The sequence below is a fragment of the Metopolophium dirhodum genome, chromosome 5 (assembly GCF_019925205.1).
Source record: "Metopolophium dirhodum isolate CAU chromosome 5, ASM1992520v1, whole genome shotgun sequence".
Taxonomy (NCBI): Eukaryota; Metazoa; Arthropoda; class Insecta; order Hemiptera; family Aphididae; genus Metopolophium; species Metopolophium dirhodum.
Genome location: NC_083564.1, coordinates 11,294,702 through 11,366,790, shown reverse-complemented (window position 1 = coordinate 11,366,790; position 72,089 = coordinate 11,294,702). Strand labels below are relative to the sequence as shown.

At 29.6% G+C, this 72,089-nt stretch overlaps 1 protein-coding gene and 2 long non-coding RNA genes across 6 annotated transcripts; 2 read left to right on the top strand and 1 right to left on the bottom strand.

Moving 5' to 3' along the window:
- Positions 1-20,788: 20,788 nt before the first annotated feature.
- On the bottom strand, positions 20,789-24,391 carry LOC132945076 (uncharacterized). 4 transcript variants are annotated; one of them, XR_009664511.1, is made up of 6 exons: positions 24,259-24,391; positions 23,328-23,505; positions 21,974-22,013; positions 21,747-21,804; positions 21,158-21,675; positions 20,789-21,061 (listed from the first exon to the last, which is right to left on the bottom strand). It is a non-coding gene; the product is annotated as an uncharacterized LOC132945076 (long non-coding RNA). The 4 variants fall into 4 exon arrangements; XR_009664510.1 differs by lacking the exon at positions 24,259-24,391 and adding an exon at positions 23,591-23,713; XR_009664508.1 differs by lacking the exon at positions 24,259-24,391 and adding an exon at positions 23,572-23,705 and having other exon boundaries at positions 20,790-21,061.
- Positions 23,955-46,350, top strand: LOC132945075 (solute carrier organic anion transporter family member 74D-like). Its single transcript, XM_061014698.1, has 12 exons — positions 23,955-24,093; positions 37,977-38,201; positions 39,553-39,789; positions 40,067-40,258; positions 41,048-41,188; positions 42,256-42,384; positions 42,925-43,285; positions 43,968-44,118; positions 44,200-44,360; positions 45,240-45,343; positions 45,460-45,561; positions 46,144-46,350. The coding sequence occupies exons 2-12, from the start codon at positions 37,988-37,990 to the stop codon at positions 46,248-46,250; spliced, it is 1,899 nt and encodes a 632-aa protein (XP_060870681.1). The 5' UTR covers positions 23,955-24,093; positions 37,977-37,987; the 3' UTR covers positions 46,251-46,350.
- Positions 46,351-52,743: 6,393 nt separating this feature from the next.
- On the top strand, positions 52,744-57,998 carry LOC132944418 (uncharacterized). The gene is made up of 3 exons (XR_009664458.1): positions 52,744-52,938; positions 56,955-57,082; positions 57,912-57,998. It is a non-coding gene; the product is annotated as an uncharacterized LOC132944418 (long non-coding RNA).
- Positions 57,999-72,089: the final 14,091 nt, after the last annotated feature.

Genomic DNA, 72,089 nt, shown 5'->3' with positions numbered 1-72,089 from the left:
AAAGCAGTTGTAATTTCCACACTTTTATATTATAATTATTATATTATTAAAAACTGTAATTTTTATGCTCTATTATTTTAAAGTTTTAAGCAGTTATTTTTTTCTTTTTACCTTCTTCAAAAGGTTGCCGACCACTGCACTATACTATATTAATAACTATCAGGCACATCATTAGGACTTTTTTCAGGGTGTTCTGAGTGGTTCAGATACATTTTGTACATGAACAATGCCACAATAGACTGTTTTTTTCATAAGCTACAGTGATTACTTAGATAAATAATTTAATTTATTTTAATACAACATAGGTAGAGTAGCACTGCACGTACTATGGTTTTAAATTTATATTCTAAGTTATAAATGGATATTATATAATATGAACTTTTGATTAATTAACAATGTTTAAATAATACTACCTATATGGCTATATAATGTTTTTTTTCATATAAATAAGGAAATATTTTAACACAGACGTTTAACGACTACATTAACAATGAAGTACAATTTTGACAATTTTATTTTAAATATTACTACTGTTAATGTAAATTTTGAAAACAGTTAACAAATAAGTAATAACAATGGTTATGATTTATTAACATAATTTCAAATTAACTCTATGAATACCTAATTTATCTAAAAGGTATTATTTGTTGACTATAATAAACAAAAAATCAAATAAATAAATATAAGTCTTGTAAATATATTATAACTTATAAGTGTAACGTAAGTCGTAAATGTATCCATATATAATACACTATATATTATATTCTGTATTCTGGAAGACAGTTCTTAAATTATTATTTAAATCTATAATCTATTAGAATGTTAGTTTAACAATTAATATAATACTTACTATATAGAAAAAATACTTTTTAAGAGTATTCAAATACAGATACCTGTTTTGAAAAGTATGTAAAATACGCGTATTCAAGTGATTAAAAAGTATTTGAATACTTTTGCTCAAGTAGGTACTTAAAGAGAATTTATCATAGCTGATCTGAGTTCCAAAAATTGATCTTTAGATTTATAGTTTTTTTTTAAATACTTGAAATCCTAACTTCATCAATATTAGTCTTATCGACTTGAAGTCTTTAAGATACAACGCAGTCAAGCCTTTTAAATTGTTTGATAGGTTTTTCAAATTCGTATTATATCGAAAACGTAGATCATTCAATATTGGTCGTATCGACTTAAAGTCTTCAAGATTCAGCGCAGCCAAGCCTTGAAATCAAATTTATAATCTCAAAAAAGTATCGACAATAAGATTGACAAAAGAAAATTTCCCGCCAAATTAATTTTTGACTAATTTAAATTTGAACACATTTTTGAATTCATCATGTATTAAAAAACTAAAAACCCAACCAACTGTACCAACATTCCCTACTAATAATACGAATGGCGATACCAATATAAAAATTAATTTATGTAGGTATTCTATAAAAAATATCTAATTCCATATTCAAATATTATTAAATAATTCAAAAAAACTTCAAAATCAATATTTAATATTCAATATTTATAAAGGCAACTGCCTTTTAGGAAACCAAAAAAAAATTTAAAAAAAATTTAACTCTAGGAATACACATTACAAAATACAAACTAAAATTCCCAGAATATTAAACAGAAAAAACTATTCAAAATATTTAGTCTCATTAAAGAATGATTATTCATAGGGCACCAAGTTATCAATTTTCAAGTTCAATACAAAATATTCAACTAGAGTTACATTACTAAAAATAAAAAATTGAAGGGGGGTGTTGGAGCCTGGAGGCAAATGCATTTAAAAAAGGAAAAAAAAAATTAAATAAATTATATTGTGGGAATACACATTACAAACTTCAAACTAAAATGCCCAGAATCGTAAACAGAAAAAAATATTCAAAATATTTAGTTCATTCAAGAATGATTATTCACAGGGCACCAAGTTATCAATTTTAAAGTCAATACAAAATATTCAACTAAAGTCACATTATTAAAAAAAAAAATTGAAGAAGGGTGTTGGTACCCGAAGGCAAATGCATTTGAGGAAACAAAAAAAAATTTTGAATACATTTAACTTTATGATTACACATTACAAAGTACAAACTAAAATGCCCAGAATCTTAAACCAAAAAAACCATTTTATTTTTTTAGTTCATTAATGATACGGATTATTCAAGGGTACCCGATTGTCAGTTTAAAAAATTTGGCTAGAGGTAAAATCATAAAAAAAAAATTGATGGAGGGTGTTGGCGCCCGCAGGCAAATGCATTTTAGGAAACCAAAAAAAAATTTTGAATAAATTTAACTGTATGATTCCACATTACAAAGTACAAACTTAAATGCCCAGAATCTTAAACAGACAAAACTATTCAAAATATTTAGTTAATTAATGATAAGGATTATTTAAAGGTACCAGATTGTCAATATTTAAAAAATTTGGCTAGAGGTTAAATCATAAAAAAAAAATTGAAGAAGGGTGTTGGCACCCGAAGGCAAATGCATTTGAGGAAACCAAAAAAAAATTTTGAAAAAATTTTACAGAAGAAAAATACATTTTAAAGTTCAAACTAAAATGCCAAAATATTAAACAGCAAAAACTATTTAAAATATTTATTTCATGAAACATGGATTATTCAAGAGGTACCCGATTGTCAATGTTTAAAAAATTTGGCTAGAGGTTTAATCATAAAAAAAAATTGAAGGAGGGTATTGGCGCCCGCAGGCAAATGCATTTGAGGAAACCAAAAAAAAATTTTGAAAAAATTTAACTGTAGGAATACACATTACAAAGTACAAACTAAAATGCCCAGAATCTTAAACAGACAAAACTATTCAAAATATTTAGTTAATTAATGATAAGGATTATTTAAAGGTACCAGATTGTCAATATTTAAAAAATTTGGCTAGAGGTTAAATCATAAAAAAAAAATTGAAGAAGGGTGTTGGCACCCGAAGGCAAATGCATTTGAGGAAACCAAAAAAAAATTTTGAAAAAATTTTACAGAAGAAAAATACATTTTAAAGTTCAAACTAAAATGCCAAAATATTAAACAGCAAAAACTATTTAAAATATTTATTTCATGAAACATGGATTATTCAAGAGGTACCCGATTGTCAATGTTTAAAAAATTTGGCTAGAGGTTTAATCATAAAAAAAAATTGAAGGAGGGTATTGGCGCCCGCAGGCAAATGCATTTGAGGAAACCAAAAAAAAATTTTGAAAAAATTTAACTGTAGGAATACACATTACAAAGTACAAACTAAAATGCCCAGAATCTTAAACAGAAAAAACTATTCAAAATATTTAGTTCATTAAAGAATGATTATTCATAGGGCACCAAGTTCTCAATTTTCAAGTTCAATACAAAATATTCAACTAAAGTGACATTACAAAAAAAAAAAATTGAAGAAGGAGGTTGGCGCCCGCAGGCAAATGCATTTCAGGAAACCAAAAAAAAATTTTGAATAAATTTAACGATATGATTCCACATTACAAAGTACAATCTAAAATACCCAGAATCCTAAACAGAAAAAACTATTTAAAATATTTATTTCATTAAAGAATGATTATTCATAGGGCACCAAGTTATCAATGTTTAAAAAATTTGACAAGAGGTTAAATCATAAAAAAAAAATTGAAGGAGGATGTTGGCGCCCGCAGGCAAATGCATTTTAGGAAACCAAAAAAAAAATTTTGAATAAATTTAACGATATGATTCCACATTACAAAGTACAATCTAAAATACCCAGAATCCTCAACAGAAAAAACTATTTAAAATATTTATTTCATTAATGTATGATTATTCATAGGGCACCAAATTCTCAATTTTCAAGTTCAATACAAAATATTCAACTAGAGTCACATTATTAAAAAAAAAAATTGAAGGAGGGTGTTGGCACCCAAAGGCAAATGCATTTGAGGAAACCAAAAAAAAGTTTTGAAAAAATTTTTGAAAAATTTTACAGAAGAAAAATACATTTTAAAGTTCAAACTAAAATGCCCAGAATATTAAACAGAGAAAACTATTTAAAATATTTGTTTCATAAAACAAGGATTATTCATGAGGTACCAGTATGTCAATGTTTAAAAAGTTTGGCTAGAGGTTAAATCATAAAAAAAAAATTGAAGGAGGGTGTTGGCGGCCGCAGGCAAATGCATTTTAGGAAACCAAAAAAAAATTTTGAATAAATTTAACTGTATGATTCCACATTACAAAGTACAAACTTAAATGCCCAGAATCTTAAACAGACAAAACTATTCAAAATATTTAGTTAATTAATGATAAGGATTATTTAAAGGTACCAGATTGTCAATATTTAAAAAATTTGGCTAGAGGTTAAATCATAAAAAAAAAATTGATGGAGGGTGTTGGCGCCCGCAGGCAAATTCATTTTAGGAAACTAAAAAAAAATTTTGAATAAATTTAAATGTATGATTCTACATTACAAAGTACAATCTAAAATACCCAGAATCCTAAACAGAAAAAACTATTTAAAATATTTAGTTCATTAAAGAATGATTATTCATAGGGCAACAAATTCTCAATTTTCAAGTTCAATACAAAATATTCAACTAGAGTTACATTATTAAAAAAAAAAATTGAAGGAGGGTGTTGGTACCCGAAGGCAAATGCATTTGAGGAAACCAAAAAAAAGTTTTGAAAAAATTTTTGAAAAATTTTACAGAAGAAAAATACATTTCAAAGTTCAAACTAAAATGCCCAGAATATTAAACAGAGAAAACTATTTAAAATATTTATTTCATAAAACAAGGATTATTCATGAGGTACCAGTATGTCAAAGTTTAAAAAATTTGGCTAGAGGTTAAATCATAAAAATAAATTGAAGGAGGGTGTTGGCGGCCGCAGGCATATGCATTTTAGGAAACCAAAAAAAAATTTTGAAAACATTTAACTCTAGGAATACACATTACAAAATACAAACTAAAATTCGCAGAATATTAAACAGAAAAAACTATTCAACATTTTTAGTTCATTAAAGAATGATTATTCATAGGGCACCAAGTTCTCAATTGTCAAGTTCAATACAAAATATTCAACTAGAGTCACATTATTAAAAAAAAAAATTGAAGGAGGGTGTTGGCGCCTGAAGGCAAATGCATTTGAGGAAACCAAAAAAAAGTTTTGAAAAAATTTAACTGTAGGAACACAGATTACAAAGTACAAAATAAAATGCCCAGAATCTTAAACAAAAAAAAACCATTTTATTTATTTAGTTCATTAATGATAAGGATTATTCAAGGGTACCCGATTGTCAGTTTAAAAAATTTGGCTAGAGGTTAAATCATAAAAAAAAAATTGATGGAGGGTGTTGGCGCTCGCAGGCAAATGCATTTTAGGAAACCAAAAAAAAATTTTGAATAAATTTAACTGTATGATTTCACATTACAAAGTACAAACTTAAATAAAAAATTTAAAAAAAATCATATTGCACTAGGTTGTTAGTGTTTTAAAAAGAGATATATATAAAAGAATCAAATTAAGTTAAATATATAAAAAAATAAATTGTATGGGGAACGTGAGAGAACCTAGCCAGTCTTTTTTCAAATTATAAATTATGTACACAGGTACTTAGCGTACTCCCAGGTATAGCCGATTAACCTTGAAAAATATTTATACAAAAAAATCTACTAGAGTTCAATGAAGTGAAAAAAAAAATTGTTTGAGAAATCTGGGTGAAATAACACTAAACAAAAGAATACGCTGGAAGCTAAATACTGCAATACACATTAACTACAACCCAAAAACTAGGTGTTCTTTACATTATAATAATGTGAACAGTTATTATGATCAGAGGTGTATCACAGTAATATATGTATTAGAAAATGTATAAAAATGAATGTAAATTATAAAGGATGCAAAGAAATTAAATGAGAAAAAGTCCTGCACGGACCCTACTATGTGATTGTAATTTATGAAGGACATAAAATGTTTAATTTAAAATAATATTGTGTTTGGTGGTTCCACAGTCAATATTAAATTACAAACTATAAAGTCTAAATGCAAATAAAAACATAGTTTTAGTCTTTGTAAATATGTGCGGAAAAAAATTAGATTTAGTACAATGTAAAAAAATGTGGAAAGGAAACCCTGAGAATTCTTTGACAATAGGATATTAAAACACAAAACCATATATTAAATTAAAACTATTGATTTTATACATTTTCTATTTACAAAAACTCATAAGTATTGAAAACCTTATAAAACCCTAGTAAAATAATATTTTGTTATATTTTAAAATACATTTTATAATTTGTTGTGGTAAAAAAAATCATTATTTATTGTTGGCTGTATTTAAGTTTTTAATAACTATACTGGTACAACTCTTGCTGACAGTCTTTAAGACCGTGTTAAAAACTATGATAATTAGTTAACATCTAATTTCCTGCCCTATCCTAACCCAACCTAACCTAACCAAATTAATAATATTTAAATATTTTCTTTCATTGTTATGTTTACAATATCGAATACCTTGATAGTTAGTAGGAAAAGATCATCGCAAAGCTCACGACCGGTGATTGTAGTCGTCTATCATTACCATAGCTTCAACTAACCATAGGTTTACCTAACTAACCTTCTTATGACTTATTAGGACACTTTGAATAAAAGATCCTGATTTGCAGGTTGCTGAACTTAAGTGTTTGATTATCAAGTTGATCCTTAGATTGTTGACAACCTTAATCCATGCTATGGATAAAGCCCATAGATAATAAAGATATGGATAGTCCACGCCTATTTTAAATACATTTCAGGCCGCGTTCCCGGAGGGGAAGGAAATTGAGGCTCCTTTATATTGATAGTCGATACTCGAGTTGGCCTCAATTGTTCCCCTCGAAGATCAGACCGCTGATAAGACTATTATGTCCTATCCATTATGTTATATCTTTATTATCTATGATGGAGCCATACCCAGCTCACTCGTGTAAACAATTTGAAGCACATAAAAGCGATCAACGACTCTCTATCTACTTTATTGGTGGACGGCACTTTAACTACGGTCCCTCAACTTACTTAAGCAACCTTGAGGCATTTCCTTTTAGGAAATTAATTAAATCCTCAAACATAACTCTTAATTCAAGAGTTTTTAACTAATACAATCATAATATAATATGAGTCTAGTACATTTCGTAATATTTTTTTATAATATTTACTGTTAGTGAAATATTAAGTTTGTATTTCTAATATAATATATGTTATGATATATTTTATGGATTTGCACCATGGCCCCTCGATATAGTAATGTGGCGACCCGGCACATCTCTTTTAGATAAATGATTAAATACTTAATCAAGTCTTCCAATTTACTAAACTTTGTTACGAACACGGAATACCTACGTATAAAACTAACGACGCGTTACCTAACCGCTGACCACCGTACAAATATATAGCTAGCCGCTCACCGTTGCCCGTAGAGCGTGGCCTTTTCAACGGAACAGTTGCGTATCAATAACAAACGCATTGGCGACCATAAGAAATATCGTTAATTCAACACGCACGGTCGGCTGTCTAAGTACATATAAGAGAGCCCGGCCAACACAGAAAGGGACTATCGTTAACTCCAGTAGCCACTGGTTAATGCTAAAGCGGTTCTCGGCCACCCTTGGGAAGGCTAGAACCACTGATGCGTTCGGCCTAGACTACTCGGAGCTAACCTTCACACAGTGACACCGCCGAGTAATACGGGTCAGAGGGAGCAGAGCACCTGCCGCCGCCGTCGATACTCGTTTTCTCACCTCGCCGCGCACCACGTTCTCGGCTACCTTCCGTGGGCAAGCTAGAGCGTGCCGATCCATCTCCGCTGCGTACACTATCGTAATACGGGTCAGAGCGAGCAGAGCACCTGCCGCCACCCGTCGACACTCTTTTTCTCACCTCGCCGCGCACCACGTTCTCGGCTACCTTCCGTGGGCAAGCTAGAGCGTGCCGATCCATCGCCGCTGCGTACACTATCGTAATACGGGTCAGAGCGAGCAGAGCACCTGCCGCCGCCGTCGACACTCATTTTTCTCATCTCGCCGCGCACCACGTTCTCGGCTACCTTCCGTGGGCAAGCTAGAACGGGCCGACCCATCGCCGCTACGTACATTATAATAATACCGGTCGAGCACGTCTTTTATTGACGGCCGCCGTATGAACTTGCGATCGTTCCGAACCGTATTCACCGTTATCGCGTGTTCCGCCGCCGTGATTGTGGGCCGTGTAGTCCAAACATATAATCTTATCGACTTTAATCGCTTTCAATACCACCGCCGTCGAACGAATTAATATCATCATCATTATTTTATTACGACATAGAGTGCGACGCCGGACAATCATATTGCAACCGTCGTCCTCATCACACGCCAATACCTACCTACGGAACACTAAACGTGACTTCATTCGTGGGTACGATATTATAGAGATCTAATTCGACGAAACCGTGAGTAATTTGTTATTTATAATTGTGAATGGGAATATATTATTGTAAAATCCGCGAGTCATATTATTATGGTCTTAAAAGACGTATTCTAACCGTAGAAGTATACGCGATACCGAAATTAAATTCTGTTTATATTCTTATTTATTACCACTACGCTGAAATTCTGTTTATATTCTTATTTATTAACACTACGCCGAAATTCTGTTTATATTCTTATTTATTATATGTCTATATTATATACAAAAGCTTATAACTAATGTTGTCACGAATCAATAAAAATTAACATGATTACCTAAAAATCCATGCATTGTAATTTATTTATATATGTAATCGTATTAGGTACAATTCCTAACCGTTACAACTTTTATATTTTGTAGATAATTTGAAGAAAAATTTAAAATTGAAGACTGTGTGAATTAACAAAATTTTTGGTATGAAATGTTTATTTGAACACCTGTTATAATGTATTATATTGAACTTACTGTACTATAGTAAACATTTGAACATTTATTACAATATACGTATATTATACATAGATTTCAAGTATGATTTTTTTTAGTTTTTTTTTTTGAAAGTTACCCACCTACTACAATACAAGACACTTTATTTTTATATTTTGAAGCAATATATGTTTTGGACTATTTACATCTATATAAACTAAATTTCAGACCCATAGTTTAGTATTTAAAGTTTGTATGATCAAAGTCGTGGAACCAAATTTTATCAGACTCTACTAGAATGTTGTAGTTAAATTAAACTATAATAAGTATGTGGAATAACAGTACCTAACCTTCTATGATAATTTGTTATGAATATAATATTTTAAGTAATAGCTCAAATTTAGCACTTTTACGGTACTTAATACATTTTCCTAATATTTTAACAGAAATTATGGAGCTAAAAATATAGAAATACCTATATTATGTCACGGTCCATAGTTCATAGTTTTGTTTCATTTATAATAATAATGCTTTTTAATATACTTTTTCATAAAATAATATTTATTACAGTTGGCATTTATGATTTGTTTGAACTATTAGTACGTATTTTTTTTTGGGAGATCCCTATTATTACAACACCGTTACCAATATGCGTTTTTTTTTTTGGTTAGTTAATATAATTGCATGTTTTCATGATTTCTTCGTATTTATGCTTATTTTCTTAAAATATTTTTATATTTTCGGTTCATCCGTTACCTACCTACATACCTACCTACCAAGTGTGTAAATAAAGATTTTTTTTTGTAAACCAATTTGAATTATTATTTATTAATTTAAAAAAATTTAAATAAAAACGTTTTCATTCAGTATTTTTTTGAATATTTTTGAATATTTCAGTGCATATATTTGCCTGTTTTTAGTGCATACATGCAGGCAAATATTTAACACTTTTTCATTGTATTAAATTCACAGCCCTGCTAATTACTTTTACTTCCAATCATAATACCTACCACAGTTAATGTTAAATGTCAAATTATCAACAATCAACTGCTTCTTCAACTTGATAATACTAAGAGGATGTCGGATTTTTAGCGCACCATTTATTTCTCTTTCTGACCCAATCATTTTAGTGTTTTCTTAATCGTACATTTGGTATGCTACGCGCGGGTCAAAGATGGAAAACAAATAGTGCGCTGACATCCCAACCGGCAACAAGTTTACACGAGTGAGCTGGGTATGGCTCCATCATAGATAATTAAGATATTGGATAGGACATAATGGTCTTATCAGCGGTCTTCGAGGGGAACAATAAATTGAGGCCAAATAAAGTATACTTATATCGAGTATCGACTATCGACTATCAATATAAAGGAGCCTCAATTGCCTTCCCCTCCGGGAACGCGACCTCAAATGTATTTAATATAGGCGTGGACTATCCATATCTTTATTATCTATGGGCTTCATCCATAGCATGGATTAAGGTGTCAACAATCAAAGGATCAACTTGATAATCAAACACTTAAGTTCGGCAACCTGCAACTCAGGATCTTTTTATTCAAAGTGTCCTAATGAGTCATAAGAAGGTTAGTTAGGTAAACCTATGGTTAGTTGAAGCCAAAGAGTCAATAGGGCCTTTGCAATTCAAGATCTGTTCCTACGTATTCGGCATTGTTAACATAACTATTCTACCTTTACACTTTTTCTTCCTCCCGTCTCTCACAGCTATATACAGGTTCAGCCACTCTTATTCTACACCTCCATATGATCGGTATTCTGTCTATCCATCTCTTCTTCAGTCTTCCCGTCCATCATTTCTCCCCTAAATTAACTTCTATAGCCACTCTCGCTATCTCTTATCATACAGTGACCGAACCACCTAAACCTATTCTCTCTTGTTTTCACTACAATATGTATACTACCCTACACTACCCTTAATTAATTAATTTCTTATTCTATCCTCTTTTGTACCTTAACACCTTACTTATTATTCTCATATCTGCTACTCTCACTCCACTTACCTACCCTAACCTTACATTTCTTTTTAATCTTTCCCTTTCATACACCATACATTCTGAAATCCTGTTGACCCATTTCCTTATCTTCGCCATATCACACACTTCCTAATTCTTATTCACTAAGTCTCTAGTTACCTACAAGTCATCGTACTTGATTCTCGGTGAAAATATTTAAATATCATTGAGCGAATTCCCTACTTGAAAGAATTGCTTAAAAAAATATCATACCTCACCAATTTTCTAATTTTGAACACGACTTTATTGATAGCCCGAATAGTGTTATACCAGTATAGTTACAATACAAATATTGAAAATTTTCGGGAAATACATCCCCTGATCAATTAACTATAATAAAAAAAAACCTACTGAGAAATAAGAAAATACATACCCCGTGACGGAATCAAAATCTGCTACGAAACTTAGTCTTCGAAACACTGAAACGTTCACACATTTCAATCTGCTTATGATATATTATTCCCAGTTTGAAAATGTTCACTGACGAATACCATTTCTGAAATAACACGCATATTATGCAGTAAAATGTTCTACAATATTCTAATGACCTATGCGTTACAGTCTACAGATATTATATAAACCTACCAAATAAATACCTAATATTAATTTTTATTACACAGAGTTTGTATTTTTAAATGTTGTATTCAAGGATTTATTAGTTTTCTTTGTATACCTAACAAAAATTACATTTTTATTCACAAGTCAGTTATCAACTAGAACTCGACTACGAGTAAGACAGCGTTTGGATTGTTCGGACTGGCGTATAATTTATTATTATTATACATTGCGCCTTTGGTAGGCAGTAGTAAACGTATATGCTTCTACGTTACTTAGTTAACAGATTTTCCGCGACAATAAATATTTAATTCAAGTCTAAAAAGTAAATGTAAGACCAAAATAATATAAAAACAAACTTACGCATAAACATCGACTCTTCCAGTGAAACCTAGCTGTACTGCAGCACACGCTGTCGTCGAAGAAACAGCTATCTTCATCCGTCTACATCTCGCTCCATCTCCATCTCTCTCTACATCTCGCTAATTGAAACTTATCTAGTATACAATACTAGTATCTTTATGATCTGTAATATATTCTGGTGTTCAATGAAAAAGATTGAAATAAGATAAAAATACATATTTTTTTGGTTTTGAATATGAAAGCTGTGAGATGATCGATATGAATTATGTGAGAAATCTAGAGGTACTAGAAAACTGAGACGAATGTGTTGAATGAAATAAATTAAAAAATTGATTAACACAACAATCGCTTAAAAATTAATTTAATTCAAATAATGAGATGAACCTTATTAGATCATTTAAATTTTCCAGAACAAGCCCCCAGTTGTTGGTCGCATGCCAATTTTAACCATATACTATACCACAAGTTTATAGACATTCTATAATGCATTCTGCTGCCGGTGGCCCTAGACACTGTAGGGGAAATGATAATATTTCTTTAGTAATTAAATTATAAGTTACGTAGGTACTTGTACAATACTCGACTACCAGAATTTAAATTAAAGAATGTGATATACCTAGGTAACCTATCGATCGATTCTAAAACAAAAACTTAACCTAGGTACAAATAATATCATAATATCAAATAGTGAAATGTGAAAATTTGAAGAAAATTTCCTATAGGTATATCCCGTAAAACCCCCAAAATAAAACGTACGTTTGAGGTGTTCTCTTAAAACTCAAATATTTAATGCCCGTATCCCGTATGCATAGAAAATGTATGTTTCACATTTAACGAAAACTAAAACTATCGTGACGGAACTGAATTACGAAGAACGTATAAAACAAAAATAATCGTCACCAAGTGATAGGTATAATCTGCTATGTACTTACAAATCATATTAAATAACATTAATCATTATGTATTTTTTATTTTGTTAGGTAGGTATAAAAACCTACCTTCCTACTTACAAAAGCATTACCTAATCATTGATTTAAAATTTTAAAAATTATTCTACTATAACAATAAATTAACAGTTGTAGGCAAAGTATTATAATTTAAGGTATTTTTCATAATATCTTAATTTTTGTACACCTATAACAACTGGATTTTAAAAACTACTCTACGCCTAGCGAGTATATAAGTTTGTCTGACAATAAATATTTACATTAAGTCTACCGCGTCAACAGAGTAGAAGAACAAAACTTACGTAATTATTTATTATTCCGGCGAAACGCGTTCCCTTCGAGTGTATAATATTGTCTAGTGTCAGAGCTGTGCATCTCCGCCAAGGAAAATGCATATCTCCGATCCAAAAGTTCAGTCTGGATGTATTGAGATTAATGACATTTATAAAAATAGGCACCTAGCTTAATAACCAGAATGGAACGAAATATGTGAGTACGTATTGGAATCGCTGTTCGTCTCAAACGATTGTCATTTTCCATAAATTATTTATAATTATAACCTAACCATCCCAATCATAGAAAATATATATATGGTCCTAACCGATGGATGATGGATATTTTTACATTATCTTCAAAAAAACATTTATTTGTTTCTACTAGACGCAAATGCGGTAAATTGAATTCAAATTTATAATATAGATAACGGTTTTTTTACTTGGTAACCATTTATTTATTACTTGGTTTATAAACAAATTCTAATTGATATAAAATAGTAATTATATAAAAATAGTTTTATTGATCCCAATATTTAAAAATAATGTTTCAAATAAAATAATAAAAAAAATTTAAGAAATATCTATTAATTAATATGTATTACCTAAATAACAAAATAACTAAATAAATTCGTGTTTTTTTTAAACATTTTCACTCCCCCCCCCCCCCCCCCCCTTACGAAATTGTGTCACTCCTCCTTAGAGTGGTGCGCCCCTTAGGTTAAGAGCCCTTGAAATAGTGCATGTTAAAAAATCAGCCATATCCTCCCCCCCCCGCCCCTTGACAAAATCATTTGACTCATTTAGCTACTTTATGAATTAAGAACGATACATTGAACGTACAAAACTGTACCTACCTACATAATAGTTATCAACCTATTAACCCATCAATAATATTATATTTTTTATTGTGTACACTAATCGATTGGTATATACAAAATAACGTTAAGTTATAAATAGGACGTGGATTTAAATGCATTAAAAATAAGAAAAATGCCTTAAAAATACGATTTAATGCACTTATATTACAAAGCTTAATAAAATGGCCAGAAAAATTAAAAGTCCAATTTAAACGAATATAAAATAGAATTTAGATAAGTGTATAGGTAGTGTATTCGTTATATTTTGAGTTTCATTACAGCACATCAGTCGATCAGATGCTATTTAATATTTTAAAATAAAAAAATTCGACAGTAATTCCATATTGGCAAGTGTTGTTTTCTATAACTGAAGACTGAAGTTATAGTATCGAACATAATGGGTACGTAAAAAAATCGAAATATAAGAAAAAAAATTACCTTTATTTAATTGTATTTAATTTTTTTCTAATAAGTTTTTATAAAATTGACTTTATCCCATATAAATGTTCTAATTTCATTTTTCAATTCGTTGATAATATATGAAACGAATTCTTTGCTTGGAAAGCAATGTTTTAGAAAATTCAGAAAATGCAGTTTATATTTAAATATTATAAATAATAATTTCTGATGCATTGATGCGGAAGAGTGAGGGGGTGGACAATCAGCCGAACCGAAATCTAACATCTTAAACACTTAATATAAACAATTTTTTCACACACGCGTCATGGTATGAAAATAAAAAAATATTTATACCGATTTTCTGCCGAAAAAATAAATTACTTTAATCTCAATATTATTTATTAGTTAACGATATCTTTGCTCAGAATCGTTTTTCGTTTGTTCGTTTTGTATTTTAATAATGTATACGTGGATATATTATTATTACTAATAATTATAGTAGTTGTGTTTGTTTTATTTCATTAATTTATTTAGTAATATACCAATAAATTATATATTAATTAATAATTTTTAAAACATTGTGTTCAAAAAAATAAAAAATAAATGTGATTTTAATTAGAGTCTTGTAATGTACCTACCTATATTTAGGTTTTATAAAAATATATAAATATAATAATAACTGTTGAACTTTTAGGGACATAATAGGTAACACATTCGTGTATGTAGTATTACACTATTTATATAGGTATATTTATATACCTATTATACGAGTATATGAGTAGGTATATTATTCATAAGTGCGCACACGTCAGGATAGGCAGTTGACCATTCCGTGAATATACTTTGATGTGTACATGGTTATACATCCCTAATCCCTATGATATAGAATATAGATATTAGGTGAACAATAGAAGTTAAGTATGTGACACTAAATTAATAGTTACCTATAACTTATAACGTTGTATTTGGAAAAAAAATTACCGGTTATTAATTAAAATTGTATCTTATGACTATTATCATTTCTAAGTCATAACATATATTTCTATAAATTAAACCAAAATATTTATATATTTATATTAAGTACCCTGTGTAGGTATGCACCTATTAATTATAATTATTCTACAAACAGGGACTGGAAAAACGACGACGGCGTTTATATCTCGCGTATTTTATACATTTCTAGTCCGGAACTAAAATATGCGCCTACAACACTTGGATAGCACATTTTTCATGACATTAAATATTTGGTTTAAGTCTTAAAAGTAAATTTAAGCCCCAAAAGAATATAAAAACAAACTTACTTTAATTATCGACTCCTTCGGCGGAATCCGTGACGTGTGTGAACTGCGACGCCCATGAGGAAACGCTCCAGAATACAGCCAGAACTTAGAATATTGTGATTTATGAAAAATAAAATTATACGAAACGCAGTAAGTTTTTTGCTCATATCTTCTTTGCTTATTGAAATTTTAGAATTTTTAATCGACTGTGTCTTCTGCAACGACTTTGAGATTTGCCATAGATTAAATAAATAAATGATAGATATTATACTAGATACGTCAATATGATGAATCCACGGATATAATATAATGCAACTTTTTATATCAAAGAGTGTTAAGGACCAATTTGTTCATTGAAATTTGATATGACAATAAACCAAAATAGTTTATAATTTTGAATTTGAATTATAATAATATGATATAGGTATTATTTAAATTATTATTTTCGTTTATCAATTTAATTATTGATTAAGGTGGTGAATAGATATCAGAAGCACAAGAATATTTTTATAAGAGCATATTGTATTTTATGAATTATTAAATAAAAATGTGATTACTGGATTTTAGAGTTAACATAAAGCCGTATACAGTAAATTCATCAAATACTATAATACCAACTATATCTTTACAATGATGTGTGTTTTTTTTTTTTAATATTTTTAATTATTTTTTCTTGTGGTCTGTGTAAATGATAAGTATTCGTAATAAAGATTCAATTTTCATATATAATATTATATTATAGGCACTCAGTATGTAATCATATGTTTATTTTTAGTTTAATTTAATTGTAGGTATTTAGTAAATAATAATAGGTATACGAAATTGTGTTTTCGAATAGCAATTTATTGTTTGTATTAACACCTACACCATAATAGGGAACTAAAATTTTGTAAATGATGTACAAATGTATTTTTGGTGTTTTAAGGCTACTGTAAGATCAATTTATGAGAATCCTTGCATTAAATTGTTAAGATTATTTGATATGAATAATTATTTTATTACATATAGGTTTATTACATATTGGTAAGTCGATCAAAAACTATATTTATACTGAATGTTAATAGTAAAAAGCTATTAAAAAAGCTATTAAAAAATCTATTATTTGTATTTATTTGTTAATAATAATTAAGACTTAAATATTAGCAGTAATCTTGTTCCTTTCACAAAATGTTTTTAAATTATTTTTTATTTAATTTACATTTATCCCAAAGTGATCTCTGAATAATCATTCAATGATGAATTTAATAGTTACATTCTCGGTTACATTAATTGGATTATAAATTAAAATAAACTACAGTTTCCAGCTTCTACTACAACATTATTTTATATTTTATTTTATGTTTTTAATTTTTTAAACGCAGTCTGCACCTTGTGTTGGTGATTTTACACGTAATATAATAAAATTGATACTAGTGATGAGTAGGTAAGTTATTGTACCTTATTGTTTAATCAAATTATTTACACGATTATTAACTAAAAAAATATCTATGAAGTATAAACATCCGCATTTCCATTAACTATAAATTCATAATTGTATGAACTATACATGTGCTTACATGTTACATATATTTTTCGAAAAAACTATTTAAAAAAACAAGAATAATTCCTATTTGATGTCACACGGGTTGATCTAGCAACTGACTGCTACGACAACTGTGCAATATTTTTAAGCATAATACGTTTTGAAAACGTCCAGAAAAGAGTTTGTTTTAAGACTGTCTGTCTTGACAACAACTAATTTAATTTAGAGTGTATTGTTATATTATATTATAATGAAATTAATTATCATAGTAAAATATATAATCGCAAGACATTTAATACCTATATCTATAGCCATCTAGGGCATAAACTACACTAAAAAAGGTGTAAGTATGCTAATAAAATATATGAGGTGTATAATGTATTTATGTATATAAAAATATAAAATATAAAGATTAATAACATTATATTGTTTTAAATACTTCGCGCAAACCTAAGGTGATACCCGGCGTATAGTATAACATGCAAAAAGGTGCGTATTAAACTTGGCGTGGTGAAACGAAGACGGTCTCGCGTATTTTATAGATTGCGCTATTGGGATTAAACTTATAAATGCTTCTTCGTCACAAAGTTAACAGATTGTCCGTGGCAATAAATATTTAATTTAAGTCTAAAAAGTAATTAATGTAAAATAGTAGGTAATAATATGAAAACAAACTTACTCGTAAACATCTACTCTTCCGGTGAAACGTAGCTAGAGTGCCGCCATCGCCGAAGAAACAGCTATCTTCATCCATCTTCATCTAATCATCTCACTCCGATGGGCTGAAACTTGAAAGTATCGAAATATTTTATAAAAATAACCTGATCAAACGAAATTTGCGAGTTTGTGTTACACTTATCCGATTTAACGAACTGTCCGTTTATATTTGTGGCCTATTATTTTTTTGTTCACTGAAATCAAAATATACAATATATTATATTTATAATACAATAGTATTGCTGAAATTATTAGAATTGTTAACCGTCGCCGACGAGTTTTGACAATTGACGATTGCCATAAATATCATAAAATATATTATGCCATAGATATTATAAAATACATTATTTACTATGATAAATCCAAAGAACTTATATATTATTATATAAGTACTCAGTATACCTATACGGTATATTTATAAATCGTATGTTCTTTTACAGAAATCTTTGTGATCTGCAATGCACCTATTCTGGTTTTCTATTTCAATTATAGTTCGCATGCCAAATTTAACTATACAAACTGGTCCGCAAGTTTATAGTCATTCTAAAACATTCTCCCGCCAGTGCCAATAGACAAAGTGTTTGAGAAGTTATATTTTTTTGGTACCTAATTAATTTACAATATGAATTATTATAAGTTACCTATGGTAGGTACTTGTCCAAAACTCGACTACCTGCAAATCATTGGTTTTTATGGTATAGCCTTACGAAGTTCACGATTTTCGGTGTTTTACGCACCCGTACAACGCTTAAAGTTTACCGAGCTTAAGTATTACAAATTAATTTTTTTTTCAATCTAGGTAAATCAACGTTTTAAAATTGATGATGCAAAAATAATTCTGACACCCACCCATGGTGGTTTTACATAACAAGTCGAGGGATGTTTTTGATTTTAATTGTTCGAGCAAGCGCAGTGTGGTACACCGGGTACATATGAAAATACCAAAAATTTCAATTAGTTTTAATACATATAACTTAGAAATAAGACTGACCGCCAAGTTCAGACTTCCCTGTCGTTTTCAGTTAAAAACTAATGATTTCCGGCAATTATTTTTTGCAATATCGTTCTTAATTCGTTGTTACTTGTAATATATACATATGCCTATTTTAAAAATATTATTCGTGGGTAATTGAAACGTCTAAAATATATTATCATATACAAATACGATAATAAACAAATAGTAATAATTCAACTTAACCGGCTACGGTATTAATAATATTTAATAATATCAATATAAATATAGTATACAATATCCTAGGCTGACAAATCGTCTCCACTTAAAATCGTTTTTCGTATACTATGATATTATATCATTGAATTCAAATTTAACACTATCCATAACAGTCACCTACTTGTAACCTACTGTTCAGCAGAGTCACTTCCAATTTTTTTTTTTCTGTCTGTCATCACCTTTTAGGACAGTAAAAGTGCTTGCATTTTCTTTAACAGTAACTTTTCTGATAGGAAAGTGAATCTAGTTGGTACTATGGGGGGTCAAAAGTGAAATTTTCCCAGTAGTTTTCAAAAGCGACGTGAAAAACAAAGGAAAAAAGGAATTTTTACGCAAAGTCCGTTTTCGAGAAAATCGATTTTGGTTTTTGGTGCAACTCTAAAACAAATGACCGTAGGTACATTAAATTTTGACTGAATGCTTATATTAGCATTTTCTATACACCATAACATTTTCTAAATATTTTGACTTATTTTGAGCTGTTTACGGACATTTTCAGTTTCTATTTTATTTTAGTTTTTTTCTATAAATATCAATAAAATGTTATTTGTTCGTTAAAAAAGCTTGAAAATTTAATAGAAGGTTCCTAGGTTATTGTTTCAAAGGCAGATGAAAAAAAATTAAAAATCCTTAGTCACGGTTTTTATTTATAAGCATTTAAAGTTCAAATATTGACAAAATACGGAAAAATCACGAAGATTATTAAATTATTTTGAGTTGAGAATTCATAAAAATTTTTCTTTTTCAATCTAAGATTCGAAAATGTAATACAAGATTATCCATAAGTTTACCTACCTATATCAAAAAAAAAAATGTCTCCAAGAAAGTCAAATTAAATTTTTATGAACAATTGAAATTCATATTTTTACAACATTTGATATTCACTCGATTTCTCATGTAACGATTTTCTTATATTGTTGTAATTAAAAAATGTATGACTGTATATACTTGAAAATTTCACTGAATGTTTATATTAGCATTTTCTATACACGATAAAATGTTGAAAATAATTTGATTCTTTTTGAGCTGTTTACGGACATAGTCAGTTTTCAATTATTTTAGTTTTTTTTTTCTATAAATATCAATAAAATTTTATTTGTTGGGTAAAAAAGCGTGAAAATTTAATATAAGGCTGCTGATATATCGTTCTAATAGCAGTTGAAAAATATTAAAAATACATAGGCACAATTTTTTTTATAAGCATTTAAAGTTCAAATGTTGACAACATTTATCAAATTTATAATTTATTAATTATTTTGTAGTTAAAAATGTATAAAATGTTTAACTTTTATGGCTAAGGATTGAAAATTTAAAACAAGGCTCCACGTAAATAGGTTATATATAAATTACTTTATTCACTATAATATCATCAAATATAGGCTGACGGACCGTTTTCGCTCAGAATCGTTTTTCTTATGCAATGGTATTATATCATTGAATTCAAATTTAACACCATCCATTACAGTGACCCACTTGTAACCTACTGTACAGCAGAGCGACATCCACTTACCCACCTTTTTTTTATTGACCTCCCTTTTTATTTAATTCCTGATAAACGAGTTTTGGATAAGTACCTACCTACATAATAGGTACCTGTCCTACCTATATTAATTAAAAACTATTTTTAACACGACGTATTTACTTATTATTTTCGTCTTTTAGTTTATCTAATTTTGTATGGTTAAAATATGTTTCCTTTATACCCAAATAATTTTTAAGTACCTACAAATAATATAGAACTCAATTTTATTTTAACAGTAAATACTTTTATTAATACAGTGTTGACTTTGTAGATGGGTAGTAATAAATTAACTGTACATTCAGGATTACATGCATTCAGGTGAAGAATTATAAGATTGCAATGATAGATGTAAGATGTAAGATGTTAAATGTAAGATGTAAGATGTATTGTTGATTCATCAATACGATGCTGGGTGGACTTGAGGACTTCCCATGTTCAGCGACCGGCGTCGACCCGTTTTGTGGCACAGCGGAAACTTCGTACAGCTGACTGTTCGACAAAGACACTGTAATATTATTTGAAAAATATTATTTCTACTTAATCGTAATAACTGGGTATAATGAGTTTAATATTATATTATATTACAATAAATATTAAGTACCTATATTATTAGCTTCTAATAATTGGGACGTCATTTTTGTAGATATTGATCCGGACAAAATGATGCTGGCCCAGCGCTATGCCACGGTTTATGGCGTACCTATCCGATGAAATTGTTGGAGACTCTTTCAAACTGGGCAATCTGATAAACGGTGACGTGATCGTTACTTCGCGGCCATCATAGGGTGGACCAGAATACACAAAAATGTAGGTCATCGGGCTGTCGGCTGTATGTATGATAAAGTCCTGGAAGTGGGAATTACAATAGCCCCTAAAATGCTGATACACCTCAACCTTAATAAAAACAAAGAATGATTAAAAAATGGCAACGGAATTGGCTTACAAATCTGAAAATAAGTTTATGGACAGATAACTTCTCAACGAAATATTATGATCGATCCAATAATAACTTTCCATAGGTACATCAGACCTATGTGCGACGGCTGCTCACCAACATATCGACATCCACCAGATAACTTTGGTAAGTTTTCAAACTATACCGCTCATTCTTGCGGAATGCTAAAGAAAATTAATTTATTAGATAAATATTATACTATAACAATTTTTAAAAATAGAAGTTTTCAACTCACAGTTGTTCTGCAGATGGATGTCGACCGGTTTGGGAGCTACGTCTTATACGCCATTGTTCTAATGAATTCAAACATAAATAATATATTATTATAATATTTTTATATATATATAGGTACGGTTAGGTATATTAAATTAATTAAGTAAGTACTACATTAATATAGTCTATTAATTATTTTTTTACTATGCTTTTATTGTATTAAAATATACACAATGACTTATAACTTACATTATTGGACCGGACATACAGCAACGTCGAGTTGAGGTACCTGTCCATAAACACATTTTCTTCAGCAAAATATAATATAAAATATAAAGTAAAGAAATGCATAACGAAAAAACTGTATTTATTCATACAATTTTGAGATCAAAAACATTAGAACAAGATAATGCTTTCTTGATAAATTAAAAATATTTGAAGATTTTATTTGTCATACGTTTACATGGCAATAGTAAAATTCTATTAAATCTATTAGGTACGTAAACAACATTTATTAATATGACAAATATTTAAAATTTCAAAAAAGGGGGACCCTCGTGTTTATACCCCTCACTTTGTTTTTTGGATAGCGCTGGGAGTTTTTGTGCACAAACGTCGGGACCTGGTGCACATTTCTGCACAAACGATGCACAAACGTTTGGCACCTTAAAAATTTCAATTTTCCAAAAAGGGGTTGTATCGTTTCAATGTCCCCCCCCCCCCCACTTTATTTTTTGGATAGCGCTGGGAGTTTTTGTGCACAAACGTCGGGACCTGGTGCACATTTCTGCACAAACGATGCACAAACGTCTGGCACATTAAAAATTTCAATTTTCCAAAAAGAGGGTGTCTCGTTTCAATGCCCCCCCCCACTTTGTTTTTGGGATAGCGCTGGGAGTTTTTGTGCACAAACGTCGGGACCTGGTGCACATTTCTGCACAAACGATGCACAAATGTTTGGCACATTCAAAAATCCAAATATTCTATGTGGGAGGGGCTACCGTTTCAATGCCCCCCCCCCCCATTTTGTTTTAGGGATAGAGCTTTCAGTTTTTGTGCACAAACGATTGGACTTGGTGCACATTTCTGCACAAATGATGCACAAACGTTTGGCGTGGTCAGAAGTTCAAATTTCGAAAGTGGGGGGGCCATTGAAATGGACCTCGACGAGCGACCGTTTCTGCAGGTGACATCGAGGTGAATTCACTTAAGTTATGAAATTATAATAATTTATCACTATAGTGGATATTTAATACGTAAATCGTTTTCAGTCCCCGTCAACAATAATAATGACCAAGAGCACGCGTCCACGTCTCCCCCCCCCCCCCCCCCCCCCCCATTGAAATGGACCTCGCTCGTCGGCCTTCAGTTTCTCTGCGGAATTTCGCCGGCGACTATACAACAGTAAAATTACACACGACTGACTGCAAGTTGTCTTCGGATAACCCCGACTCCGACTTGTGCGGCTGTACCGCAGTCCGCAACGTATCGTAAAAACATCTAATCGACTAATAATATATTTGAATGGTAATAATTCGTGGACAACATAATATTATTATACGAACGTGTTTTGGGTCCAATTCATAGATGGGTCTATACTCACTCGACGAAAGTCCCGAGCGACCAGCAGGACGTGATTCGCGTCGAACGCACTGCGCGCGATTCAACAATACACCGCGATCGCACCGTATATAACATGATAATATTATTCGTTACCGCCCCGACTCTTCTCTTCGCCGTGCCATGACGGTATAGCACAACTCACACTTACACACTCGTACCTGTTACAAGTCAACACAGCCACATATTATTATATTATATTATTATATTATTATATACGTGCGTACATATAATACACTGTCGTACACATATACACGCGCAACGACCGCCGGCGATAAGTGTACAAGCCGCGGTCTTCGTCGGTCGGGTGCAGCTGCAGTGGCGATCCGTCGTTCGTGTTATAACAATATTATTACTGCAGTTACCGATTTGTTTTATCGCATTGGTCGTATTGTTTTAGTTGTTTATTTAAAAATATTATAACGACCTCGCGAACGCGCGAGATCTCGGCATTTTTTTAGCGCTTGAGCGATACGTAGGTATATACATATTATTATAATAATAATAATAATAATAACATTATAATCGTATATCACATCGTTTTCGGATGATATCGCGAACGACTATTGAGGCGGCGGTGGTCGTCGACGTATCGTCGTCATTATAAAATATGCGTTCGCGCGGCGACCGGACGGACTACTCGAGCAATATTTTGCCGTCTATATATATCACCGTTTGTTGTATACGTGATAACAATATAATATAATAATACAATTTTCGTACACGACCTGCACACCGGGAGGACCGAGGTAAGTGTACCCAGCGACGACCGCTAAATTTTTATTATTTTAATTAAGCGCGATCGACGGGAAGTCTCGCATTAAAATATATACGCGAAAATAATATACGACCGTCTAAATAATGCAACGTCATAATAGTAATAATACATTATTATAACATAATATTATACATACAATAATGTAGTGCGTGTCTAGTTGGCGAACGAAACCATCGTAGGATAATGTATTATACTATTATTTATGTATATAATATTAATATCGCACCGATCCATTGAAATTGCTTATATATGGGTAAACTGGACATTCACAACGAACTGTATCCACATATACCTAGTAAAACAAAGTTAGTATTGCGACGTTGCATAAAAAAATTGTGTCCAGTAGGTACATTGAATACAATTGACGTATTAACTATTAAGAGAGAGTTAAGGTTTCGATTTATATAGGTATGCATGTTTTTTTATCGTATTAAAATCAGTCCATCTACAATTTTACGAAGGTGAGCATTAACTTGTTAAAAAGTTGAAGATCATTTTTTTTTAACTTGTTAACTTTGCTAGTTAATTATTTTTGTTTTTAACTTATTAACTTATTCAGTAGTATTTATTTAGTATTTATTTTGTATTGTTGTAACTTAACTTTTGATAGTTAATTATAATTGTCGTGCAGTTAAGTTAATTTTATTTTCGTGTCATGCGTAATCAAATAGACAATAGGTACTGATTCGTTGACTCTTTTTCGATTTTGGTAATTTATTTTTGAATTTTATATTATAATAATCTAATTTTTTACACAGTGTTAAACGTCTTGGTAAATTTTTGTGTATAACAAAATACTAGGGCAGTTAATGACTTAAAAATATTATAACTTGAAAAAAATTAACTTTTTTTTAGCTGCGTTAAGTTAATTTAATTTTATATCTTATAACTTTAAACTTATCTAGTTAAATTTTTCTTTTAGATTCTGAGTGAAACGATGAATGTATTGATTTTACAATGATGTGTGTTTTTTTTTTTATTTTTTTTTTTTTTATTTTTTTTTTTATTTTTTTTTTTATTTTTTTATTTTTGTGTCTGTGTACACGACAAGTAGTCGAAATAATGCTTCGATTTTTGACTTCAGTATCTTGTTCGATGGGAAAGTGAATATCGTTGGTGCATTGGGGAGGTCAAAATTTTAATTTCCCAGTAGTTTTCAAAAGCGATGTGAAAAACAAAAGAAAAATTAAGGAAAAACGGGAATTTTTACGCAAAATCGATTTTTAACAAAATCGATTTTGGTTATTGGTGTAACTCTAAAACAAATGACCGTAGATGCATGAAATTTTCACTGGTTGTTTATATTAGCATTTTCTATACACCATAAAATTTTCCAAATATTTTGACTCTTTTTGAGCTGTTTACAGCCATTGTCAGTTTTCAATTTTTTTAGTTTTTTTTTCTATAAATATCAATAAAATTTTATCTATTGAGTAAAAAAGCTTGAAAATTTAATAGAAGGCTCCTAGTTTATTGTTTCAAAGGCAGATGAAAAAAATTAAAAATCCTTAGTCACAGTTTTTAATTATAAGCATTTAAAGTTCAAATTTTGACAAAATACGGAAAAATCACGAAAAATAGCAAATTATTTTGATGAGAATTCATAAAAATTTTTCTTTTTAAATCTAAGATTTGAAAATGTAATATAAGATTACTCATAAGTTTGTCTACCTTTATCAAAAAAAAAATGTCTAGAAGAAACTTAAATTAAATTTTTATGAGCGTCTGAAATTTATATTTTTACAACATTTGATATTTACTCGATTTCTCATGTAACGATTTTTTTATTTTATTGTAATTAAAAAACGAATGACTGTAGATACTTGAAAATTTCACTGAATGTTTATATTAGCATTTTCTATACACCATACAATTTTGAAAATATTTTGACTCTATTTGAGCTGTTTACGGACATTGTCAGTTTTCAATTTTTTTAGTTTTTTTTTCTATAAATATCAATAAATTTTTATTTGTTGGGTAAAAAAAGCGTGAAAATTTAATATTAGACTCCTGATATATCGTTTTAATAGCAGTTGAAAAATATTAAAAATACATTTGCACAATTTTTTTTTATAAGCATTTAAAGTTCAAATTTTGACAACATTTATCAAATTTATAATTTATTAATTATTTTGTGGTTAAAAATTTATAAAATGTTTAACTTTTATGGCTAAGGATTGAAAATTTAAAACAAGGCTCCACGTTAATAGGTTATATATAAATTACTTTATTCACAATAATATCATCAAATATACTTGGTAATATCATAGGGTGACTGACCGTTTTCGCTCAGAATCGTTTTTCTTATACAATGATATTATATCATTGAATTCAAATTTAACACCATCCATTACAGTGACCCACTTGTAACCTACCGTACAGCAGAGCGACATCCACTTATCCACCTTTTGTTACTTTTAACTTAACTGAAGTCAATTTAATTGAATTAACTTAACTTACCACAGTTAATTATTTTCATTAACTTGCCCACCTTTGTAATTTTCAAAGTTCCATATGTGATATCGAATGATTTTTTCTTATAACTTAGACGCATGATAGTGTCGTAATAGTATGAAATCGCAAAGAAATTTGAAAAATGTAGAAAGAAAATTAGAAAATACAATTAAAACAACATGCATAAGTGACAAATCGAAAATTTAACTCACCCTCAATATGTCAATTTTTAAGATAAAAAAAACTTTATAAATCAAAATTGTTTAAAAAATTAATTTAATTCAAAAACAAAAAGTGGGTTATTACAGTTCAAAAAAATTTTGTTTTCGCAACTCATTAGTGGAAAAGTATTAAAAAATAAGTGTAACATTAAGTAGACATGCAACAGGTAATGCATTACACGATGCAGTAAAAAAACCCGAATAAAATTCATGAGCGCCGTAACTGCTTACGAATCACCGCCATTTTATAAAATAACATCGTAACTCCACAACACAAGGTTCATTTTTGGAACCGTTACTCCACACAATAAATTTATTTCGACAACGTTAATAACTCCGTTAAAGATATTTTCTTCATATTTTTTAAATAATAATAATTAACATTCTTATAAGACGTAATAGAACACGTCTATTATATCAAGAAATAAATTGCTCGTCATTATCACTCAGATAATTTAAAATAATAATAAATAATATTATAAACATTTTCAAAATGTATTCATAAGTAAGAATTACACGTCTGACTTAACAAGAAAAAAATACTCGTTATATAATATTATAATGCACTTAATATAGTTAAACTAATAATTTAAAATTAAAATCATACATTATTAAATGAGGCCAACAATTTTACAAACTCAGATATAGGTAGTACCTACCTATCAATTTTATTTTCATTATACAATTAAATTTTTAAATTTTTATTAAATTTCAAAATTAATTTTCTCTTGGCGTCTAATTATTATCCTACATTAATTTTTATTAGCAGAATTCATTCGTATACGTTTGCATAACTAGTATATTTTTTATAAAATTAATTGCAATCTTGGGATGGTTGGATGTGCTGAATCAATCAAATCGCCAAATCTTGCATGAAAAGACACACAATTATATTTGTCGTTCTGTCCAGTGTTGCTTCTTTTTTCAACATGACTTTACAGCGATATGACAATATCATATTATTATAATAGGTTTTTCCAGACTTTTAAATTAAAAATCCAATTGATTTTTAAGAATCGATATGACTTCAGGTTTACTGGTAAATGCGGAGCTGAGGTGTTTTAGATATTTCTGCAATTGTGCAGAGATACGAGGTTTATGCGGACCTTCGGTTATTGTTCGAAAAAATTGTATATTCGTGCGGACCTGCGGTTCGATTCATGGTCATATTGTGTTCGAAATATTTTTTTACCTTTATTGTTGATTACACTGTATAAAGTAGTAGGTCACATTTTATCTATAAAAATGTTCTAGTAGGTACTAGTTGATTGTTATTTGCATTAGTGGCTTACATAATATTTAATAATATTTATATCAGTGTTTAATTATAGGCATATATTCATATTTTTGACGTTGTACTATGTAACAATGACGAATCACGATTAAAATAAATCCGAACATCCGCGTCTCTTATCGTTTAAGAGAGATCATCGAAACTATAATTTAATATAATATACAATGCTACAATGCTACAATAGGTATACTAACATAACACCATGTACTCGTAGGTATTCCAATATAATTTTAGAAATCAAAATATATATAATATATTATTATATTGGGTGATTGAGCGATTCTGTTGACAGTAGGTGAGCGTTTATTATTTTGAATAATATTGACGTCTCTGAAATTACTTTTGTTTGCATAATTTAAATTAATTACAAAACTAATTTTTTGAAAAAAGTTTATATTCTTTACAATGTTTAGTTTTTTAATTTTTACTTTTTTAAATAGTGACATACATTTTTTATTTAATTTTCTGACGATATAATATAATTCATAACGATTATGTACTTAATTAATTATAACTTATAAGTATATATATTTAATGTTTAGATGAGAGGTGGTAAAAATGTCTGCCCACTACTCCGTTCATATAGACGTTTAATATAGGTACTTTTAAGTTATAAGTTATAGTTTATAACTATTATAACTAACTAAATAGGTACTCGTTCAACATTTTTATAATAATATTTTGTTTTGGAATAGGAAATTATAAAAGTACTTTGTCGTCCAACAGAGTAATTACATTTAAATGATAATGATAAAAATACGAAAAAGAACAATTGTTTTCCTCAAAACGGTTGTTTTGTATAATTAATTCATATTGCACAAAAAACTTTAATAGCATTTTATGTAAAAAGTGTTTAATTTTGAAATTATCACCCTGTAACTATACACTAGAATACTAGATAATATTATGGTAGAATACTAGAATATAATATTAATATTATGTGTCGTGTACCTCTATTCGTATCATGAAATAACTTTCGTATGCTGATATTGTGTTCGGAATATTATGCGTAAAATGTTGAAAATTTCATTTTGTAGAAGTTTTGGCCATAATATCAATATACCTATAGTTTATACTTTAAACTATCTAGGAACGTCGTCTAAAACGACGTATGCAAAATGTTATTGTAGGCTACTTTTCGATACGCTACTGGGTTTTTCTTTTTAGTCCATATATAATTTGATAAATTAAAATATTATAACATAATATCGGAACAATAATATAGTGTGGCATCGTGCCAGTTGCTGTGTTCAATCTGAGTAACATAATTCATTATAAACAATAAAGATCACGGTTGGAATATACAATGCTATTTCATATATATTATATAACCCTTCTCAATCAAATATTTGATGATAAAAACAAAAATGGGAGCCAATAATAATCAAATAGGTACCTATGTATGTGTGGAATTTTGAATTTTTTAGCTTTTGTCAGCGTATTTTGATGATAAGAAAATTTATATTTGTGATATCCCTTTACGCAGCCATTTTGTTTCTGATGATTACAATTCGAGTCGATATGCAATAACCTATATATTTCAACCATGATAAATGTATGATATGTAGAACAGTACGTATAAATATAATAATAATTAGGTCCCCGCACTATAAATTTTCGATTAGGTATTATAATATTCATTCAAAGACACTGCCACCTATTAAAATATATTAATCGTGAATCTCGATGATCTTAGATCTTTGAACGAACAAAGCCATAAAAGACAATACACAATATTTTTTTATATGATAATATAATATTGTGTGAGTTTTCACAACAGTTGTTATTAGTTACTAATAATGTAATCGTGCAGACGTGGGGGAAGAAATCGGTAGTTAAAAGTCGTATACCTATGTATGCTATTTCTTTTCACCGCGGCTAGTCGTAAATGTTATAATGTTCGCGAGAACATAGTTGTTAATTGTTATAAAGTATAAACTTACACTATATATAACTATAGGTATAATAATAATATATTATAGTATTTCGATTTAAATATTATTGCTGATGGTGGATTTTCAAAGCGTAGTGTGGTACGCGTACATTATATTATGTAATGCGTTTTACGCAATCGCCTATATAAACAAACCGTACTGCATTCAGTGCAGTTATTGCAGTTATTATGCAGTTATATGCAGCTATTGTAGTTATCGTGTTACCTGAATAGAAGGTCGAGGTCGGGTGCAACGAGATGTAACCGTTCAACGATTTTACGAAAACGTATACGTGTATGAGTTTACCTCGATTTATGTAAGGTAAATTACATATGTACGTCCTATATTATTTTGAAACGCACGACGTTATTACTGTGATGATGACGATAATGACCATTTTTAATGACGCCCCATAATATATATATATCCCTATATTATATATTAAATCCTAAAAAAATACACTAAATAAAAAAAAAATAATTAAATTAAATCTCAAAATGTTTATTTAACAAGGAACATTAAAATGTTCATAATCGTTTAAGTTGACTCGCTGAATAGGGGTTGTAAAAAATGAGTAACGACCTTCGTCGTTGTTGAAGTCAATATGTTTTAATTATAATGCTAAGTAAACTCTAACAAACATTATTTTTTTTTTATATCCATTGAGAGAAAGAATTTTAAATTCACTTTTTAAAGTTACTTATTATAAAACATTATTTTGTTAAGAGGATTGCAAAAGGAACGTTTTTTAGGAGTTAAAAATAAGCGATTTTCAAATTGTATGTATGCGGGTCTCTTAAATGTGTGCTTTAGTAAGTGAGATCATTAGTGTCTGTGATTGTGTGTAAATAAAATAGCGGAGCGCTCCCGCACGTACACATCACTACCATGGCGTTGCGGACGTGAACGCAGTAAACAATGTATGCTCATTAGTTGTATGTACTTTTTGTCAGTCCTACCGATGGACCAGATTACGCTATTAGAATTCTGAAAACTGATTTGTATTCGTTAATATGTCTACTTGAGATTGATCAGGCCACATTTAAAGATATTTAAATACATTTTCGAATAATCAACATTTAATTTTGGAAATTTTAAATATTAAAACAAAACTTAAGTATAGAAGTTTAGGAACAAAATTTTAAAAAAGTGGCCTGATTGATCTCAAGTAGACATATTAACAAATAACAAGTTCAAATCAGTTTTCAGCAGTCTTGTACTCTTATCGCGTTATCAGGTCCATCGGGATGATTGACAAAAGATTGGTAAATTTTGGTTTAAATAATTGTCTGTTTGCTGGCGGTACCCTTAATAATTATAAATTATTATTTTTTTTTACATAACATATTGAAATTCTTAAAAAAATATTCTGCTAAGGAATGTGAAATTAAAAATATACAATATTACTCAAAATAGAAACAAAAAAAAAAATATTAAAAAATTGTAAGTTTTTTAAAAAATGCAGTTTAGTAATGATATAGAATTATGCAAAAAAAATATTTCAAATAACATTCATACTTTCCAAGATTATGGAAGTGCTTACCATTAAAAGAATCACTCTGTATAATTGTCGAGAAGAGACAATTCAAAACAAATAACATTATTATAATCGTGAGACACCGTTAGCATACATATGCTGCACGAACCTATAGGATACTTTCGCTTTTTTGTTGTCGACCATTGTGTTTTAACTTCCATTCCACATTACTAATTCGTCACTACAACCGTATATATATTATAATACAGCGACGATTCCACAAATGTAATATTATGTATGTTATTTTGTTTTTGTGTCATGCTGGTATATATAGGCGTACTGCAAATGAAATAATACACAACACTATATAATACTATACCTACAAACATTGATTTTTCACGAAAACTATTATAATATATAGCTAGGTAATATAAATGATTCGTTACACTGCAAGTATAGTTACCGTTATAATATTTACATATGCCTGTTTTTTTCTACAAGTGTCAGCTACAACACCAATCCTATAAGTATAATATTATTATTTATACAAGCTCTGTAGGACTCGTATAAACTTATAAACTTGTAAATTTAATCTTTAATTTTCTGAACGCATATCGTCAGTTTTCAGTGATCTTAAACGTGTATAATATTATCCATATAATAATGTAATATAGCTATTATACAATAATATTACTATCTATACATCCTTAAACGACATTTTATATCAACACTGAAATTGAATCGCATCCATATGAAACCCATTTATATTATAATTTGCACCGTGGTATCGACCTGTACAAAAGTATTAAAACCTGCAGCTTTTCGATGATAATATCATTATTGTTATAATAATATGTATTATGTGCTGTGTAGGCGATACAAAACATTGTATTACGGTTTTCGACGGACTATATAGGTACCAACTTCGAAGTTCGGGAAAACCGAGCGATAAGATACCACGCTGTAAACGATGAAGGGAAAACGTAATACACATACACGAAATAGCTTTATTATGTACTTGAAATATGTGTAGATGTCTGTGGTACACGAGTGAAATAACAATGATATATTATAAATACTGAAAATATGTATGCAATGATATATTTCTATAATGCCGTGGTGAAAGCGTGTGCCCAGAACACTTCAATATGAAATGACATCATATCATACACTATTAGGTCCGAAACGGCAACGCTCGTAATATTGAGTATGCTTACGGACATTTTCCAAAAAACTCAGGAGACTTTACATGTTAGAGTGATTCGCCAAGCACGTTTACACCATTTTTTTTTTTCATTCAATAAGAATTTATTCAAATTATTTATTTTTGAAATGGTTAAGTTTATGAGTTTCAACTTTAAGACCATATTATTTTTTATGACAGTATCATATGTAGTGATAAAACATCTTTTAGATTCTGAGCGGAGCGATGATGAACGTATTTATTTTACAATGATGAGTGTTTTTCACGTTTATCACTTTTTGCCTTTTGGGGTAGGTAGTAAAATGTAAAAACGCTTCGATTTTTTACATCAGTATCTTTTGTAGGAAGATGTGAATCTAGTGTGATCAAAAGTAAAAAATTCCTAGTTATTCACAAAAATTCCAGGAAAAACAAAAATAATTATTAAAAAAACTAAGAGAAAACAGAAATTTTTACGCAAAACTGTTTTCAAAAAATCAATTTTGGTATTTGGTGTTTCTAAAAAAAATTACCATCAATAAATACAATTTTCACAAAAATTTTGGTTGGTCAAAAAAGTTCAAATCATTTTCCGCATAAGTTGTTGTTAGTGAAAATTAAAAAAAAAATTAACGTAAATCCACAGTAATTTTTTATGAGTGTTTGAAGTTAGAACTTTGACGAAATTCGTACATATCACGAAAATTTGCAAATTATTTTGTGTTAGAAACGTTTAAAAATTTTTATTTTTATATCTAAGATTTGAAAATGTAATACAAAATTCTTCATAAACGAGTCGTCTATCTTTAACCAAAAAAAATGTCTACCGAAAGTCAAAGTATTTTGTTGTAATTTAAAATTATTATTCGTGGGTATAATATATAGACTTTTGGAGTTTATTATTATATTTTATACACACCATCACAGTTTCAATTTTTATAACCAAGCATTTAGTTATTTTGTTAAAAATTAAAAGTATTAATTGTGGGCACTTGAAACTTTTAAAGCATATTTTAGATTCTGAGCGATGCAATAAATGTATTTGTTTTACAATAATGTATGTTTTTTTTTAAATTTTAAAATTTAAATTAATTAAACATCTGATTTCAATAAAAAAATTGATTCCTAAATTCAACCATTTTTTTCGAAATTACAGTGGAATTTCAGGAAATATGTTTAAATTACTACCGCTTTTAGTAGTTTTTACAGGAACAAAAATATATTTCATTTGCGCAGACATTTGTGGCAGGGTTGGCTAAGTCAATAAAGATTAAGAAACCTCAACTCTGATGGAAGAAACAATTAACATTTTACATACTTTAATTTACCTACTTATAATCATCCACTATTTAAGCCACAAATAATAATTATTTTTATTATTCATATGATAAAAAATAGATAGGTACATATTTTTTAAAAATTAAGAAATTAAGAAATATTTTAACTGTCAACACAGTTTTAAATTTTAAATAACTACAATTTCGCAATCTGTAGTGTTAATATGTTATCAATTTTATTTTTAAAGACATTTAATTTATTATTAGATATTTATTATCATTAAGTATCAATGTTATTTTTCACCTACCTATTTAATGTTATATGATTCAAAAAATCAAAAATCGTGATGTTTAAATCATGTATTACTATGTATACAAATTTCGGTACGTCTCGCAGAGTGGGCCACGGCCCCCCCGCCCCCCCTGTGCGCACCCTTATGGTGATGACATGTACGGACGCATGCGAGAGTATGCAGATGTATATCCCGCACGGTGGCTCTACTCGGCACTACAGTGATTCTTGAAACACACACTAATGATCATTTATTACTCACACATAGACATAGCCCAAATGTCCATGTGAATTGCCTAAATATTACTCCTTAAAACATGATACGCTGCAGCCCCCTTAATTATTATAATATATATTTAAAAATAAAATGTTATATTGATTCGCACAAAAGTAATTATATAATTAGTTAATTTTATTGTAATTATTACTACTTACACTCTGTATAATATGTTATTTCGTTTTTAGTTTTTATAATTTAGGTATAGATATAATATATGATATCACTATCACCGACCACCCATCACAATAAATAATTAGAATATAGGTACATAGATCAATGTGCTTTTGTTACGATAAAATAAATAGGTACATGTCGTGTTTGACGAGGTTATCTATATAATTGGCTATAATGTACCTATATTTTATTGTATTAGGTATATTGTTATAATAAAAATACACATACAGGTTAGAACGTGTTTCCGTCATAATTACTACGCATCCGGCATCTACGATTTTTATATTATTATAATATTTTGTTATCGCACGTACCTACAACATGAAAACGTGTAACTCATTAAAAACTATAATATTTTAGTTTACCTACCTACCGATTTCGGTTAAGACTTTGTAGTCATCATTACTGAATGTCGCGGATAAGACAGCTATTGCTCGTTTGCCACACTATTTTAGCCAAAATTCCTTTCAAACAGATACTGTTTTCATTCAAAATGTGCGATTAGGTAGTTATATAAACCTAATTTGCAAGGCTGGGCAAGTTAACAATTTTTTTTAACTCGTTAAGTTAAGTTATTTTAAAATAATTAAATTAAGTTAAGTTAAGTTATTTTAAAATAATTAAATTAAGTTAAGTTAAAAGTTACTCGTATTTTTTTTCGTTAACTTGTTAAGTTAAGAGTTAACTTTGAAAAAAAAGTAACTTAACTTGGTGTTAAGTTAAAATTTGCTAATTTGCAAAAATAGAAAATTCCAGACACATAATATGGTTTATTTGATAGTTTTTCTTTGCGTTCAAGAAAATAACTGGAGAAATTTAAAATGCTACATCAAAGTAAAAACACATTCAAAAATTTGCATTATTCTTCGGACGAAAGTTAACTTAATTTAGATATTTTTGAAATAAAATTAACTGAAGTTAACACGTTAATCTTGAAAAAAAAATAACTTATTTAGTTAGAAGTTAATTTGAAAAAAAAGTAACGAGTTAATTAACTTAATTAAAATTAACTTAATTTTAACTTTTAACTCGTTAATGCCCAGCCTTGCTAATTTGTAGATAAAAAGTAGGTACTTACTTAGAATTAAATAAGACTTTTGTAGAAATAAACATAAAAAACTGTAGCCAATACTTCAGTGAATATATAAAACAAAAAATGTATAATGTAAAATGAGTAGGATTTAGAATATTTATTCTTATGTATTTGAAGGGTTTGAAACCAATATTAGAAAAGATAAATATCGGTTTTCAAATTTGGAAAAAGTTGGCGGATACATAACCGACAACCGCTCTGTTGGTACTGAATGTAGGTAGGTAGGTACTTCGTCAATGAGTGCCTATATGTCGATGTATACTATCGTTTATCATATACTCGGTAATCGGTATATGTACTCACTACTCGGCTCAAGTAAGTACGGTATTGTAAATAAAAAAGGATTCTAGAGATTAATTCAGTTTTATCTAATTACTGATTTTAGGGCCGTATTCATAGTCCATGCTTGTATAAGCATTGATTATAAATATTAATATTTATGAATCAAATGATATTCATAAACGAGACTTTGGCTTCAGAAAAGGAAAAAAGTATTACTTTACTTAAGGTTGGTCGAGACCTACCCTAAGCATTGCTTTTAGTTACTATCACAATTTTTTTATTTTTTAAATTATCAAAATTAGTTAAATTCATACTTATTCTTAAGCATTTAGGCAATACATAGGCAAGGTTTTTTTTATAAACATTTAAAGTTCAAATCTTGACAAATCACGAAAATTTGCATATTATTTTTTAGTAAGTATGTATAAAATGTTTAATTTGTAAAACTGGAGGTTGAAAATATATAACAAGGTTAACCACAAAATCTAATCACAGTGTAATAGATATTTTAAGTTTAAATATGGATAAGATTAGATATTTAAATGGAGAAAGACAATTTTAGTTATTTTTTGTAATTTAAAATTTTTTTTATATTTCTGTATAGGCTGAATGTCGACCGTCTTAGCTCAGAATCGTTTTTCGTATACAATGATTTTATATCATTGAGATCAAATTTACAACATTCATCACATATTACAGTCACCCACGCGCCACTTACAGCAGAGAGCTAACCACTTGCCCTGCACCTTTTTACTCTTTAATATAATAATTTAAACCGAAATCAGAAAAAAATATCGGGAATTGAAACTGAAACTGAAATCAAAATCATTTTTTTTTGGTTTCAAGACTGGGGGTTTTTTTTAAGCATATCGTTTTACAGATTTGGTTAGTTAGGTGTGTCCACGAATTACCTAATATTTATATAAATAAACTATATTTTTTACTTTTCATATTCTGACTGTAAACACTAACAATTCATTGAAACGGGCTTTATTCAAATGAAAGTAAATATTGGCCAGATTCTGCGTTGTATTACGATAATAATTTCAATTCCAAAAATATCAATGTCTGTCTTTGATGAAAAAAATGTATAAAAAACCTGTTGAAGATGCTATAGTTATATGCTATGATTTTTTAGTAATTAAGTCCTGATACATTGATACACTGATGCAAACATCTTTTTTTTGAATGAAATCCATTTACTATTTACTGTGAATTATTAGGTTTGTTGAATGTTGATATTGTACTTAATACTGTAAAAACTGGTTGTGCTTACATTGTAATATTTGGCACTTGTTGTAGTAGTTGCGATGAAACAACATGAAGAGCTTGTTTGATAATGTTTAACTAAATACCCACTTCGGTCAATAAGGCGTATTTAGTGGTATTCTTTAAAAAGTCGCTAAAATTAGTTAATTCTCAAATGCTTACAATAATAATGCCTCTATTCGACCGTCATTATATTATACTAAACCTATTGAGATAGATGGATAATGGTGGAGTATTGTCCATACTTGTCCGCACACAAATAGCGACGCATAATGTACTGTGTTTGTGTCTTTGTGTTGTCGGGACGCGATGGTAATAGATAATCGTAAAGTTAACGAAAAATACTGTACCGTGTTCGACTGTATTATTATAGCTTGAATAAATGCCAGCTTAATGATATATTTAATGTACCGACATAATATGTTATAATATGTAACTCACGTGAAACACTTACGCCCGGCATATTAGGTACATTCGACAATATTATTATTGTTTTATTAGTTTTTTTTTTTTTCGAGCGAAACATACTGTCTTGCGAGTATCACGCACCAACCATTACTCATTATAACTCACTATAAGTATATACGTTTATTATATTGATTATTTACATTTAATTTTGTTTAGAATCGAAAAAAATGAGTGATAAGACTTCGGATGACCCGGCTGTCGAGGACACAGTTTGCGGGATATGGTTGTTTAAGCCCAAGTGGCTTCAGATATTTGCCAGCAAAAAGGTGTATGTTCTCGTGTACGGGCTGTTGGGGCTCAACCAATTCATGTTGTCCTCATACTTCAACGGTACACTGACTACAATGGAGAAGAGATTTAAATTCTCTAGTCAAATGAGTGGTAAGTAATTAAAACATACCTATAGTAAGTAGTCGTTATAATGAATAATATTAATCAAATCATTGAAACGGGTTTAAAATCATAAAGGTACGGCACTGTGATACGATAACCACGAGTGTAATCGTTATTTTCAATACCATTTTTCTATGATACAGCAGTGAATAGTGATACTTAACACAGAACAATTTTTAGATCACGAGCTTGGTAAATACAAAACATAAAATTATAAGCTAAAATTATAAGTAGTATAATGAATCATGACTAAAAATATAATTTAAGCTATATAAATACTAAAAAAATGTGTACCTTTAATAGTGTAGTAAATTTAAATACGACATTTTTAATGAATATTTTCAAATATGTTTAGCAAATATATTACAATTTTAAAGTCATGCTAGATTGTCTATTAATTGCATATTTCGCATTTTCACTGTAATATTTTTTCAAACATGTATTTAAGAAAATATTTTGAGGAAGGATTATTTAATTATATATATTTTTAAATTTAAGTCATGATATATTTTTTTATTCTATATTACCTATATTTAATGACTTTTATTGACACGATTTATATCTCTTCAAATGTATATATTATTATATTAACTAATTAACTATATAGTTAACCCTGCATGATATTGCCCTTTTTAAACTGTATTAAATTTTAAAATTTTCGTTGAGAATATCGTTTAAAAATGAGAGCGTACCTATAATCCATTGTAATGCTTTTAATTTGTAATACACAAGATAAGTAATACGAAAATTAAAAACAAATCAATTTTATAATATTAAATTATTAAATTTTTCAAAGTTGTGCGGTAACATTTGCACAGGTGGCATAATGATCACCTGTTAAAAAATCAAGGTTTTTCCAAATAACTTCTCGCCAACTACCTACAATTTTGAAAATTATGTCTAATAATTCCAAACATAATAACTATTTTATTTTCTGTAACCAGAAATACAATCATATAAAATTATATATACAAAAAAATATTTGATTCCCGTTTGCCGAAACCAAATTTTTGTGTGAGCCCATATCTTTAAAATGTGATTTTTTTAAAAATGCCTTCTAATTGCACATCTAGAGTATTGAAGGAAACTCTATTCAAAATGTTAAGTTCACATAAGTTTTGTTGTTTTTGAAAAACATAGGGATTAGTATTTGGATTTCGTATATACATATTACATATTAAACTTTATTATTATACCTAATATAGATTGATTATATTCGAATTGGTTGTTCATATTTGTCATATGTAGTTAGATTTTTCTATTTCCTCTATAGTTTTTATTTACGAATATTTAAATCTTAGTGTTTGGAATAATTATTAATTATCGAATACATTGTTAGGTATCATTTCGAGCACTTGGGATTTTTTTTCACTTATATCGTTCATGGTGACGGCTCACGTGGCCGGTAAAGGACATCGGACGCGTTGGTTGGCCATCGGTTCTTTCTTCGTCGGTCTATCCTGTTTCGTTCGTCTCCTGCCACACATCATTTACGGACCAGGCGAAGAGATCCTTCAGTACACCGTCGAATACGGTGACAACGTGAACTCAACTTCTCTGCTAAGTAACATTTCACGTAAGTATAAAGAACACCAATAAGATATTAACAATCATTTCTATACAATATTGTTGCTTATAACCTTATATAATTTTTTGAATTAAATTAAAAACACTAACTTATAATTACCTAAGAAATGTATTATTATAATCTATTAATTAATTAATTAATTAATTCATATTAATTAATGATTTATTATGGCATCTATGTTATGCTTATAGCAGCTTATAGTGATCTTTATAGCAACTAAAAAAAGTACTAAAAATATCTACTTTTTGTTTCATGTGCGATAAAGGTCAAAACGAAAAAATCTGCGACGGTAAACCATTGTATGAAGACTGCGATAACGAGCAGTTATGGAACGTGGCTGCTTTCTTGTTGTGTGCAGCGCACGCGATGCTAGGCTTGGGTGGTTCGTTATACTGGACTTGTGGTGCAGCTTACTTGGATGATAACGTTCGCAAGAATTCGGTACCCGTGCTTTTGGGTAAGTTTTTAAACAAGAATCGAGGGAAATATTTTCCCGTCATGTGGAATATCCGAGGGAGCTGCCTAGTGCTCTACTCAAAAATTTTTCTCGGACAAAAATACGTGAATAACCACGGTTTTCAGAAAAACATTATCTAATCAAAGAAATCAAAATTTAATCCTGTGGCGGTCGTTACGTAACGATTTAGCCAAAGTGGCAATAAGGTGTTGGTATTATGGAGATTCGATTTATTTGTAGTAGGCGTAAAATAATAGTCATGCGTACTAACGGCGAAAACGTAATTCAACATTGCAGACAGTTCATAAATTTCAACTGAAGAGTGCATTGATTAAATAGATTAAAAATATCAGCACAACATCTTTTGTATAGATGCGTCTCTCTCGACTAGACGATATTATAAGAGAAAGGCATTGAATGTTCTTATCAGACGGTTTTCTGTCAGACTTAACATGTCTCAAACCGTCCGTATTCTAGCTAGGAATAGCCTATGACCCATTTACCCCTTATAGGAGATAGGTTGTACCACCGCTCATTTGTCTTTGATATAATTTGAGGGTTTGTCAAAACACCAAAAAATATTTTAAATGGCTAAAACTTTACGTTTTGCGATGTGTATGATTGTTGTTATATAAGAGAAATAAATTATTAATAGGTACGTTATATTATATTAATTAGGTGCGAACAGTCCCTGTTAATTTTTGATATATTTTAAATTTGAAAGTTGAAATCAACAATCAATTAATTGCCACGAAACACCTTTTCAAAGAATTTATAAAATGTTCACAGCCATTGTTCAGTGCATACGGATGTCGGGTCCTATGTTGGGATACATGCTGTCGGCATACACCCTGACCAATTTCATCGAACCTAATCTAACACCGACTATAACCAACGAAGATCCTAGGTGGATCGGAGCTTGGTGGATGGGTGAGTACTCTTACCATATCAATAAATTAATATACAATAGTATTTTTTTTTTTGTCCTACCGATAACTCCGCCTGTGTACATTTTTACTATGTATACTTTGTGGAGTAAAAATAAATAAATATTATTGGAAAGGTATCGTTAATAAGTTGCCCAAAAAAATCTGTTACACGTTAAGGTAACTAAAATACGAGAGTAAAATTTAAAAAAATCAATTAATTAATTATTCCAGTATTTTTTGAGTCTATTAACTTCGGATAAACCAATAAAATGACCAAATATTAAAACTATAAGATAAGATTATTATATCCGAACAATTATATTAGAATATGTAACCTGTGACAACCATTTAGGTATATAGATAAAAAAATTATTTAATACTACTACTATTTACAATTACTGTAATATTATAATTTATTATAATACCCAACCATTGGTAACCATTTATATACAAAAATCCCATAGAAAAAAGGCCTTTTAGTTTTTCCCGAAATTTTCAATTTTTATTTCCGCAAAAGCCTCATTTGGACTATTACGAATAATATTTTAAAAAAAATAAGCCACATCGGTGTCAAAAAATGAGCCATCCGTTTTCAAGTAGCGCGTACCACTCAACTTCGCTCATCTGAACTTTAAATACTTATAAATCATAAACTACTATTCCTAAATTCAATTTTTATGTATCTAAATAGTAAATAGTAAATACCTAGGAAAATATTCTGTTTTCGAAGATGATATTGAAACTGTATGTTGCCATTCAATAAAGTAAATAACTTAAAAATTATAACTATATATTTTTTTTCAAAGGATGTTTTGTAACAAATTGAAATCATGTAAAAAATATTTTTTTAAAAACGTGAATACTTTTTGAATTAATGAGGGCTTTACGTAAAAATGAAACACCCGGTATAGTATAAAGTAGTATTTCAAAAAATGTACAGAAAACTGGAAAAATATAATAATTTCTGTAGGAGAATACAAAAACATTGTATAACAAATCGTTCTAAACATTTCCAACTTCATATATTACACAATGAGCGTAGTATTAATGACGGGTTTTCCTTTATAGGTTGGACGCCCATTGGTATTATTTGTATAGCTTTTTCGATGATGATGATGCTTTTTCCAAGAATGCTTCCGAGGGCGGCAGCCCGTAAGGTAAAAGAACCGGAAGAGAAAAAAGAACACGTTTTGACCGGTAAGTCGAAACATACGATCCAAATGAGCAATCTCATACGTTATAATGTCCAGGTTTGAAATGTTCGGATGAGACATGTATTTAAAATTAAATTAGAAATGTATTTATTTAAAGAAAAAAAATGTGTGCTTATTTCCACGTTTTATAGCATAAAGTTATATATTATGACATTTTGGTGTTTGGGGGGGGGGGGGGGGGGGCTTACTCAGCACCCACTATGTAAAAGGAACATAGATATGCCCTGTGAGCCGTGCCCCGAGGTACCCGTAAAAGAACATCGATTGAGCGCACATTTTTTTTCTTACATTACAAAATAAATAAATAATAATAATAAAATATAGAGCATAGCTATATCTCCCTATTCGAGGTATGTAATCAATTTAATATTTATTTTACATGGCAATGAGAATAATAATTTATTATGTTGGGGGAATTTTTAACATAATGGGGAATATGTTTAATATGCAATTAGTCTCGGATAATATAATATTATTTTAATTCATTGTATTAACAATATTTCGATTAATTGGACGGTTTCAGATTTTAAAACGTCTTTAAAACGAATTTTGTCAAACAAAATACTGGTGTTTAATTCAGCGAGCAACTCGTTCTTCGTGTTGGGCCTAATTGGGTATTGGACGTTCATGCCTAAGTACATGGAGACCCAATTCAGACAGACAGCAGCAAATTCCAACTTTGCATCGGGCGCCATAGGCATTTTGAGTTCGGGTTTGGGCATTGTGACGTCCGGCGTGATCATATCGAAATATAAACCATCGCCAAGGTCGCTGGCCATGTGGAACTTTATTACAGAGGCTTTAGAGGTGGTTGGTCACTTCGCATACATATTTCTCGGGTGCGCGGCAGAAGATTTACACGGGCAGTGGAACGAGGACAAAACGTTAGTAAGCAAATTTCTAATTCCGTTGCCTTCGCTAATAAAATTCCGTAATCATTCAAGAAATTAATCTAATTGGTTGCCTTTGGTTGATCGGGCAGATGAGGTAAAATCATGCATTAAAGAAACTATATCTTAAAACGAAGTGTATATGTATGTCTATTGTAGTTTTATACTCATTACTCATTAGTCATTACACATACACTACTCCTCGATTTATGTTTACAAAATTCTCAGAAATTATTCTTCGAGATATCAGAAGACTAGAAAAGTGTGGAGAGTAGTTTCAAAACCACGTTAAAAAAATATACCAGGACAAGTGCTAAATCCAATCCGTGACTTACGGTCGCCTATATAGGTCAAATTATATATCAAAGCTATTGGTACACCGACGCACATTTTCCCGTGAACTAAAACTGGAATACACCTTGTATAATTTTTTAATACAATTCTCCTCTGGTATAAAAGCTATATTAATTTCCATGCCAGTAAACCTTGCGTGACAATATTGTCCTTTTAGTACAAGGTGATTTCTCAATAACATTAGAGGTCGGGTTAGTGTGTTGTTTATTATAGACCGTTCCGCAAATATATAATATTATTATCTACAACTTGCTTGTGAGTCACCCTGTATATACATTTATAACACGATACTAATAATATATGTTTACCGGTTACCGATCAGATGGAACTTGACCATGGACTGCAACGTGGGCTGCAACTGCGGGAAATCGATGAGCTACAATCCTGTCTGTTCGTTTGACCGTTCTACCACGTTCTACTCGCCGTGCTACGCGGGATGTACCCTGGAGACGATCATCGACGGTGGCCTAAAGGTGAATAGACATTCATTTTTGCATTTGACGTCACGATTATATCTTGTACAATAAGAACGTTGCCTTCGTTGTGTCTCGTAGGCCTACAGCAACTGCACCTGTATCGGTGGCTTGGGCACAGCCACCGAGGGAGTGTGTCCAGTTTCCTGCGGTAACGACTTCATCATATTTCTCGCTCTGATGGGCGTGATGCGGTTCTTATCGTCCACCGGTCGTTCGGGCAACACCATCATTCAGTTCAGGTCTGTACGGCGCAATAGTCGTCGCTAGAAAATTGTGGATTCGAGATCTATAATATTTTTGTAGGTACCTACATAGGCTTTAAAAAATGTTTGATAGATTTTTTAAGACGGTCGCAAACATAAATTTATTCGTCACTTAAACGCATAATATAAATGATAACTGTGAAATAAGAAAAGGGGGCAAGTGGGTTACGATTTGCAGTACTGGGGAATTGGTAACACATTGTATCTAAGTCTAACATAATTGACGAATAAACGAAACAAATCGGCTAAAAACTCGTTAAAACGGACTCATTATACAGTGAAAATTGGATTAGAACTGAGAATTTTTTGTTTGTCTTGTTAAAACGTTAATATTATAATTTGTGGTAGTATATAACAATATTATTCAATAAAACGGAACCTGTGTATATTACGGAAACGGATCTGTTTCAGATAAAAATTATTTGTACAATACACAATATATTATGTTTGTTAGTAAAACCTAGCTTGTCACACTTGCCACTATTTTGAATTTTTCTTTATACAAAAAAAATATTAATTTAAATAATTTTAGTGATACAAAGATGGTATAGTTAAAAATAACATAATTTTATAATCCTAACCTAACCTCCCATCTCAAAATATTGTCTTTTTATCGTTGACCAATTCATTTACACAAATTTACTAGGGCTTATATAAAAACCTACAAAAATAATTTATTATGAGTAGGTATATAAAATGGAATTAAAAGATTAGAACCGTATATCAAAAAGAACGATTTAACTAGAAAATTCAAATAAAGTAACTCGTTATGAATTTAGTTAAAAGTAACTTAACTTTAACTTTTATCTCTTTAATGCTCAGCCTTGATATTATATGTACATTTTCGCTGTTTAGGTGTGTAAAACAAGAGGACAAGTCACTATCGTTGGGTTTCTCTGAAGTGGTAATGGCCATAGTGGCTTTCATGCCCGGCCCTATATTTTACGGCACGATTGTCGGTAAGTAAATATTATCGAAGTCTAAGTATACGAATAATTGTAAACTTCACATGACGCACCAAAATTAAAATTATTATATATTACATAAACTCATTGATTGTAAATGTTTTCCGTAGACGCCACTTGCATGGTGTGGGGTGGTAAATGCGGTACCGACGGTAATTGTTGGCTATACGACGGTAAGCGGCTGAAGTATTACTTGAACATTACTGGAGCTAGTAAGTATAATATACTGCGGAAGGCCTAATCCATATGTACCTACAATATTCATAGTATTGTTAGAAATTATTAACTATATAGTTGTCTGTAATTAATAATTACTAGGTTACCGCGGTCACGTATCTAAATGCGAATTGTATTTTATTAATGTCCAAAAAAAAATGCTTCCCAATCGAAAAATTCGTTTCATACATCAAATAACTTTAAAATAAAACATAAAAAGTTTTTAATTTTTTACGCATTTTTTATGTTTTAAGTTCATTTTTCGTATATTTTATAAGAACAGATAAATTTTGATCAAAATTTACCATTAACTAAATGTCTATATCCCTCTAAATAGAAATAAAAATTTAAAACGATATGATTTATTTTGCTGACAACTTCATATGTCTTATTTTTGAATTTGTTCACTCATCATTCTAACTCGCGCTCCATGACCAGTTGGCAGTTTTATAACATGAGCTTCCAGTTTCAGTCTGCGGTCATGCTTCCTACCTAATATATTTCAAACTCTTACCAAAGTTAATTCTTTCCGGTTTTAATTGTATTACACGTCTCAATAATACATACTATTTCCGCAGGTTTTCTGTTGATCGGTACGATACTGGACATTGGTGTTTGGTATCACGTGAAGGACCTAAAGATCTACGATGACAGTCGTGACGAAAAATCTTGCGAACAGCAATAATGACAAATCGAAAGAACAGCGTTGATGTGTGTAATGAGAGTTAATATTATGTTGTCATATAATCCAATTATCAATATACTGTATATTATTGTTATTATTATTTTGATAATTGCAAGTCCGACTTAACTAATATATTATACTGTAACCCAAATACCCCACCGATAATCAAGCAAATATTGGTATCTTAATATATTATCAGAATTATTTTATTTCGCCCAATCGTCTTCACGCTCGATTTGCTCAGCGCTCAATATTGTAGGGGAACAATAATACATTGAGCATAGACAATTGAGCGCCCGATAATATTGTACTTGGCAATAATTGAGCGTAGTAAGCTGAACGTTACGAAAATATTGTTCGCACGTTCACTAAAAAATGGAATTCATTCACGTTCACGTTCAGTGCTTAAAAAGGGAACTCATTCACGTTCATGTTTTTTTCAAACGAACAAGTTCACGTTCGCGTTCTTTGAAGAAATGAATGTGTACATTAAAATTTTTTTATTTTATGAATCATTTAAAAACTAAAACGGAATTGCAGAAATCATAAAAATATTATTAATGTTTTATGTCGAGCCACGCCAACTAGAATTCCACGTATTTTATTTTTATAATTCTTAGTCAAATAAACATACCTAATGGCTAATGGAAATATTAATATATTATAATATAGAAAAATGTTATTATTTGTATTATAATATTATAACAATATTATTAATCAATATTTACTCATATACATATTATATTTATTAAATAATAAATAGTAAATAAATTTGAACGTCTTAAAAATCATTAAAATCCATTAAAAATATAAACGTCGGTCACGTTCCCGTTCTATTTTTAATAAAAACGAGTAATGTTCACTACCTACATAATATGAACGTGAACGCGTGAACGTGCAGCGTCCTTTCCAAACACTGTATATAGGTGTATATATGTATGTGGTATATAGCCATATAGGTAGGTATCTTAAAATTTTATCAGGCTTATTTCATTTCGCAAAATAATTGAGTATAGACAATTGAGCGCCCGATAATCGTGCGTGACGATAATTGAGCGTAAGCAGCTGAGTTTAACGACACTCATCTGAGTATTTAGAAAATGAATAAATAAATAATTATTTTATACTTGAATCAATAAAATTGTTTCCGATCAAAAATTGTGTTCTAGTTTTGTGTGAGACGTTTGTGACTTGTGGTGATATTGGAAAATAGCAAGACACCTTAGTCCTTGCACCTTACGTCATTCTCTTTCAGTACTATCGTGGTCGCTGGTGACAGCCCACTGGTCAGTTGAGGAGTATAACGTATAAGTAATAGTACAATTTCGTCTATATTATTTGGCGGCTGTAGATAGCGCTACCGTTATTTATATTAATAATAATACCGGCCAACGCTGTTAGCGGCGTTAGGTTAGATTAAACCCCACTAAATCTAACGAAACCCATAGACATTATACTCATTATACTCATCTGTATAAGTAGGCAGAATATAAGGTCTTTGACGAAACCCAACTAAACAGCACGTGTTCGGATCGCGGACCGTGACTGCATGTATATACCTAACAGCAACTAGCCTAAAATGATTCAAAGATTACCTACAATATATTGTTATACCGTGGGCCGTCGTCCAATAAAAGTTAAAACCACGTTGACACTTAGTACGTATATCCCGGCACTATTCATTTAAAAGGTAAAAACGTAAAATGACTGAAATAATATTCAAACTCGGGTTTCAGGTCAGATACGCTCTTAATCAGGACAGGAGTAAAACAAACTTAAAACCATTGATTATAAATACCATTTATAATTTAACTAGATGAGTTTAAAGTTAAGATAGAAAATAAAATTAACTTATCTCAGTTAAAAAAAAGTTAATTTTTTTCAAGGTACAATATTTTTAAGTCATAAACTTCCATAGTATTTGGTATACACATACATTTACCAGTGGTGTGTTGAACTCATTTTTGGTGAGGAGCAAAAATGTATACAAGGTACCCACCCACCCCCTTGATGTTTATAACGGAATTTCTAACTCAGCAAAAAAGTTTAAATCAAAAATTTACAAAATAGGTATGCGTACGTTTGTAACGATTTGTATAATCGGATATGATATACCTAGTCACCTAGGTGGTTAGGTATTTTGTCGCAGGGGGACCACCCACCAACCAACAATTTTGAAGGAACTATATTGCTCCAAAACAATACCTTCGACACTGACATTTACCAAGACGTTTTTACACGCTATGTAAAAAATTTGATTATTTTAATATATAATTCGAAAATAAATTACCAAAATCGAAAAGAGACGACGAATCAGTATTGTGTAGTTGATTACGCATGAATCGAAAATAAAATTAACTTAACTGCACGACAATGATAGTTAACCAGTGCCGCAACAATTGGGGGTGCTAGGGGTGCAAAGAACCCCCGGGCCCCCGTTAAATCATAACAATGGACCCCAGGGCCAGTGGCCGAACTATTTGGAACTTTTTATTATTTTAATGTGTTTTACAAAGTGGTATCTTACTATCTTATTATTTTATCAAAAAATATAAACTAATGAATTTGGACCCCCACACGAGTTTTCTCAGTGGGGCCCAGTATTTCATATGTATATGAAAATTTAAAAAAAAAATTAATACATTAGAATCATAATTATTATTATTTAATATTTATTATAATATAAAACAAAGTCCTAACTATAATTATAACAAAATAATAAAAATAATAATTTCGAATGGCCGGGGGCTGAATTATACCTCCAATGTCATATTCTCGAATTTCCTAATTTTTCTATGTTGTGACGGCTGATGATTTATTACATTTAAATTGGGACAAGAAAAAAAATAAATGGTTTTAAGGGCCGCATACTACTTTGCTCCTCAGTCCTCACCTACCTGTAAGCACTGTATATTATATTAACTACATAATATAACGTATAAATAGCTAAAAACAACAAGCAATATGTATTTAATGACCTATTGGTACATGACCATAGTCGCAACTATTCTTAAAAATTCTGGGGGGCTACAGCACACCTAACAAAACTATTAATTTAAAAAAACCTATAAACGCCTTATATCTAAATAAATAAGGAATATTTTTTGGAGGGGTCTGAATCGTAGTTGGGGGGTGGGGGCTATAGCCCCCCTCTCCCCTCCCCTGTAGTTTTGCCTCTATACATGGGCCCTATATATTTGGTCGCACACCCACCAATATGTACCAAGTATTGCGGCACTGGTCCCAATTATTAGAAGCTAATAATATAGGTACTTAATATTTATTGTAATATAATATAATATTAAACTCATTATACCCAGTTATTACGATTAAGTAGAAATAATATTTTTCAAATAATATTACAGTGTCTTTGTCGAACAGTCAGCTATACGAAGTTTCCGCTGTGTCACAAGGCGGGTCGACGCCGGTCGCTGAACATGGGAAGTCCTCAAGTCCACCCAGCATCGTATTGATGAATCAACCATACATCTTACATCTTACATCTAACATCTTACATCTTACATCGATCATTGCAATCTTATAATTATTCACCTGAATGCATGTAATCCTGAATGTACAGTTAATTTATTACTACCCATCTACAAAGTCAACACTGTATTAATAAAAGTATTTATTGTTAAAATAAAATTGAGTTCTATATTATTTGTAGGTACTTAAAAATCATTTGGGTATAAAGGAAACATATTTTAATCATACAAAATTATATAAACTAAAAGACAAAAATAATAAGTAAATACGTCGTGTTAAAAATAGTTTTTAATTAATATAGGTAGGACAGGTACCTATTATGTAGGTAGGTACTTATCCAAACCTCGTTTATCAGGAATTAAATAAAAAGGGAGGTCAATTGAAAAAAGGTGGGTAAGTGGATGTCGCTCTGCTATACAGTAGGTTACAAGTGGGTCACTGTAATGGATGGTGTTAATTTTGAATTCAATGATATAATACCATTGTATAAGAAAAACGATTCTGAGCGAAAACGGTCCGTCAGCCTATGATATTACCAAGTATATTTGATGATATTATAGTGAATAAAGTAATTTATATATAACCTATTTACGTGGAACCTTGTTTTGAATTTTTAATCCTTAGCCATAAAAGTTAAACATTTTATACATTTTTAACTACAAAATAATTAATAAATTATAAAATTGATAAATGTTGTCAACATTTGAACTTTAAATGCTTATAAAAAAAAATTGTGTCTATGTATTTTTAATATTTTTCAACTTCTATTAGAACGATATATCAGCAGCCTTATATTAAATTTTCACGCTTTTTTTACCCAACAAATAAAATTTTATTGATATTTACAGAAAAAAAAACTAAAATAATTGAAAACTGACTATGTCCGTAAACAGCTCAAAAAGAATCAAATTATTTTCAAAATTTTATCATGTATAGAAAATGCTAATATAAACATTCAGTGAAATTTTCAAGTATCTACAGTCATACGTTTTTTAATTACAACAAAATAAGAAAATCGTTACATGAGAAATCGAGTGAATATCATATGTTGTAAAAATATGAATTTCAAACGTTCATAAAAATTTAATTTGACTTCCTTGTAGACATTTTTTTTTTGATATAGGTAGGTAAACTTATGGATGATCTTGTATTACAATTTTGAATCTTAGATTGAAAAAGAAAAATTTTTATGAATTCTCAACTCAAAATAATTTGATAATTTTCGTGATTTTTCCGTATTTTGTCAATATTTGAACTTTAAATGCTTATAAATAAAAACCGTGACTAAGGATTTTTAATTTTTTTCATCTGCCTTTGAAACAATAACCTAGGAACCTTCTATTAAATTTTCAAGCTTTTTTAACCAACAAATAACATTTTATTGATATTTATAGAAAAAAAAACTAATAAAATGGAAACTGAAAATGTCCGTAAACAGCTCAAAATAAGTCAAAATATTTGGAAAATGTTATGATGTATAGAAAAAGCTAATATAAGCATTCAGTCATTTGTTTTAGAGTTGCACCAAAAACCAAAATCGATTTTCTCGAAAACAGACTTTGCGTAAAAAATTCCCGTTTTTCCTTTGTTTTTCACGTCGCTTTTGAAAACTACTGGGAAAATTTTACTTTTGACCCCCCATAGTACCAACTAGATTCACGTTCCTATCTGAAAAGTTACTGTTAAAGAAAATTCAAGCACTTTTACTGTCCTAAAAGGTGATAACAGACACAAAAAAAAATAAAAAAAACACACATCATTGTAAAATCAATACATTCATCGCTTACCTCAGAATCTAAAAAAAAAAATTGGAAGTGACTCTGCTGAACAGTAGGTTACAAGTGGGTGACTGTTATGGATTGTGTTAAATTTGAATTCAATGATATAATATCATAGTATACGAAAAACGATTTTAAGTGGAGACGATTTGTCAGCCTAGGATATTGTATACTATATTTATATTGATATTATTAAATATCATTAATACCGTAGCCGTTTAAGTTGAATTATTATTATTTGTTTATTATCGTATTTGTATATGATAATATATTTTAGACGTTTCAATTACCCATGAATAATATTTTTAAAATAGGCATATGTATATATTACAAGTAAAAACGAATTAAGAACGATATTGCAAAAAATAATTGCCGGGAATCATTAATTTTTAACTGAAAACGTCAGGGAAGTCTGAACTTGGCGGTCAGTCTTATTTTTAAGTTATATGTATTATAACTAATTGAAATTTTTGGTATTTTCATATGTACCCGGTGTACCACACTGCGCTTGCTCGAACAATTAAAATCAAAAACATCCCTCGACTTGTTATGTAAAACCACCTTGGGTGGGTGTCAGAATTATTTTTGCATCATCAATTTTAAAACGTTGATTTACCTAGATTGAAAAAAAAATTAATTTGTAATACTTAAGCTCGGTAAACTTTAAGCGTTGTACGTGTGCGTAAAACACCGAAAATCGTGAACTTCGTAAGGCTATACCATAAAAACCAATGATTTGCAGGTAGTCGAGTTTTGGACAAGTACCTACATAGGTAACTTATAATAATTCATATTGTAAATTAATTAGGTACCAAAAAAATATAACTTCTCAAACACTTTGTCTATTGGCACTGGAATGTATTAGAATGTCTATAAACTTGCGGACCAGTTTGTATAGTTAAATTTGGCATGCGAACTATAATTGAAATAGAAAACCAGAATAGGTGCACTGCAGATCACAAAGATTTCTGTAAAAGAACATACGATTTATAAATATACCGTATAGGTATACTGAGTACTTATATAATAATATATAAGTTCTTTGGATTTATCATAATAAATAATATATTTTATAATATCTATGGCAGTCGTCAATTGTTGAAATTCGTTGGCGACGGTTAACAATTCTAATAGTTTCAGAAATACTATTGTATTATAAATATAATATATTGTATATTTTGATTTCAGTGAACAAAAAAATAATAGGCTACAAATATAAACGGACAGTTCGTTAAACCGGATAAGTTGTAACACAAACTCGCAAATTTCGTTTGATCAGGTTATTTTCATAAAATATTTCGATACTTTCAAGTTTCAGTTCATCGGAGTGAGGTGATTAGATGAAGATGGATGAAGATAGCTGTTTCTTCGGCGATGGCGGCACTCTAGCTACGTTTCACCGGAAGAGTAGATGTTTACGAGTAAGTTTGTTTTCATATTATTACCTACTATTTTACATTAATTACTTTTTAGAATTAAATTAAATATTCATTGCCACGGACAATCTGTTAACTAGGTGACGTAGAAGCATTTATAAGTTTAATCCCAATAGCGCAATGTATAAAATACGCGAGACCGTCTTCGTTTCACCACGCCAAGTTTAATACGCACCTTTTTGCATGTTATACTATACGCCGGGTATCACCTTAGGTTTGCGCGAAGTATTTAAAACAATATAATGTTATTAATCTTTATATTTTATATTTTTATATACATAAATACATTAAACACCTCATATATTTTATTAGCATACTTACACCTTTTTTAGTGTAGTTTATACCCTAGATGGCTATAGATATAGGTATTAAATGTCTTGCAATTATATATTTTACTATAATTATTAATTTCATTATAATATAATATAACAATACACTCTAAATTAAATTAGTTGTTATCAAGACAGACAGTCTTAAAACAAACTCTTTTCTGGACGTTTTTAAAACGTATTATGCTTAAAAAAAATTGCACAGTTGTCGTAGCAGTCAGTTGCTAGTTCAACCCGTGTGACATAAAATAGGAATTATTCTTGTTTTTTTAAATAGTTTTTTCGAAAAATATATGTAACATGTATTATAGCTCATACAATTATGAATTTATAGTTAATAGAAATGCGGATGTTTATACTTCATAGATATTTTTTTAGTTAATAATCGTGTAAATAATTTGATTAAACAATACGGTACTTACCTACTCATCAGTAGTATCAATTTTATTATATTACGTGTAAAATCACCAACACGAGGTGCAGACTGCGTTTAAAAAATTAAAAACATAAAATAAAATATAAAATAATGTTGTAGTAGAAGCTGGAAACTGTAGTTTATTTTAATTTATAATCCAATTAATATAACCGAGAATGTAACTATTAAATTCATCATTGAATGATTATTCAGAGATCAGTTTGGGATAAATGTAAATTAAATTAAAAATAATTAAAAAACATTTTGTGAAAGGAACAAGATTACTGCTACTGCTAATATTTAAGTCTTAATTATTAACAAATAAATACAAATAATAGATTTTTTAATAGCTTTTTACTATTAACATTCAGTGTAAATATAGTTTCTGATCGACTTACCAATATGTAATAAACCTATATGTAATAAAATAATTATTCATATCAAATAATCCTAACAATTTAATGCAAGGATTCTCATAAATTGATCTTACTGCAGCCTTAAAACACCAAAAATACATTTGTACATCATTTACAAAATTTTAGTTCCCTATTATGGTGTAGGTATTAATACAAACAATAAACATTTTTATTTAATAATTCATAAAATACAATATGCTCTTATAAAAATATTCTTGTGCTTCTGATATCTATTCACCAACTTAATCAATAATTAAATTGATAAACGAAAATAATAATTTAAATAATACCTATATCCTATTATTATAATTCAAATTCAAAATTATAAACTATTTTGGTTTATTGTCATATCAAATTTCAATGAACAAATTGGTCCTTAACACGGAACTCTTTGATATAAAAAGTTGCATTATAATATTATATCCGTGGATTCATCATATTGACGTACCTAGTATAATATCTATCATTTATTTATTTAATCTATGGCAAATCTCAAAGTCGTTGCAGAAGACACAGTCGATTAAAAATTCTAAAATTTGAATAAGCAAAGAAGATATGAGCAAAAAACTTACTGCGTTTCGTATAATTTTATTTTTCATAAATCACAATATTCTAAGTTCTGGCTGTATTCTGGAGCGTTTCCTCATGGGCGTCGCAGTTCACACACGTCACGGATTCCGCCGAAAGAGTCGATAATTAAAGTAAGTTTGTTTTTATATTCTTTTGGGGCTTAAATTTACTTTTAAGACTTAAAACAAATATTTAATGTCACGAAAAATGTGCTATCCAAGTGTTGTAGGCGCATATTTTAGTTCCGGACTAGAAATGTATAAAATACGCGAGATATAAACGCCGTCGTCGTTTTTCCAGTCCCTGTTTGTAGAATAATTATAATTAATAGGTGAATACCTCTATACAGGGTACTTAATATAAATATATAAATATTTTGGTTTAATGGTCAACTGCCTATCCTGACGTGTGCGCACTTATGAATAATATACCTACTCATATACTCGTATAGGTATATAAATATACCTATATAAATAGTGTAATACTACATACACGAATGGGTTACCTATTATGTCCCTAAAAGTTCAATAGTTATTATTATATTTATTTATTTTTTAAATATAGGTAGGTACATTACAAGACTCTAATTACAATCACATTTTTTTTTTATTTTTTTGAACACAATGTTTTAAAAATTATTAATTAATATATAATTTATTGGTATAGTACTAAATAAATTAATGAAATAAAACAAACACAACTACTATAATTATTAGTAATAATAATATACCTATCCACGTATAAATTATTAAAATACAAAACGAACAAACGAAAAACGATTCTGATCAAAGATATCGTTGACTAATAAATAATATTGAGATTAAAGTAATTTATTTTTTCGGTAGAAAATCGGTATAAACATGAATTATAAATATTTTTTTATTTTCATAGGGGGTGGACAACCCCCTCACTCTTCCGCATTAATGCATCAGAAATTATTATTTATAATATTTAAATATAAACTGCATTTTCTGAATTTTCTAAAACATTGCTTTCCAAGCAAAAAATTCGTTTTATATATTATCAACGAATTGAAAAATGAAATTAGAACATTTATATGGAATAAAGTCAATTTTATAAAAACTTATTAGAAAAAAATTAAAAACAATTAAATAAAGGTAATTTTTTTTCTTATATTTCTATTTTTTTACGTACCCATTATGTTCGATACTATAACTTCAGTCTTCAGTTATAGAAATCAACACTTGCCAATATGGAATTACTATCGAATTTTTTTATTTTAAAATATTAAATAGCATCTGATCGACTGATGTGCTATAATGAAACTCAAAATATAACGAATACACTACCTATACACTTATCTAAATTCTATTTTATATTCGTTTAAATTGGACTTTTAATTTTTCTGGCCATTTTATTAAGCTTTGTAATATAAGTGCATTAAATCGTATTTTTAAGACATTTTTCTTATTTTTAATGCATTTAAATCCACGTCCCATTTATAACTTAACGTTATTTTGTATATACCAATCGATTAGTGTACACAATAAAAAATATAATATTATTGATGGGTTAATAGGTTGATAACTATTATGTAGGTAGGTACAGTTTTGTACGTTCAATGTATCGTTCTTAATTCATAAAGTAGCTAAATGAGTCAAATGATTTTGTCAAAGGGTGGGGGGGAGGATACAGCTGATTTTTTAACATGCACTATTTCAAGGGCTCTTGACCTAAGGGGCGCACCACTCTAAGGAGGAGTGACACAATTTCGTAAGGGGGAGGGGGGGGACGTGAAAATGTTTAAAAAAAAACACGAATTTATTTAGTTATTTTGTTATTTAGGTAATACATATTAATTAATAGGTATTTCTTAAATTTTTTTTATTATTTTATTTGAAACACTATTTTTAAATATTGGGATCAATAAAACTATTTTTATATAATTACTATTTTATATCAATTAGAATTTGTTTATAAACCAAGTAATAAATAAATTGTTACCAAGTAAAAAAACCGTTATCTATATTATAAATTTGAATTCAATTTACCGCATTTGCGTCTAGTAGAAACAAATAAATGTTTTTTTGAAGATAATGTAAAAATATTCATCATCCATCGGTTAGGACCATATATATATTTTCTATGATTGGGACGGTTAGGTTATAATTATAAATAATCTATGGAAAATGACAATCGTTTGAGACGAACAGCGATTCCAATACGTACTCACATATTTCGTTAGGTGCTATTAAGCATATTAAGCTAGGTGCCTATTTTTATAAATGTCATTAATCTCAATACTTCCAGACTGAACTTTTGGATCGGATATATGAAGACGCGCGCTGCATTTTCCTTGACGGAGACGCACAGCTCTGACACTAGACAATATTATACACTCAAAGGGACCGCGTTTCGCCAGAAGAATAAATAATTACGTAAGTTTTGTCCTACTACTCTGTGGACGCGGTAAACCTAATGTAAATATTTATTGTCAGACAAACTTATATACCCGCTAGACGTAGAGTAGTTGTTATAGGTGTACAAAAATTAGGATATTATGAAAAATACCTTAAATTATAATACTTTGCCTACAACTGTTAATTTATTGTTATAGTAGAATAATTTTTAAAATTTTAAATCAATGATAAGGTAATGCTTTTATAAGTAGGAAGGTAGGTTTTTATACCTACCTAACAAAATAAGAAAATACATAATGATTAATGTTATTTAATATGATTTGTAAGTACATAGCAGATTATACCCTATCACTTGGTGACGATTATTTTTGTTTTATACGTTCTTCGTAATTCAGTTCCGTCACGATAGTTTTAGTTTTCGTTAAATGTGAAACATACATCTTCTATGCATACGGGATACGGGCATTAAATATTTGGGTTTTAAGAGAACACCTCAAACGAAAATCTGTTAACTAAGTAATGTAGAAGCATATACGTTTACTACTGCCTACCAAAGGCACAATGTATAATAATAATAAATTATACGCCAGTCCGAACAATCCAAACGCTGTCTTACTCGTAGTCGAGTTCTAGTTGATAACTGACTTGTGAATAAATGTAATTGTTGTTAGGTATACAAATAAAACTAATAAATCCTTGAATACAACATTTAAAAATACAAACTCTGTGTAATAAAAATTAATATTAGGTATTTATTGGTAGGTTTATATAATATCTGTAGACTGTAACGCATAGGTCATTAGAATATTGTAGAACATTTTACTGCATAAGATGCGTGTTATTTCAGAAATGGTATTCGTCAGTGAACATTTTCAAACTGGGAATAATATATCATAAGCAGATTGAAATGTGTGAACGTTTCAGTGTTTCGAAGACTAAGTTTCGTAGCAGATTTTGATTCCGTCACGGGGTATGTATTTTCTTATTTCTCAGTAGGTTTTTTTTTATTATAGTTAATTGATCAGGGGATGTATTGCCCGAAAATTTTCAATATTTGTATTGTAACTATACTGGTATAACGCTATTCGGGCTATCGATAAAGTCGTGTTCAAAATTAGAAAATTGGTGAGGTATGATATTTTTTTAAGCAATTCTTTCGAGTAGGGAATTCGCTCAATGATATTTAAATATTTTCACCGATAATCAAGTACGATGACTTGTAGGTAACTAGAGACTGAGTGAATAGGAATTAGGAAGTGTGTGATATGTCGAAGATAAGGAAATGGGTCAACAGGATTTCAGAATGTTTGGTGTATGAAAGGGAAAAATGAAAAAGAAATGTAAGGTTAGGGTAGGTAAGTGGAGTGAGAGTAGCAGATATGAGAATAATAAGTAAGGTGTTAAGGTACAAAAGAGGATAGAATAAGAAATTAATTAATTAAGGGTAGTGTACATATTGCAATGAAAACAAGAGAGAATAGGTTTAGGTGGTTCGGTCACTGTATGATAAGAGATAGTGAGAGTGGCTATAGAAGTTAATTTAGGGGAGAAATGATGGACGAGAAGACTGAAGAAGAGATGGATAGACAGAATACCGATCATATGGAGGTGTGGAATGAGAGTGGCTGAACCTGTATATAGCTGTGAGAGACGGGGGAAGAAAAAGTGTAAAGGTAGAATAGTTATGTTAACAATACCGAATACGTAGGAAAAGATCTTGAATTGCAAAGGCCTTATTGACTCTTTGGCTTCAACCAACCATAGGTTTACCTAACTAACCTTCTTATGACTCATTAGGACACTTTGAATAATAAGATCCTGAGATGCAGGTTGCCAAACTTAAGTGTTTGATTATCAAGTTGATCCTTTGATTGTTGACACCTTAATCCATGCTATGAATGAAGCCCATAGATAATAAGACCGCTGATTAGACCATTATGTCCTATCAATATCTTTATTATCTATGATGGAGCCATACCCAGCTCACTCGTGTAAACTTGTTGCCGGTTGGGATGTCAGCGCACTATTTGTTTTCCATCTTTGACCCACGCGTAGCATACCAAATGTACGATTAAGAAAACACTACAATGATTGGGTCAGAGAGAGAAATAAATGGTGCGCTAAAAATCTGACATCCTCAGCTGGTTACACACGGAGCGGTTTGGCCGCGCGCGGTCGCAGTTTTTATCCGCGGCGGATAACCGCCGACGATTAAACACGGGTTATTCAATTGGCATATTCATTCGGGAAAAACAGCGCCGCTGATCGGCGCAGTCGGCTGCTTGTGACCGCTCTTGTTTAATTTTCGAGCGGTCGACCGCTTCCTCTCTCTAAAATTAAACAATGCTTTTCCAATAGACCTGTTCAGACGCGCGGTTTGGCCGCCGCGGTTCGCTAGCGGTAGTCTTGTAAAAACATTTAAAAATCAAATTCATTGCTTCAATCCTAATCAGCCTTTCTTCTTTTGAAATTGGAATGCGCATATTTGTTAATTGTTTCGATATCAATGGTCCACTTAATGAAATCTAAAAAAGAAAAGAAATTAGTAGTTACATTATAATTGGAATAAAAATATATTATTAAAAGTATATCTTATTTACTAAGAGCATGACCCTAATTATTTTAAAGCTAAAAAAAGAAGGTTGGATAAGTAACTTTGCCACTCTACTGTACAGTTGGTAAATAGTACCTTTCAATTTATAGGAGTAACTCAGTAACCAGGAGTATGTTAGGTAAGTAAAAGTTACTCACTGTAGGATGTTTTAAGTTTGAATTGAATGATATAAAATCATACGAAAAACAATAAATTATCAACCATATTTTTTAATATTATTGCTATTAATGTAATTTATTTTTCTATAACTAACCCAAAAAAAACGCATATTGGTAACGGTGTTTTAATAATAGGGATCTCCCAAAAAAAATACGTACTAATAGTTCAAACAAATCATAAAAGCCAACTGTAATAAATATTAATTCATGAAAAAGTATATTAAAAAGCATTATTATTATAAATGAAACAAAACTATGAACTATGGACCGTGACATAATATAGGTATTTCTATATTTTTAGCTCCATAATTTCTGTTAAAATATTAGGAAAATGTATTAAGTACCATAAAAGTGCTAAATTTGAGCTATTAGGTACTTAAAATATTATATTCATAACAAATTATCATAGAAGGTTATACCACATACTTATTATAGTTTAATTTAACTACAACATTCTAGTAGAGTCTGATAAAATTTGGTTTCACGACTTTGATCACACAAACTTTAAATACTATGGGTCTGAAATTTAGTTTATATAGATCTAAATAATCCAAAACATATATTGCTTCAAAATATAAAAATAAAGTGTCTTGTATTGTAGTAGGTAGCTTTCAAAAAAAAAACTAAAAAAAATCATACTTGAAATCTATGTATAATATACGTATATTGTAATAAATGTTCAAATGTTTACTATAGTACATTATAAAAAATTAACTTAAGTTCAATATAACACATTATAACAGGTGTTCAAATAAACATTTCATACCAAAAATGTTGTTAATTCACACAGTCTCTCTTCAATTTTAAATTTTTCTTCAAATCATCTACAAAATATAAATGTTTAGTAAATTGGAAGACTTGATTAAGTATTTAATCATTTATCTAAAAGAGATGTGCCGGGTTGCCACATTACTATATCGAGGGGCCATGGTGCAAGTGTCGTCCATAAATATCATAAAATATATTATATTTGAAATACAAACTTAATATTTCACTAACAGTAAATAGTATAAAAAAATATTACGAAATATACTATACTCATATTATATTATGATTGTAGTAGTTACAAACTCTTGAATTAAGAGTTATGTTTGAGGATTTAATTAATTTCCTAAAAGGAAATGCCTCAAGTTTGCCTCAGTAAGTTGAGGGACCGTAGGTTAAGTGCCGTCCACCAATAAATGACCCGAAAAAAAAACGATTAATTCAAATATAGAAGGTACTTATATCATATACTTTTATCAAAATATGATTGTGTTAGCCACAGTCTTGTGTAAATTATATTGTCTTATGTTTTCCCAATCTAATAATATAAAATACTGAAAATTTATGAAATCACAAATATTAGTAGGTACAATAGAGAGACTGTGCATTGATTTACAAATTTGTCTTAAATTTACTTTTTTCATAGAGAATAATACGAAGGTGGGCTGGGCTTAGATGCTGATAAATCATTAATAGAGACGCGTTGATCGCTTTTATGTGCTTCAAATCAGTGGCGTAGCCAGGATTTCTAAAAAGGGGGGGGGGCAATAAAAAACTTATAAAAATTAAATTTTTACTGTTTTAATTATAAAAAATAATTGAGATAATTCGTATACTTATTATGTGACTACATATAACACTAAATACATCCGGCTGAAATTAACAAAATATTTAACAACTTTTTATTTATAATAATTTATTGCAAACAACTTAATAAATATAAGGTAAATATATTTAATACTATTATTATGTCCAATCTACAACTTTCATCCTCCTAGGAGATTTATTTATAAATGCAGTCATTATATCTTTTTCTACGTTTTCATATTCCAATTCATCTTTATTTATTGTAGCTAAGGCCAAACCATTCAACCTTTCTTCATTCATTGTAGCTCTTAAATATGTTTTCAGTCTTTTAAGAACTGAAAATGTACGTTCTGGAGTAGTGGATGTTACAGGCAGAGTAGCAAATAATTGAAGAATCTTCTTTATATTTGGAAAAAGCTCTGTGCAGTGTTGAATTGCTTCTACAGCAGTCTCTGGTAAATTTTCTCTCAATTGCCATTGATTTCTCCGTATGAATAACTCGGCTTTCAAACATGTATTCATGCTAACTAAAAAGTCATCCTCGTAAATAGAAGCAGCAGCTAAGATTGCTTGGTCATCATAATGTGACAAATTAGATGGTATGAGTCCTTCTAGTGGTATAATTGTTTCTAGTATTTTATCAAATCTTGAATGCAACTGTAAGATTAAATTATCAAGAAATGGTATAAATATTACTATTTTATAATATTCCTCTGCGTCTTTGGCATTGACATTGTTTCGGGCAGTTTGTCTCCCACAGATTCGAGGCATGCGTATTTCAATTTCAAGTTCAGAAGCTATTGTGGTAACATTTTTCATTATTTCCTTAAAGGATTTATCAGCATCTTCTCGAATGGCTTCTAAAGCTTCTCTAACAATCATAACATCATTTAAAGCTTTAGATAGGTCCTGCTGTTTACTTTGTAGTACTTGACTTAATTGTATTATATATGAGAAGCAAGTTACAGCTACTTCCAGAGAGATAAGGAAATCACTCTTAGTTATAGCACTCACATATAACGACGCTTTGGTTGACGTTTCAGGATTTGTATCATATTTCTCAAGATGTTCTAGAGTAGAAATTATATAAATGTACAGTTCTTTGAATGTTATAAGTGAATCATGTCGATCAACCGTTGTCGATCATCGTGTTTCACAAAATTTTTTTAATTTTGTTTTTTTTGTATTATGACCACTTTTATTAGAATTACCTGCATCAATGAAATGTTTTAATTTATCCATACGTTTCGCTGAATAAGAAAAAAATGTAGCAACTGTACCAATTATACCGTTCATATTTTTAATTGAAGATACCTCGCATGCCTTTGAGAGACAGAGGTTTAAAGAATGACTAAAACAGTGGGTTACTGGGTAGCCGACGATATATAAAATTCACTGCTGATCGCCTAGACCAGTGGTGGCCAAACTTTTTTTACCTCGGGCCAGAAAAAAAAAAAATTTTTACCGCGGGCCATAAACATTTTTTTTACTTTTAAGTAATCAGAATTTTAGGTATAGGTATATAATTTCATATTTAACGACGTTTTTATTGTACATAATAATTGTAATGTCTTTATTTAATACTTAACTTAATAATTACTACAAATGAAAAAAAATTAAATCGGCTTACATTTTCAAAAATTATTTTTAAATAAATTATTAACTACACATATAAAAATAAATATAAAATATACAAAATATCGTTTTACACTTACAAAACATATTTTAAAATGTATTAATTTGACTGATCACGACTGATCACGATGGCTGTAGAAACTACAATGTAGATAAAATTGGTCGCGCCGGTTAGGTTAACCTAGACAAAACGATTGGTAACATTAGACGTGTTAGTAAGTGGTGATACCATGACGTATCACCACACTCACGTTTGTAACCGAATAGGTACAACTACAGCAGCACAGATATATATAATAAACACGATTTAAGAAGACCATCATAAATCGTGATAATGAATAACATTTCTACTTTTTTAATACTATGGACGTACTGATATAAAACAATAATAATAAAAAACACGGTCGATGGGGGGGGGCATGGCCCCTCTGCCCTCCCCCCCGGCTACGCCACTGCTTCAAATTGTTTACAAGAGTGAGCTGGGTATGGCTCCATCATAGATAATAAAGATATAACATAATGGTCTTATCAGCGGTCTTCGAGGGGAACAATTGAGGCCAAATAAAGTATACCAATATCGAGTATCGACTTTCAATATAAAGGAGCCTCAATTGCCTTTCGCGGGAACGCGGCCTAAAATGTATTTAACATAGGCGTGGACTATCCATATCTTTATTATCTATGGGCTTCATCCATAGCATGGATTAAGGTGTCAACAATCTAAGGATCAACTTGATAATCAAACACTTAAGTTCAGCAACCGGCAAATCAGGATCTTTTTATTCAATGTGTCCTAATAAGTCATAAGAAGGTTAGTTAGGTAAACCTACGGTTAGTTGAAGCTATGGTAATGATAGACGACTACCATCACTGGTCGTGAGCTTTGCGATGATCTTTTCCTACTAACTATCAAGGTAATCGATATTGTAAACATAACAATGAAAGGAAATATTTAAATATTATTAATTTGGTTAGGTTAGGTTAGGATAGGGCAGGAAATTAGATGTTAACTAATTATCATAGTTTTTAACACGGTCTTAAAGACTGTCAGCAAGAGTTGTACCAGTATAGTTATTAAAAATTTAAATACAGCCAACATTAAATAATGATTTTTTTACCACAACAAATTATAAAATGTATTTTAAAATATAACAAAATATTATTTTATCAGGGTTTTATAAAGTGTTCAATACTTATGAGTTTTTGTAAATAGAAAATGTATAAAATCAATAGTTTTAATTTAATATATGGTTTTGTGTTTTAATATCCTATTGTCAAAGAATTCTCAGGGTTTCCTTTCCACATTTTTTTACATTGTACTAAATCTAATTTTTTTCCGCACATATTTACAAAGACTAAAACTATGTTTTTATTTGCATTTAGACTTTATAGTTTGTAATTTAATATTGACTGTGGACCCACCAAACACAATATTATTTTAAATTAAACATTTTATGTCCTTCATAAATTACAATCACATAGTAGAGTCCGTGCAGGACCTTTTCTCATTTAATTTCTTTGCATCCTTTATAATTTACATTCATTTTTATACATTTTCTAATACATATATTACCGTGATACACCTCTGATCATAATAACTATTCGCATTATTATAATGTAAAGAACACCTAGTTTTTAGATTGTTGTTAATGTGTATTGCAGTATTTAGCTTCCAGCGTATTCTTTTGTTTAGTGTTATTTCACCCAGATTTCTCAAACAATTATTTTTTCACTTCATTAAACTCTAGTAATTTTTTTTGTATAAATATTTTTCAAGATTAACCGGCTATACCTGTGAGTACGATGAGTACCTGTGTACATAATATATAATTTGAAAAGAGACTGGCTAGGTTGTCTCACGTTCCCCATTCAATTTATTTTTTTATATATTTAACTTTTTTTGATTCTTTTATATATATCTTTTTTTAAAACACTAACAACCTGGTGCAATATGATTTTTTTAAAATTTTTTATCTGCTTCTTAAAATGCGTTTGCCTGCGGTAGCCCACGTTCCCCTTTCAATTTTTTTTCATAAATTTAATTCAATTATGATTTTTAATATGAATATTTTTAAATTTGTAAGTCTTCAGAGAATTTTTTTCTGTTATTTAATTCCTATCTAAATCTTTCTATATAAATTTTTTAAACACTGACAAGCCGGCGCCAACACCCTCCTTCAATTTTTTTTTGTTATGTAACTCTACTTGAATATTTTGTATACAGTAAAATTAATTCAAATTTTTTTTTGGTTACCTAAAATGCATTTGCCTGCGGGCGCCAACACCCTCCTTCAATTTTTTTTTTTAGTAATGCAACGCTAGTTGAATATTTTGTATTGACTTTAAAATTGATAACTTGGGGCCCTGTGAATAATCATTCTTGAATGAACTAAATATTTTGAATATTTTTTTCTGTTTACGATTCTGGGGATTTTAATTTGTACTTTGTAATGTGTATTCCCACAATATAATTTATTTAATTTTTTTTTCTTTTTAAAAATGCATTTGCCTGCGGGCACCAACACCCTCCTTCAATTTTTTTTTTATGATTTAACCTCTAGCCTAATTTTTTATACATTGACAATCTGGTACCCTTTGAATAATCCTTGTTTAATGAAATAAATATTTTAAATAGTTTTTTCTGTTTAGGAATCTGGGGATTTTAGTTTGTACTTTGTAATGTGTGATCATACAGTAAAATTAATTCAAATTTTTTTTTGGTTACCTAAAATGCATTTGCCTGCGGGCGCCAACACCCTCCTTCAATTTTTTTTTTTAGTAATGCAACGCTAGTTGAATATTTTGTATTGACTTTAAAATTGATAACTTGGGGCCCTGTGAATAATCATTCTTGAATGAACTAAATATTTTGAATATTTTTTTCTGTTTACGATTCTTGGCATTTTAGTTGGATGTTTGTAATGTGTATTCCCACAATATAATTTATTTAATTTTTTTTTCTTTTTAAAAATGCATTTGCCTGCAGGCGCCAACACCCTCCTTCAATTTTTTTTTTATGATTTACCTCTAGCCAAATTTTTTATACATTGACAATCTGGTACCCTTTGAATAATCCTTGTTTAATGAAATAAATATTTTAAATAGTTTTCTCTGTTTAAGAAGCCGGGCATTTTAGTTTGTACTTTGTAATGTTTGATCATACAGTAAAATTAATTCTAAATTTTTTTTTGGTTTCCTAAAATGCATTTGCCTGCGGGCGCCAACACCCTCCTTCAATTTCTTTTTTATGATTTAAGCTCTAGCCAAATTTTTTAAACATTGACAATTTGGTACCTTTATATAATCCTTATCTTTAATGAACTAAATATTTTGAATAGTTTCTTCTGTTTAAGATTCTGGGCATTTAAGTTTGTACTTTGTAATGTGTATTCCTAGAGTTAAATTTTTCAAAATTTTTTTTTGGTTTCCTAAAATGCATTTGCCTGTTGGCACCAACACCCTCCTTCAATTTTTTTTTTACGATTTAACCTCTAGCAAAATTTTTTATACATTGACAATCTGGTACCCTTTGAATAATCCTTGTTTAATGAAATAAATATTTTAAATAGTTTTTTCTGTTTAAGAAGCTGGGGATTTTAGTTTTTGTACTTGGTAATGTGTGATCATACAGTAAAATTAATTCAAATTTTTTTTTGGTTTCCTAAAATGCATTTGCCTGCGGGCGCCAACACCCTCCTTCAATTTTTTTTTTTAGTTATGCAACGCTAGTTGAATATTTTGTATTGACTTTAAAATTGATAACTTGGTGCCCTGTAAATAATCATTCTTGAATGAACTAAATATTTTAAATATTTTTTTCTGTTTATGATTATTGGCATTTTAGTTGGAAGTGTGTAATGGGTATTCCCACTATATAATTTATTTAATTTTTTTTTTTTTTTTAAATGCATTTGCCTGCGGGCGCCAACACCCTCCTTCAATTTTTTTTTTTAGTAATGCAACGCTAGTTGAATATTTTGTATTGACTTTAAAATTGATAACATGGGGCCCTGTGAATAATCATTCTTGAATGAACTAAATATTTTGAATATTTTTTTCTGTTTACGATTCTTGGCATTTTAGTTGGATGTTTGTAATGTGTATTCCCACAATATAATTTATTTAATTTTTTTTTCTTTTTAAAAATGCATTTGCCTGTTGGCACCAACACCCTCCTTCAATTTTTTTTTTTACGATTTACCTCTAGCCAAATTTTTTATACATTGACAATCTGGTACCCTTTGAATAATCCTTGTTTAATGAAATAAATATTTTAAATAGTTTTCTCTGTTTAAGAAGCCGGGCATTTTAGTTTGTACTTTGTAATGTTTGATCATACAGTAAAATTAATTCAAAATTTTTTTTTGGTTTCCTAAAATGCATTTGCCTGCGGGCGCCAACACCCTCCTTCAATTTCTTTTTTATGATTTAAGCTCTAGCCAAATTTTTTAAACATTGACAATCTGGTACCTTTATATAATCCTTATCTTTAATGAACTAAATATTTTGAATAGTTTCTTCTGTTTAAGATTCTGGGCATTTAAGTTTGTACTTTGTAATGTGTATTCCTAGAGTTAAATTTTTCAAAATTTTTTTTTGGTTTGCTAAAATGCATTTGCCTGTTGGCACCAACACCCTCCTTCAATTTTTTTTTTATGATTTAACCTCTAGCAAAATTTTTTATACATTGACAATCTGGTACCCTTTGAATAATCCTTGTTTAATGAAATAAATATTTTAAATAGTTTTTTCTGTTTAAGAAGCTGAGGATTTTAGTTTTTGTACTTGGTAATGTGTGATCATACAGTAAAATTAATTCAAATTTTTTTTTGATTTTCCTAAAATGCATTTGCCTGTTGGCACCAACACCCTCCTTCAATTTTTTTTTTACGATTTAACCTCTAGCAAAATTTTTTATACATTGACAATCTGGTACCCTTTGAATAATCCTTGTTTAATGAAATAAATATTTTAAATATTTTTTTCTGTTTAAGAAGCTGGGGATTTTAGTTTTTGTACTTTGTAATGTGTGATCATACAGTAAAATTAATTCAAATTTTTTTTTGGTTTCCTAAAATGCATTTGCCTGCGGGCGCCAACACCCTCCTTCAATTTTTTTTTTTAGTTATGCAACGCTAGTTGAATATTTTGTATTGACTTTAAAATTGATAACTTGGTGCCCTGTAAATAATCATTCTTGAATGAACTAAATATTTTAAATATTTTTTTCTGTTTATGATTATTGGCATTTTAGTTGGAAGTGTGTAATGTGTATTCCCACTATATAATTTATTTAATTTTTTTTTTTTTTTTAAATGCATTTGCCTGCGGGCGCCAACACCCTCCTTCAATTTTTTTTTTTAGTAATGCAACGCTAGTTGAATATTTTGTATTGACTTTAAAATTGATAACATGGGGCCCTGTGAATAATCATTCTTGAATGAACTAAATATTTTGAATATTTTTTTCTGTTTACGATTCTTGGCATTTTAGTTGGATGTTTGTAATGTGTATTCCCACAATATAATTTATTTAATTTTTTTTTCTTTTTAAAAATGCATTTGCCTGTTGGCACCAACACCCTCCTTCAATTTTTTTTTTTACGATTTACCTCTAGCCAAATTTTTTATACATTGACAATCTGGTACCCTTTGAATAATCCTTGTTTAATGAAATAAATATTTTAAATAGTTTTTTCTGTTTAAGAAGCTGAGGATTTTAGTTTTTGTACTTGGTAATGTGTGATCATACAGTAAAATTAATTCAAATTTTTTTTTGATTTTCCTAAAATGCATTTGCCTGTTGGCACCAACACCCTCCTTCAATTTTTTTTTTACGATTTAACCTCTAGCAAAATTTTTTATACATTGACAATCTGGTACCCTTTGAATAATCCTTGTTTAATGAAATAAATATTTTAAATATTTTTTTCTGTTTAAGAAGCTGGGGATTTTAGTTTTTGTACTTTGTAATGTGTGATCATACAGTAAAATTAATTCAAATTTTTTTTTGGTTTCCTAAAATGCATTTGCCTGCGGGCGCCAACACCCTCCTTCAATTTTTTTTTTTAGTTATGCAACGCTAGTTGAATATTTTGTATTGACTTTAAAATTGATAACTTGGTGCCCTGTAAATAATCATTCTTGAATGAACTAAATATTTTAAATATTTTTTTCTGTTTATGATTATTGGCATTTTAGTTGGAAGTGTGTAATGTGTATTCCCACTATATAATTTATTTAATTTTTTTTTTTTTTTTAAATGCATTTGCCTGCGGGCGCCAACACCCTCCTTCAATTTTTTTTTTTAGTAATGCAACGCTAGTTGAATATTTTGTATTGACTTTAAAATTGATAACATGGGGCCCTGTGAATAATCATTCTTGAATGAACTAAATATTTTGAATATTTTTTTCTGTTTACGATTCTTGGCATTTTAGTTGGATGTTTGTAATGTGTATTCCCACAATATAATTTATTTAATTTTTTTTTCTTTTTAAAAATGCATTTGCCTGTTGGCACCAACACCCTCCTTCAATTTTTTTTTTTACGATTTACCTCTAGCCAAATTTTTTATACATTGACAATCTGGTACCCTTTGAATAATCCTTGTTTAATGAAATAAATATTTTAAATAGTTTTTTCTGTTTAGGAATCTGGGGATTTTAGTTTGTACTTTGTAATGTGTGATCATACAGTAAAATTAATTCAAATTTTTTTTTGGTTACCTAAAATGCATTTGCCTGCGGGCGCCAACACCCTCCTTCAATTTTTTTTTTTAGTAATGCAACGCTAGTTGAATATTTTGTATTGACTTTAAAATTGATAACTTGGGGCCCTGTGAATAATCATTCTTGAATGAACTAAATATTTTGAATATTTTTTTCTGTTTACGATTCTTGGCATTTTAGTTGGATGTTTGTAATGTGTATTCCCACAATATAATTTATTTAATTTTTTTTTCTTTTTAAAAATGCATTTGCCTGCAGGCGCCAACACCCTCCTTCAATTTTTTTTTTATGATTTACCTCTAGCCAAATTTTTTATACATTGACAATCTGGTACCCTTTGAATAATCCTTGTTTAATGAAATAAATATTTTAAATAGTTTTCTCTGTTTAAGAAGCCGGGCATTTTAGTTTGTACTTTGTAATGTTTGATCATACAGTAAAATTAATTCTAAATTTTTTTTTGGTTTCCTAAAATGCATTTGCCTGCGGGCGCCAACACCCTCCTTCAATTTCTTTTTTATGATTTAAGCTCTAGCCAAATTTTTTAAACATTGACAATTTGGTACCTTTATATAATCCTTATCTTTAATGAACTAAATATTTTGAATAGTTTCTTCTGTTTAAGATTCTGGGCATTTAAGTTTGTACTTTGTAATGTGTATTCCTAGAGTTAAATTTTTCAAAATTTTTTTTTGGTTTCCTAAAATGCATTTGCCTGTTGGCACCAACACCCTCCTTCAATTTTTTTTTTTACGATTTAACCTCTAGCAAAATTTTTTATACATTGACAATCTGGTACCCTTTGAATAATCCTTGTTTAATGAAATAAATATTTTAAATAGTTTTTTCTGTTTAAGAAGCTGGGGATTTTAGTTTTTGTACTTGGTAATGTGTGATCATACAGTAAAATTAATTCAAATTTTTTTTTGGTTTCCTAAAATGCATTTGCCTGCGGGCGCCAACACCCTCCTTCAATTTTTTTTTTTAGTTATGCAACGCTAGTTGAATATTTTGTATTGACTTTAAAATTGATAACTTGGTGCCCTGTAAATAATCATTCTTGAATGAACTAAATATTTTAAATATTTTTTTCTGTTTATGATTATTGGCATTTTAGTTGGAAGTGTGTAATGGGTATTCCCACTATATAATTTATTTAATTTTTTTTTTTTTTTTAAATGCATTTGCCTGCGGGCGCCAACACCCTCCTTCAATTTTTTTTTTTAGTAATGCAACGCTAGTTGAATATTTTGTATTGACTTTAAAATTGATAACATGGGGCCCTGTGAATAATCATTCTTGAATGAACTAAATATTTTGAATATTTTTTTCTGTTTACGATTCTTGGCATTTTAGTTGGATGTTTGTAATGTGTATTCCCACAATATAATTTATTTAATTTTTTTTTCTTTTTAAAAATGCATTTGCCTGTTGGCACCAACACCCTCCTTCAATTTTTTTTTTTACGATTTACCTCTAGCCAAATTTTTTATACATTGACAATCTGGTACCCTTTGAATAATCCTTGTTTAATGAAATAAATATTTTAAATAGTTTTCTCTGTTTAAGAAGCCGGGCATTTTAGTTTGTACTTTGTAATGTTTGATCATACAGTAAAATTAATTCAAAATTTTTTTTTGGTTTCCTAAAATGCATTTGCCTGCGGGCGCCAACACCCTCCTTCAATTTCTTTTTTATGATTTAAGCTCTAGCCAAATTTTTTAAACATTGACAATCTGGTACCTTTATATAATCCTTATCTTTAATGAACTAAATATTTTGAATAGTTTCTTCTGTTTAAGATTCTGGGCATTTAAGTTTGTACTTTGTAATGTGTATTCCTAGAGTTAAATTTTTCAAAATTTTTTTTTGGTTTGCTAAAATGCATTTGCCTGTTGGCACCAACACCCTCCTTCAATTTTTTTTTTACGATTTAACCTCTAGCAAAATTTTTTATACATTGACAATCTGGTACCCTTTGAATAATCCTTGTTTAATGAAATAAATATTTTAAATAGTTTTTTCTGTTTAAGAAGCTGAGGATTTTAGTTTTTGTACTTGGTAATGTGTGATCATACAGTAAAATTAATTCAAATTTTTTTTTGATTTTCCTAAAATGCATTTGCCTGTTGGCACCAACACCCTCCTTCAATTTTTTTTTTACGATTTAACCTCTAGCAAAATTTTTTATACATTGACAATCTGGTACCCTTTGAATAATCCTTGTTTAATGAAATAAATATTTTAAATATTTTTTTCTGTTTAAGAAGCTGGGGATTTTAGTTTTTGTACTTTGTAATGTGTGATCATACAGTA

Excerpts from the sequence above, each read along its gene's own strand:
- LOC132945075 (XM_061014698.1), top strand. The coding sequence starts at position 37,988 with ATGAGTGATAAGACTTCGGATGACCCGGCTGTCGAGGACACAGTTTGC. Across the intron at positions 40,259-41,047 it reads TTCGGTACCCGTGCTTTTGG|CCATTGTTCAGTGCATACGG; the intron begins GTAAGTTTTTAA and ends AAATGTTCACAG. Across the intron at positions 45,562-46,143 it reads CTTGAACATTACTGGAGCTA|GTTTTCTGTTGATCGGTACG; the intron begins GTAAGTATAATA and ends CTATTTCCGCAG.